Consider the following 72,089-nt stretch of genomic DNA (forward strand, 5'->3'; position numbering starts at 1 on the left):
CAACCCAACTCTGGACACAAGAGTGTATGTCTCCCCCTATCTATAAGGCTGTATAAATTCAGACACTCCCTGAAGTGGAAAAAAACCCCCACCTTTCTGGGTCTCAGCTGCTGGCTACCCCTTCAGGACAAAGAGCTTCCTGGCTCCAGGCACTCCCTCATAGGATGGCTGTCCTGAGAAACCAGAGCTGTTGCACTTCTCTCGTTGCTGAGCTGGCCCCGCAGCAGCAATATTCAGTGTCACACAGCGTCGGTGATGACACTGCATTGTTTAAGGAGCTGCATCACTCTCTGCCTTCGTTTTCTCTCCTGATTATCTACAGGAAATTAGCTATCACACAGCAATTAGACTGAGTCATGCTGAACTGTTTGGGCACAGCATTCATGCGAAGACTTTAAAGCTGACATGAAGCTATTTATTTTTTCATAAAGTTCGCAACTGAATATTATGAAGCGTTAGGAGAAGAAAATCAACACCTCGATCACTAGGTAAAAGCTTTGAGTTCTTTACCGGCTTTGAGATGTATTGTTTAGCCACTCCAGTTCTTATCATGTGCAAATGTTTCCAATATTAACAGGAGAAGAGTGATTTGTGGGCAGTGAATGGGAAACAGGACATCAATTTAACAGGGCCATTTGGGGTTAGCACAAAATGACAGAACAGCAGGAAGCAGTTAAAAGCTTCCCCCTCAGCAATCAAAGCCCTGCAATTTTGAGTCTTTTCCTCCAATCAAGTAGCGTATTGATGAGAAACTAGTTCTGGTAATGACCTTTGAAAGACCTCATTCTGGCCTTCTGCAGTAATTCATTTCTATAACCATGGTGTCCTAACAGAAGCTCAGCCAAAGCGAGTCATCTACACAATCACTTGAGCAGCACGACAAATGGCAGAAGCTAAGGTTAGTAGATTTTTTCCCTTAACTCGGCTGACTTTTTTTCCTTGTAAGTGTCCTGATCTTGGCTGACGTGGGATTTGCTTTTTCTGTGCACGTCTTCCCCTCTCCTACCTGCCTGTCCCAGCTCACTGAAATTATGGAGAGACTATCCTTATTAATTCATCATTCCTACTGCAACCTAGTATGCTTGTTCCTTCCTGTGTTGCATTTTTAAAAAAAATTATTCTGTTAGCCTGCCTCCTAGATCAAGTCACCTTCACAGCATTTCATTCCAAACTTTGGCTCAGTTAATCTCACTCTTTTGGTAGTGCTGAAAGAAATCTCTGCTTTCCTTACAAAGGCAGACACGGAGTGCTGAATGCCTACGCCAGCTTTCCCTGGTAGGAAATAGTAGGTGTTTGCTATCAGCCCTGCTGGTGCTGGGAGTCATACATTTCATTACATTACAATCCACCTCCAGCCAGTGACCACAAACCTGCCAGTGACAACGGCATTACTGAAAAGTGCTAGGAAGAAGTAAAGGAATGAGAACAAGACCACTAGCTTTCATTTGATTTTACTCACCATTCCACAATCCACCTTTTGAGCTACTGTTTTCAGTTTTAAGCCTCTGCCTTTTCCCAGTAGCCCAGAGCTAGCGACACCTACGATCACAGTGACGGCTCAGGGCGATACGGCAAAGGATAGGTTGGGGGCTGGCGTCTCCCCAGGCAGTCAGCCCTGAGCCCGGCTGCAAGGCGAATTACTGCCCATCACAAGCGTCAATGCTGCCACCTCACCACCGGCAAGTGAGGATGTGCTAGTGCTTGGACAGCAGACAGGGAAAGCTAGAGCCAAGACGATGCTTGAGTCTTCCTGCCGGCTCCGTTGGGGAGTGCTGCTTGTAAAACGGGAACAAAAAATGACTGCCGTGAGGGGACCCGCACTTTCAAATATCTCACGCTGCACTTCAGTGATTTTTTAAAGCTCCTCATACCAGTTCAGAAATGCAGTGAAACGCTGACCCAGTATAAACTCACTCAGTCAGTTCATATTTGCTCAAAATATTGGCAGGCTTCTGGGATCTGGGATCGTCCATCGACCCACAGTTGGCAGCAAGGTGACACAGAAATCACAGGACTCTCAACGGCCACCTTGTGTGCCCCAGTTAATTCAAAAGAAAGGCAATCGTGGCATGCCCATGCCCGACCCAGATCAAATTGGTACTAGTATTTGATAAGTGAACACACCACATCACCCTTGGAAACTCAGCCAGGGCGCGGGGAAAGCTTTCTCTCCCGACTGCGTCTGCCAGCTCTTTGCCATCATCTGCGAGCCATCAAAGGCTGTGAGTAGAGGGGTGAGGAACAGTGTTCGATCCTGTGACTGCTTACCAGCCACAAAATGACAATTACAGTCTATATTTGAAAATTGCTTTCCTAGGAGGGTCGGTCAGCTTGCTCATACTTGGCACTGAGGGGGAAAAATTGCTTACACGGCATATATTGCAAAGTAACCACTATATAAAGCACGGAGAAAAAAAAGACAAAAAAATATATGGTCTTTAAGGCAGCAGAACAACTTCTACCCTTGTAGGTTCTAGGAAGGTTTCAAGCATGAGCAACTCTTCCATTTAAATAGTTGACTTCTACCTTATGTCTGGTGATTTGGCTCCCATGCTGCCTGAATAGTTCTCCTGAAGCCAGTTTACTGTCTATTGTGTGTGCCTGATGAGAGCTGTTACTGCTGGTTAGATATTTTTCTGCTATATTCCAGATCTCTGACCTTCTTTTCTCTCTCCTCTGCATCACTTCTCCCTAAGCACTAATGGTGTCCGATGTGAGTACCACTACTAGCATGACCTGATGGGTAAGAAGAGAAGTAAGAACATGTCATACCTTAGTTCAGGATTGCAAGCAAAGGGCAATATCCTGGCATATGGAAATGCCTTTAAATCATATTGTCCCCATGTCTCACTCTTCAAATTCCACATAGCTTAGTATTTGCACTCTAAATACAGTTCCTTTACCTTTTTTTTTTTTTAAATTATTATTCACTAAAGTCTCACTGCAGAAACGAGCCAAGCACGTCAAGTTCCAGCTCTGCAGGAATTTATTTTATTGCATTGCAACTTCCTAAGAATAAGGCATTAGAGAAGAAAGCAAGTGTTTGCACATATGCTTTTAAGGTAAACAGGAGTCCTGTCCCTCACCACTTCCCCTGAGGCCACTGGGACTGTTCACATTTTAAAGACAGAAGCATGAATTAGCCTTTGCAGAATCACATTATTCTATAATCTCATGCTCTGCAAAAAAAAAAAAAAAAAGGTGAACAAAGGCTGTTAGCTTTCCATCTTTAGTACTGTTGGCCGGAGGAAGTGGGTTAGGGAATATTAACATATATACATATAGACACAGCTATCCTCCTTCCTCCTGCCACGCTGGGTCAACATTCAGTGCACACAGGACAGCGTGCAAGCAGCTCGCCAACTGTGTCGGGATGTCCCACCCTCACCCAGTCGGTCCTTTCCCCCAGGTGCTGCCAGCACCCACAGTCCCAGCATGTGGCACTGGACTTGGAGCAGGCTCTAACCTTCTGTCACTGGGAGTGCTACATTACAGCATCTTCATTCTTCAGCTCATGAGATCAGCTTACCTACAACAGCCCCGCATCCAGACGTTTCCACCGGTGCCTTCAAGCAGTGGCCTCCTATTGCATTTCATGCCTTCCCATTCTCTGTGGCTGCTGAATTGCTACACATGCTATTCTGCAAGTGGTTGCTGAAAAGGTAACACAAGGTGTTTCCCCCTCAGGGGGATGGAAACCTCTCCCCTGTACTTACCCATAGCATCGCACTGAAGAAATCTGCTCATGCGAGTCCTTGTTTGTTGTTAGAACAGAAACTAGCCATAGTTGTTCTTGAAACGCTGATGATCCCTGAGCAGCACTTAGCGTTGACTATGAAGCTTTAAAATGAGATCTAGAAAATTGCATTTGCCAGTATCTGTTCAAATGCAAACCCCACTGGACCAAGACAGAGGATCCCATGAAAGCTAACTATGTTATCATTGTCTATAGAAAACAATTAGAAAGTTAATTTTAATATGCTACAATTAAAGGCTTAACATAAATGCTTTTCTGATGCTATCCAAGTTCAACAGACTTCAAGAAGCTCTTTCAAAATAACAGTGCCTTCAAGCAAAATAGCTGTTTTATTTTTCCTTCATTCTGAACAGACTATGTGCAATTTAAACACACCTTCTAATTTGAAAAATATTTTATCCGTACCACATCTTGTGTGCTATGAATTCCAAAACGCAGGCCGTAAAAATTTACATAAAGCCTCATACAGATTTATTGTTCTGCCTATAGATTCATGGCTGAGGATAAAATATTTCATATTAGAATTAGAATTTAGGAAGGCTTGGGGGGGGCATATAAAATCTGATGAGCAGAAGTTTTGGTAAGATTTACTAGAAAGGTTTCTACCTATGCTTTAGATAATTCTGAAATCATACAATAACCTGATTAACTTCCCTTTTTGTGCTAGTTCTATGTTGTTTTTAGGGAATAATCACACAAATGCTGCAAAGGAAAATCCCAGTTTTATTGAGGTCAAGAGGACAACTCCCACTGATTTCAGCTGAGCCAGGGTTTCACTTTATGGAGAAGTCTTGGGGAGAAAATAAATTCAGACTTCTGGAAATAGGGCAGCACGCTGATGGGTTTTTTTCTTTCTTTTTTTTTTTTTGGCACATGGTCACACTGCCATATTTGAGAAAGCAGCTCCACTCAGCGCTTTCAGAAACTCAGCAGGCATTCCTGCTCCCATTGACTGCTTGCAAGCAGGGTAGAAGAAACCAAAGCTGCTGCTTTTCACAGCAGCCAAATACCACTGGTGGGCTGAAGGCCCCATCTCAGCCCAGGTCAGGGAGCAGCTCCTGCACCTTGACTTCCACCGAGTGCTGAGCTGGGGAGGAGCAGCAAGGCTCTTCTGTTTACAGCAGTGCCACCCTGCTCCCATATGGGGGCCCAGGCTTGCCTCGTGCCATGGGGTAGGATCTCTTCGCCTCTCAGAGGCCAGCTAATGAGGCCATCCTTTATTTTTACCCTGTTCACTTAGTTCTCACTGGTTTGTTAGAGAAACTGAGGCTGCTAGCAGCACTGATCTCTTCCTTTAAGTAACATACCTAGCAAGGCTGGTGCTACTGGTGTGGCCCTTCTGCACCAGATCATACACAGCGTACCGATACATTTATGTGCTGACATCATTAGTACAGAACAAGGCATGGATGGTTTCTATTTTAAGCCACTTCCAAATGAATAAGGAGCACTGGACGCATAATGAGATTCAGCTCGAGCATATGCAAGTTTTGTCATCTTTCTCATTAATCATACCTGTAGCACACTAAATAGCAGTAAGGTTTCTAGAAAACTTACCGAAAGAGACAAGCTTGATGCTTGTCAACATGACTGTATAGTTTTGGATGAAGCATGAAGTTACTTTTTTTTTTTTTTTTTTTTTTTTTTTACAGGGGTGGGCTTCCTCAATTAAATATCCATGCCGCTTTATTGCGCTGTGGAGCACTTCTTATCATTAGCTAGTAACATAAGAAATGTTCTGGAGATGGACATCATCAGTGAAGTAGGGCTTCAGTTTCACTAACCATGTAAGCATTTAATAGGAAGACTTCACAATTTTTCTTCTAGGAGGTTTAAGTGAGAAGGTAGTTGAAATTTTGAATAATATTATGTAATTAACTTTTCATCAGGGAACAGCATCTTTGCACTAACCACATTCTTTATTCTGATATATCAAAGACTGAAAACCATGGTCCTTCCTATGCCAACTGTCTTTTAGAATAAACATGAGACCCTCCCCTTTCATCTCCACATACCTAAAAATATTAATGCTAGTAGACAAGGTCTTTCATAAAGCACATAAATCATTCACTCTAGCTTATTAGCTTAATCGTCAACCTTTTTACAATGTAACTGATTAACATTTTCATTGTTCTTCCTTGTTTTTTCCTTAGACTTTTACTTCTTTTGGGATCAAAAGATCTCTGAATACATAAGCTCAACGAATATCTGTGCACAACTGTACAACAATGGAAAAGAGATAGCTAAGTAAAGGCTTTCACAATTCAAGTTTCAAAGATACTACAGGGAACAACCATTTAAGAACCACTTTTATTTGTATGTTTAATGCGATTGTACACATTCATGAGTCCAACAAGATCTGCACTGTGATATTAAAGATACAGTACAATAACATTCAACATGAGGTACTTCATATTTATATATCTGTCCTTTATAAATAATGCTGTAAGTCTGCTAAGGTCAAACACTATTCCAGCACAAATGGGTGCTGTGACCTGAAGTTAGCGGAGTTTATCACAACAACAAAAACAAAAAAAAAAAAAAGAAATTCAGTTCAGTGCAATAAGTATGTAGAAATTATAATGTTTACTTAAATACTGTTTTAGATATGCAGAAAGTATACTACATTATACTCTCTATCACAGATCCCCTCACCAGCAAAATCCAACATACAAGTAGCAAAGATGGCCCAGGTACAGTTTCAAACAGCATCTACAAAAAGATGTCTATCAACATTACGCTTACATTCCAGGTTGATATGGCTGATGCTTGCAAAATGTCCATCAATGTGTTCAAGCTCAGATACCACTGCTAAACGAACCAAAACCACGTTTAAATACCTATTTAAGTGGCACGATGTCCTAAGGTGACCAGTACGAGTCACCATCTCGTAAACCATCACCTATTAGCAGCAAGCACTGCTCAGAATCAAGCTGCTCTGTAGGTAGCAAAAAATAGTTTAGAGCATTTATGTTTATTAATCCATGTTCAAAAACTTGAAATACAGGCATCAACTCCTAAAACCTGGAATAGACTCAGAGGAATTAAGCTAGATGTAGCTTTCATGCTACTTTGTCAAAAACATGTAATAAAGGTAGTAAATGAAAATAATAATTAAGTAACAGCTAGTTTTCTACATATTACAGCTATACAGTATTCTGATCTCCTGCCTGTTCCAGCGAGTCAATGTAGTAGATAGCTCACCTTTATTTGCAGGTAAGTAAAAAACAACAAATAAATAAAAGTGAGAACCAGAGTATATTTATACCAGTGCAGTACTCTCTGATTTGTCCCATTAGCTCAGGAACCTAATTTTGTTTCCAAGTGACTCAGAATGCAGCTTGCTACTGCAAGCAACTTGTCAATCTGCTCATCACTCAGAGTGATCACATCTCTCTCAACCATTTGCTTTACGAAAACTGAATCAGTTGATTAGTGTCTCACTGTGCTTTCAAATGCATTTAAAAGAAATAGAACTGCTGCTCAGACATTGTCTAAAAGTAGATGACCATTGTCTCATGACAGTCCTAGATTTCCTGTTGCAGTTTTTTCAGCAACTCCTTCTCCAGTCCATGTGATTATAGTCTGGTTATTTTTGGCCGCAGATCTAAATATAATTAACTGGAGATTTTTTAAATCTCTCTCTGGGAGTTTTCCATGCAGCATTCTGTTTAGATTTCACTAACAGTCTGGTTTATGTACATCTGTTATACATAAAAAAAAAATCTAGGTATTTTGAGGGTGTTTTCAGAAAGAATATTAATTTGCTTTATATATATATATATGTATATACACACAAACACACACATATATATATATGTATATATATTCATAAAAAAACATTACCGCTAAGATGGGTGAAGAGCATGAATCTTGCAATGCAATTTTTCACCTGGCTCTCCTTTTATTACCTAGAAAGAGGACCTGGGCTTTTGCCATAAAGTGTTTGATGTCTACACTCCAATTTTCCTTGCTTCAGACTGTATTTTGGACACTGCAAAGATGTATTGGCATTTTAAGATGGTCAAAGGCCAGGATTCCAACAGCTAAGAAACACTTAGAGTAATAGTATTAAGCTGGTAAGAAATCATATGGGAAAAAAATTCTGTAACAAAACTGACAAGTGAATTTAGGGTTATGCTACATTAATGTGCTGATACAATATAACATTAGTCCTCAATCTGTCTAAAGAATCATTTGGTCCTCTCATTTCCTCAAAACATACACAACAAACAGAACCCACTTCAGAGATGACCTAAGACTGAGACGCATTGCCATAGGTAGAGTCCCTTTTAGAAGCCACTGTCACAATGCAACGGTAAAGAATTTTCTCATGTTTAAATAGTACCTGTATCTTATTTATACTGATTTCCTTCCCTGATAGAGAGTCATGTTCCCATAATACTTTTTCAAAAATGATACAGCCATATGACAGGAAGCTTGAAAAAGAATTCAGACAAGGAAAAGGTTCTGCACCAAACAAACCCCCCATCGATGTTTAACCACAAGCAGTTGCAAGAGATTCAACATTAACATATTAAAGATTTTCTCCTCCTCACTGTTATTGCGTTCAGTGCATATCATGAGATATGACCACAGTTGGGAATTTTCTTGTCTTTGTCTAAATTTCCACTGATTACGTACAGTAATAAAAAAGAAGACATTTCATTTTACAGAAAAAAGTCCAATTCAGGACTAGTACATTCCTTTGCTCCTCTATAATCTGCCTCCGAAACATTGTGAAGGAAGAAAAAATACTCAAAAAAAAAAAATTCTGTATTGGATGTTAGGTATCACCCTCCATTTGTTTAGCAAGGGTTCAAATAAAAGCCATTTATATAGCAATTCAACCCAAATATAGCAAAATTAGGTCATGGGAGTAAAAGTTTAAGCGCGTCCTACACAATGTGCACACATGCAAGTACTTCCCTGCCTTCCAGGTGGAATTCCTAGAGAACGAACTCGGAGGGGAACCAGCCAAGCTCAGACCCTTGACTGCAAGTGTGTCCATGCACTGGGGTCAGCATGCTGCGTAGCTTCTGGAAAGTTGCTTACTTCTCTCCCTCTCCTCCTGCAGCTACCCCAAACAGCTGGCCACAGGAGAATTTCACTTGATGAAGGCATAACCTGTTTTTTTTTCTGTTTACTACTGAGGCGCCCCTTTCAGCCACTATGATCAAAAGTCGTCCAACTTACTGGAATCTCTTAGGTCTGAAGAGCAGACAGCAGAGAGCCATAAAACAAGGCTCTCCACTTTCTCCCCTTCTCGTGCTAAAATACAGACAAACCGAGAGCGAGAAATAGACAAAGAGAAAACTCATCAGTGAAGACAGTGTTTAGCGTAAGGAGTCCTAGAACCTGTGAGACACAAGATGGGGGCATCCTCTGGTGATTCCCTGGAAGTACAGCTGCAACAGCAAAGGAAGGGTCGGCATCACTGGCACAGAGGCACCTGCCTCTTTTACAAAGCTTTTAAAACTTGCTTGTTCCTAGAAGTTACAGTTTAGAGTTAAACATTACGCTTAAACTTTTATCATCAACACTGTTACAAGCACAGCAAGCCAGTAACTTGTCCAAAGTGTTTAGTTACATATTACCTGTACTGATCACATATCTGCAGATAAAAAGCTAGGCATCAGTAGGTCCGAACCAAACAGGTTCTTCATTGAAAAATGCTTCTTCTCCACACGATTTCATTCAAGCATAAAATATGAGTTCGGGAATCTGCCCTCCCTGCACGCCAGTGCCATTTGTACTGTCTGAAGAGCACTGAAACTGAACAGTCACTTTCCCACACTGAACTTCTGTCATTCCTTCTTGTCCAAAATAACTTAGTTCATTACCATCCAGAATCACGCTAGCTGTGTAAAAGGTGTCAGGCTCAATCTGCACTGGATATTCAAACCACACGGGAAAAGTGTTACTAGAACCATCTGAGAAGTATTTACTCAAGTTCTGGCCTAGTATAACTCCTTGCCGTTTGAGTTCAATCTTGGCGCTGTATTCTGCTGATCCACAGCTGGAGCCATAGAGCCCAAAGCCAGCAATAAACACTCTCTTATCAACAGCAAACTGGATGCTGTCACACCGGCCCCTGTAACGCCACTGGTTGCTGCGGTAAGCACAGGACTGGAAACGGTGGCATCTCTGAGGAACGAGGCCTTTCCGGGGCTTACTTACAAACTGTAACTCTGGCTTTTTGGCTGCCGTGTACCAAAGGAAGATATCATTGGTTTCGTTGAGAGTCAGAATCCCGGACTGAGCAGCACCATTTGCAAAGTCATCGAGTGCCATGGTAGGGATGCGTATCAAGTACAGAGCCTTCCCTAGGACCTTGCGCTTATTCTCTATGGTAGCAGTTAGCTCCTGTCGCTGGCACTCGACTTCAGCCCAGTTCAGAGCTGCTTCGAAAACAACAATTTCTTTGGCATTCAGAGTCTCCCTTCGGAGAATGCTTTCGAGCGTCTGAAAATCAATGTCACAGAATCCCTCAGATTTCAAAGCCAGCTCGGCTTGGGCATCAATCACTTCCCAGCAGCGCTGGGTCAGGTCAGGTTCCTCAAATAAGCAGCTCTGGGAAAGCAGCACACAAGCATTCTTTGCACTTAGACTTGTCTCTAGGAAGTTGACACAGGCGCGGGCAAGATGAGGGACGATATACTTCTTTGCAGCATAAAGAGTGGCCAATACGGTATCTGCAGCCAAATCAATTTCATCACAATATATGTATCTGAAATAAAACACACGCATGTAACACTACTGCATAATGCAAAAAACACCATTTGTCAACAACATCTGAAAATTAGAAACAAAGAATTCCCAAATGACTCCGCATTAGAACTAAACAGTGCCTTTGGAGAACATCCGTTACATTCATAAAGAAGGTACAAGCCCAATTCACCACTGATATAAGACCAAGGAAGTTAACAGGCTTACATCTAAGGTGAATAAGACTTTAAATTTGGGACACAGGCTACATAGATGCTGGTTACGTTTACAAACTATGGCCCCCTCCAGCTCCGTTTTTCTTCAATACACGCTTTGAGAGGCCATCCTCCCCAAGAGATAGCTCCTCAATGGCTACTGCATATGGCTAACACAACGGTCTGGAACATGTGTTACAAAGAGGACTAGGAATGGATGATCCATGGCGGTGGATTTTTATGATCTATTTGGATGTATCTCAATAAAAGGAGGAAAACAAGTTTGCTGGGAATAACTAACTAGTCTGCCAAGAGGTGAAATGCTATCTGAGTACATCAGGTGCTACCCATCTTCATACTTTATAACTGCTGGGTTTTGCTATAGGATGATGAAACCCACAGGAAAAGCAAAGCTGAAAATAAGAATTCTGTGTCTTTATTCATGCTAAAACATCCTGGCTCCACTAACAGTGTTTTCTCACAGTCTCAGAGCATAAGGGGAAAAAAGGCTTTACTGCTAGGCTAGCGTGGTGGAAGAGATGAAAGTTAAATTCTATTTATGTGACTAGCATCCTGAAATTCATTGCTCATAGGGAAACGAAGAAATGTAGAGTTTGTTTCTTTACTGACTCATGCTTCAGGGCCCCATCTGCAGCTGGTAAATGCAACATTTTAAAACCACACTAGACACAATTTTACTCTTCATATGAATAAGAAAGTCTTGATGGTTATGGCTGATCACCATGACTTTCTCCAGTAAAACTGAAGTTAAATGCAACCCTGTACGAATTAAAATGTTCCAGTTAACAAGCGTCCCAACATAACGCATTTTTGCGCAACAGAATGTGCGTATAAAGTAGAACTAGTACCTACCTACTAGTACCTATCTTATTATAGTTGTAAATAGCTTGTTTTATATTTTTGCAGGTATTGCGTGATTGACTGAGATTCTGACCTGCAAGTGATTTCCAGATAGTGATGAAAAAGATAGCAATGAAGAAAATATTAAGGAATAGTTATGATTTCTAGGGTAGAACAAAATTCTGATAAAATTAGGCTTGTGGTCAAAATGAACTTGTAAGAATGCTCTTCTCAAAGTTATACCTAGAAAAGATGCTTAGAGCAAATACTGCCCAAGCAATGTAATAAAACGTATGTGGTTACAAAGCGAAAGAATGCTAACACAGGACTAGCCCTTCCTGCCTTTATTCTTGGTTTCAGCTGGGCTATTAGTACCAAAGATCACATGTATACATCATAGGTTACAGGCTTAGGTCCTTCACTGCCCAAAAAGTGTTCCATATTTCAGTTTATTCATTTTTAATGCTTCCAACTCTTTTCTCCCTTCCATTACTTCTCTTTGCCTGCTAATACAGCAGAGAATGATGACATCTGTTTTAAATTTAAATAGTACAAAAGTTGTTCGTTTAATATTCATGAAAGTGAAGAACTAATATCACTGATTTACAACAGATATAGCACAGATCGGCTCTCTGCAACATTACACACTTACTCTGCCAGTGTACCTCAGTTTTGGACTACAACTGCTGATATTCCAGTTCCAACCTGTTCTTGAACAAAAGTATTCCGTAGCTAAACCGTAGGGTTTGATGTTTCAGTAATACGCTCCGTCCCGGGTTAAAATGAGACCATGGTTCTAACTTTCACAGACAAGATTAAAGTAAGACATAATACATTAAAAATACCAATTCAATGCTTCAGAATATGAACTTAACAACCTCTTAACCCTATTTTTAAAACTGGAGAGAACAGCCATACCAATTTTACCAGAGGAATAATCAGTGTCTCTCAGTAGAGACTATATTGAATATGCTATATCCAGCAGTACCTTGACTCATATTTGTCATCAGTACGCACACTACACAGTTAAAGACAAACAATATGTACCGTATAAGAACTCACTGCCCAGGAAAAAAAAATTAGCTGAACGCATTTTCTTATGTGGACTATGCTGCACCCCTCCTGACTACGCAAAAGAGCATATGAAGGAAAGGCCTACTTTGGGATGGCTGAAAGTCTTTTCCTTTTTAGCCTCAGCCTTCTCAGCCTTCTGCTGTCCACTGCTCACAGCCATGACAGGGGACACCCGTGGGGAGGATGTCCTGGCTGGGGAGAGGAGCGACGGGGGCTGTAGCTCCCCCACAAGCTCCACCCAGGGCAGCACAGGCTCCGCATCGTGCGACGAGGGGAATGCTGCGCGGCATCCCTTCCCCGCTGCTGCACCGCCACGGCTGCAGGCAGCCCTGCCGCGCGCAGACACTGGAGCGCTCGGCAGGGTCAGGCTCACCGCGTCTTCGAAAGTTCCCACGGGGGAAGGTTAGCTCACCGTCCACAAAGCCAACAAGTTGGTGGGTTTTTGCTTTTTAAAACAAAAGCTTAAAAGGATAAAGAATTGCAGGATTCTGGCCACGCTCGCAAAGACAGTTTCCTAAATCGCCACAGGAAAAATAAATTGCCAGGACGCGGGTATTGATGTTCTCTTTCTTAGGTTTGCTTTCTTAACGCATTTATAACACGTCATAACCATGACATACTCAAAAAGCACTCTGTCTGCACACAGCAAATCACACTGAGCCACAGTGAAAGAGATTTGCCGTTCAAAAAGGAAGGGGGCGGCGGAAATCCAAGTTATCTTGTGTTTGCACCTTCCAGAATTCTGTATGGAAGTAAAGAACAAGTTTAAGCTCCACAAAAAACACCCACAAAACCAGAAAGGCCCAAAACAGGGATCTGTAATGCACCTACCTACATAATAGCATATCTTAACTTTATATTCCAGCCCCAGACAGCAGCTGTGTGAGTTCGGCTTTTCCTGGCAGTTACTGATACCTGTCCAAAACACTTCTGATGTTCATGACAACCTCTAAAAACTGTATGCAACAAACTCTACGTGCAACTTTCAACACTCATCTACACTGCCACTGATATACACAAGAAAAAAAAGAAACTATTCCCCAATCACAAGCTAATCAAAACAGTCTATGAAATACATCAAATTGTTAGCTAGCGATTACACCATTACATGCAATAAAAACTGCAGTATATTAGAAGGTTACTATCAGAGACTGATGTATTTTCTTTATCTCAAAGCAATGACACTTATTAAAGCTGAAGGGAAAAAAATCTCAAAAGCCATAGCATTTCTGTGACAGAGAATTTCTCTTTAAAAAAAAAAAAATCGGAGTTTATAGATACATTCAAGGGCAATTCAGCAGGGAAACTGTTTCCTTGTGTTCACGTAGAAGAAGATAGCAGTTCTTACACACTTTTCAGGAAGAAATCAAATACACAGAAAATAATGATTACGTAAACTGTCTTTCTTGCCATGAGTAAAATAAAACCCCATTCATTTAAATAGCCTTTTCATCACTTTCCAAATGCATCAGTATGACATATGAGGAGAAATTTAATTTTCAGAGGCTGCATTTGATAATTTAGGATTGTTTTTCTAAGACAAGCCCTACACACAGCAAGTGTACAAAAGAGCTGGAACTACGTCAAAATACAAACCCAGTCATTCTGTGGGTTTTTTTTTTTTTTTTAAAGTTTTCACTATGCTTGCAAAGTAGAACAGGTTTTTTGTTACAGCTGCCAATTCTTTTTAGTAACTCCATTCCTTGGTGTAGCATGTGTAGTGACAAATCAAATCAATAGGCATTACAGTATACAATGTGCCCAAAGATCCCCTGTCAAAGTCATTATTTATAACTGCCTACATTAGCCTAATATATGCGTGCCTTGGAGTAGAGGGCGAGACCAAAATGAGGTAAAAATAAAAGTTTGAAATACCTGAAACACAAAAGGAAGAACATTTTAAAGGAACTGCTTCCTGTCTGCATATACCTGTCTAATAATTAACTGTGACATTACCAGTGAACGTATACATCATAAAGAAATACACATCTAGCAGATGAATGATGCTTACTTCAGCATAGCGAGAAAAGCAGCAGGCTCAACATCTGGTATACGGATTTCATCTTTGTCCTCAGCAAGCTCTCCGTAAAACATTGCATGGAATACAGAGCTCCCAACAGCTAGGACATACTGTTGAGAAAGGGAAATCTTATTTCATGCTTTAAACTGAAAGCGCTGCCAATAAAAACAATGTGGGAGAGCTATTCTGAATATACTGGCTTCACTGACTGACACTAGACACACTTATGCGAGAAAGTCAAACGTGAGAACAAAATAACATGTATTTTCTCTGCATTTTCCTCTCAGGGGCAAACATGCATTAGCTACTGGAAAATGCTCACGTCCATTACAGAAGTTTCCTATTTCTAGCAAATCTTCTCAAGAGTAGTATTAATCACCAGAACAAACAATATTCCTAACTTTACAATGGAGTACATTATTGCGACAAATGTAATATTTAACCAGAAATACAGCGAAAAGGACAGAGTAATTCACTGCAGGTAACTTTTTAAAATACAGAACTACGTCTGCCCCAGAAGAGCCAAGTCTCCCACGGTACGTGCTGGTGGGACCGTGGGAGCTCCCTGGCCAGCCTCCCGTCCAAGCTGCAAAGGCAGCTGTTGCTTACTTTGTGTCCTGGCAACCGCTGGGTCGCACCTGGTGGCCCAACCACAAAATGAACATCTGCCATCAAGTCATTGTTGAACATCACGGCATTTCTACAAACAGAGGCAACGTGTTAATTTATGGTACCTAATAACTCCATGCTTGCCCCAAACCCAAGAGACTAAACTCCTTAACACCTTAAAGTTGCACGTTAATAGAAAGAAAAGCAGGTCACGCTTTGTTTTAAACTACTTTACATACTGGGAGAAAAAGCAAAGTTGGGGGACCTTGCAAAAAGAAACTTATGAAAACTTTTCAGAAAGTGATAATCAAAATCAAGAGCATGTATCACTCTCCACTGAGGTCTAAAAGCAAATCTTTACCAGTGTGTTGCAGCTTGTAGCAATACTTTTATTTACTCGAGACAAACAGCTGCACTGTCTGGAAAAAAGATACTAAGATGTTTTCCATTACTGAAATATTTGCTTAACCAAAAACAAAAAGAAGAGAACTGTTTCATTCAGCAAATAAACGAAAAACTAAATATAAGCATTACGAACATTTTGCTACTTTTCACCACTCCGTTTAAACAGCAAAAATAAACTGTCCTGAACTTACCTCTCTCTGATGGTTGGATAAAGTCCTTGCCAATTAGGTGCGGGGATAGTGTTGTTGTTATTGAGATTTTGCTGGTGGTACTGCTGGACAGCAGCTGTATTAGTGTTGGCTGGCTTCTTTCGGGGAAAAATATCAGCAGCCATCTTCTTCTTCTTTTTGGTCTTCAAGGTAATGATTTCATAGCAAACTGGAGGCAATTTGCTGCTACTACTGCTGCTGCTATTTCCCTTCTTGGAGCTTTTCTTGGACCTGTTCTTGACTGTCTCTGGAAGCATCAAGAAGAAGGTGAGACATTTCATGTTCTTTCCCTTCTCATCTACCATGAGGATACTTGTCTGTACAGCTAGATAGCCTAACTAGCTACGAACATTAAGAAACGCAAGTGTAAGCTGTTAAATAGAGAGCAGCAGAGCTGAGAGTTTGTTTCTCTTCCAGCAAGACAAGGTGACCTTCCCAGGGTACCGAATAAGAAACTGGCTTTAAGTTTGATCCAGTACTTGAATTGTTAAATACCTCCCCATCCTTCCTGCCAGTTTTATTTCTTCCCAGCTTTCCTGGAATCGAATCACCTGAAAGCGCTACCCCCTGCAAAGAAGGCAGGCACGCAGCTACAGCGCTGGCTTTTTGAAAGAGAGGAGCAAGGCGGGCTGTAGCACTGCTAGTCGGCTCAGCCAGCTGAACTTGTGCGTTGAGCGGATCCGAACAGAATAGGTATTACAGCCCCGCAGCCGGAGGCAGCCAGCGTTCGGAGCCAATAGCTGAAGTCACCGAAAGCGATTGGACCCAGCAGCACAGTGACACCTATTGTAACGTACACGGCTCTAACATTAAAGCAACAGCAGTTGCGCTCCTCATTTAGCATGAAGAGCTAAGTAATAAAGGAAATTGCAGGCGCAGTTACGTAAGCGCACGACTGGCCAGCAGCACGCATGTTTCAGATCTCCTTGACGCTTCTTGAGTTTTCACAGGGAAATAACAGCAAGCCTGAATCAGGTAGAGAGACGTATCTGAGCCCAAATGTATCTGTGGGAGCTATTTCCCACACGCAGGTGATACCAGCACGATTCTGTGGTGTTCCCACAAATCCCTACTGTAACACTTATTCAGCCAGGAGAGCTGTAAATATCAGGACCAAATTAAACCAAATTAACTAGCAGCAGAAAAGAGAACGATTCAGTTAAACTCTCCCTTTCAGTGCAGTTTATACTCCGGTGTAACATGAATAGAGATGAGGTCACAGCTTTAGCTTTAACTCCTTATGTTTCTAGATAACGTAACAGCCTTTGAGGGGGTCCCAAATCACTACGCAGTGTTAATTAGGCCAGCTTACACCAGATGTGGCTGCACCACTTCAGAAGTAAACTTCTAGATGCACAAATCAGATTCAAGCAAATCAGAGTGAACGTATTTAATCAGTATTTCAAAGCATTAAATGAAAAAGTCCAAATGACTTTGAGAGTCTTAGGCAGAAATCACTCCTTGAGATGCAAACACACACAGATTTCCTCAATAAATACTTTTTGAAACAAACAGGATATCAGCTTGGCCAACCAAACCATTTAAATAGGAAAGACACCTAATTTTCAGTCATTACTTTACTAAGAACTGAAATTTAGATTGGATTTCCTTGATAGTAGGTCAAGTGTTTAAAAAACTAAACACTTAGAAAAAAAAAATAGAGGAAGCAAAAATATTAGATAGCAACATTTCACACCTTAAAATATCAAGTGCTTTTTTTTAAATGACCCATAGTTCAAATATCACTCCATACTTTTTTTTTTTCACGTTTTAAAGAAAAAAATCCTCTTTGATAGCAACACAAATTTACCCACACTTAGCCTCAATTTCCTGAGGCTTTCCTGGACAGGAGTACAACAGTGAAATAAAAGTGGAGAAAGCGATGAAGAAATGGCTGACCTTGGTGCAATCCACCACAAGAACGTGCTACTGACTTAAACTGCAACGCGGGAACGTTATTCAGGCTATTCACTGAAACATCACTGCGACTGCTGCAATCACAGGTACGGCTCCACAGCACAGTTTCAAAATGACTTTGAACCCAAGAACTCTAAAACCCAAGGGCAGGTATTTCACAGATTATCTAGCCTCCCTGAGACACCCTTCACGTTAAGCCCTGACTAGAAACGCCGGCAGCAGCCATCCCGCACGTTTTGCTGCGTGGGGTTGAGTTGACATTATTTCCAGCCGCGCCTCCGCTCTCTGAGGTTACTGCTCGCGGAAGGGGGAAAACGGAGGGAAGTGCGTCTCTGCCTCGGCTGCTCCATTTCACAATTCAATATCTTAGCGTAAAATCACTTTCACCGGGAATTTAGAAGATGGTGGATTGTGCCTGGTATGGCTGGAGAGCAGATAACACTCCTCCTTCGGTGACAGTCAGGTTATGCAATTTCCAAAGAAATATTTTCTAACAAGCTCTTCTACTATCCCTCCCTCCTCCTTCCCCCCCCCCCCCCCCCCAATCTGTGACAGATTGATTTAGGAGGGAAACAAACAGTCTGAATCATGTTGAACTGTGGAGGCAAACGGAGTAAAGGAGAAGAAGAAACCCAACCCCCCAGATGGGATGTTTATAACTGCTCACAGTTGAGAGCTTATAACGGGGTCAGAGCAGGTATTCTCAGCGTGAAATTTCACTTTGTTAGGTTTGTGTGAGTGATTTCTTTCTTCCTCCTTAAGTAAGTTTCCAGCCCTTCTCGTTAAAAAAATAACCTTTTTGTCCCTCTGCATAGGAAAGACATTTCACAAGGAAGAAGTTCAAAAATGTTTAAAGATATAGGAAAGAAAAAAAACACCGAGTGCCTTCTTCAGAAAATCTGATTTTTGGCATTGCAAATGGCACAAGGGGAAAGTTTCCAGGAGCTGAGAGTCAGATGGGAGTTGAGTTTTGATTTTAATTCCATACATCCATTTTATACACTACTAAAGTACATAAAAATTGTTTCAAACCTTTGACCAATACAAATCCCAAGATTATACACATACATGATTAATTATCAAATAAGATCACTGAGAGGCTTCAGAAGAAAACTGGAATGCCAGACTGACTGGTTAACTCAGTCTGGGAAAGAGTAATAGGGAACGTGCACCAGTAGGAGTCAATGATACCTTCAGCCTCTGTAAAACAGAACGCGCATGCAACACGCTGTGCTTTCTTAGGAAAGCAAGAGAGCGAGAAGCCACAGCTGAAGGATGATCAGTCTGGATCCAAAAGCCACACAGAACCCTAGCAGACAAGAAAATAACTTCCATATGGTAGGATAAAAATCTACCCTCACAAATAAAAAGCCAGCCCAACTACTGTCTCTGCCTATTCTTAAGCCACCCAGCGAAACCTGGTCTGCTACGACAGGGAAATAGAAGTCTGATTCCTCAACAGGCTCCAAGAGTTCCTACAAAAGATTATGAGCCTCTTAGAGTTTTTAATAAAATCTTCCACCAAACTTTTTATTAACTCAGAAACAAGATGTCAGTACAGCAGCCATCAGACCCACTAAGCTGGGAAAAAAAAAAAAAAAAGAAGAATTTGTGCCAGCCATAACTGGCATATTCCTTTTGCTTCAGTGGCAATTTCCATCTACTTTCCTGTAACACAATTTTCTTCTTTTAGTATACACATACCGTTAATGACTTGACATATCAGTATGTTAGTAATCAGCACAGGTAAGCTACAAACTACTCCCTGCTGAAAGACTAGTCAAAATCCCAAGTTCGAACCAGCCTGTGTCCGATAAGAGCATCAAGAAAATTGATCTTTTCTCACTGGAAAATCTTCTATCCATTTCTCTGAAAATTTCTTATGATGTGTTCCTAGCCCTCTTCAGTAGTTCTCATTTTTCTTCATTAAGTCTACATTAACAGAACTTTATAAATATAACTTTTTTAAAAAGGAAAAAAATCACAAAGATACTTATAAAATAAAGATTTATGTAGGTGCAGTCAAACCAGAAATATTTTAACTTAAAGGGTGTAAGAAATTCCACATTTAAACACAGGTGAAAATCTAAAATGCCAGATGTGAAGAACTAAGCAAAGGAATATATTCCAAGCCTGAGACACCACCTCTCAAGTCTCATTCCCCTTCAAATTATTAGGGGCAATTTATAAGCCCCTGGAAATCAGCTCCCAGAGAAATGGTCTTAAAAATCAAAACATCAGTATTATTGTTTAAATACAAATCTGTGTAATATTTCTGCAACCCCGGTTTTATTTATCCTTTAAGACCATACTGTGCCTTGAGACGATTGTGAAGGATGCCATAGGAGGCATATTATAGTGCAACTCTCGGTGTGCAGCTTTTAATAGTATGGTAGTAGTATGATTATAGCTTTCTAAAAGTAACCTCCAATTGAGAAATCATTTAATTTCCAGGTTGACACAAGTATTCTTCCTCATATTACATCAGTCACTTATGCTGCAATAGTAAGTCTACTCCATTTTCTTTTTTCTTCTAATAGGTTGTGGTTTTTCCTACATATCATATTTACAGCTCAGTTTTTCCTGTAGTACCATGAACTGGACAGTTCCATAAAAAACAAGATTTCATCAAAATCCCCAGTGGTCTGTTACAACTAGTTCCTGAAGAGATGAATGAATTCTAAGGAGGCAATGAAAAAATGCATATATTTCTCTTTTGTAAAGTTGCCAAGTCTCTCTCTTTGCATGGTTACTACGTCTATGCATTATTAAAATTCTTTGTTTAAACTCTGGATTCCCCTTATTATGAAGCACATTTTAGAAAGTAAATCTTGATTAACCAAAATAAATACACAACGTCCATGTTTAACAAATCTACCTGTCCGCTGCTACTTTTCACTGAATTTAAGTTGACTTTAATCAGTCATTTAAAGATGATACGTACAATTTAAAAAAAAAAAAAACACCCACCAAAACCACATTGCTAAGGAGCCTAATTCTATTTATGAGGAAACCTGGGCTATGAATTATTTTGTCACTTAGAAGAATTCTTCTGAATTGCCCTTCTACCCTTCTGTTTATAAAAATGGTCACTTGCAAAGGGGGCTGATACCTCTGCTCTTGATTTCCTCATGTAAAAATGCACTACAGTAAACAAAATCTTCCAATGTCCTTGCTCTTTCACAAGTTTCTGATTGGCAGCACTGAAACTAACCCAAATTGTATCAGCTTCTACCTGCTGCATGGAAAAGCTGGACTTGAAGTCTTACTTAGAAAGGTCCCCCACTAAAAAAAAAAGAATAGAAGAATGGAGAAAGAAGGATAAAACCGTGAAGACTCCCAGAGAGGCTACAATTTAGGGTTAAAAGTAGAGTATTCCTTTCTCACAATTGCCAAAAGCTGGGAAAGAGTAGAATATAATCAGAATAGTCTTGAATCAACACTAGAAGCTTCCAATTGATGTCCAAAATAGCTATGTGCTATTTTGCAATAGGTCTTATGCTATTCTAGTAACATCCTTGTTGGCAAATATTCTTCCTAACTCTGCTTAGCAATTGTCTCATGTTTTACAGCATGAGCAGTTAACCACTTTGCAAGATTTTATCCACAGAGATACTTTTTAAATTTCCTTCCTCCCCCTGAATCCTCTTAATGCTTTAAAGAAAACAAAATTAAAAAATCCTGAGCAGCTAAATCAACAGGTAAATACAGCTAAAAAATAAAATCAATATTTAGTTGCCTTTTATTCTCTCATTCCTGTATTATTCGCTAGTATGTAGGCTATATCTGTGCATGTCACTTCTTATTGGTCTTACCAAAGCAAGCTTAATCTTTTTACTCTATCCTTACAAAAAGCCTTTTTGCATCTGCAGTCATTTTCATTATCCCCGTCTGATGTTTACAACAATATCCTTTTTGAGATGAAGCAATCAAAAGAAAACATTGTATTTAAAAATAAGGAAACTATTTACTCCTATGTTTACGTAATGTTAACGTTTCCCTCTGGGCGGATTTCAATCGATTGTTTTAAATGCAGTGCAGGCCCACAACCGGTGAGTTGAGAAGGAATCTAGTTCATCCATTTCAATAGTCAAAGGCCGATTAAAAAAAAAAAAAAAAAGAGCGCAATAGAGACTTTGCTCCCAGAAGGTTCAAGGGAACTGAGGTGCCTGTGAAGAGTCCCTGGAAGCCTATCAGGACAAAGCAGGCTTACCATGAACCTGTTCTTAAACCAAATGCCACCTCTCCTGCTGTCACTTTTTGTGTTACTTTCTTGCTTATCTACTTACAAGTTCACCATTTAACCTTGGTGTGAGTTGTTCCCATTCAATAACTTCATATTTAGGCTCAAAACATGCCAATCTAATACAAAAAAAGACTTCCACGCTGTTAAGTTTTGCTTTTAAAATTAAAGATTTTGTTCCCAGCTGGATCAAAATAAATATAGCTAGCATACTAAAATGAGAAAGAAAAATGCGCTTAAAGTTGTGCTTGCATTTTCATTGTAATTTCAATGCCATGCCTGCTGCATGCACGAGAGGCTATAGAAAACATAACTATACAGAGTAAGGTTTAGATGTACACAGCCCACAGTGTTCCAGCGCTATATTTGAAACTGCTACAGTGAATTATCATACAAACACTCTCTCCTGTGCAAATGGAATAGAATAACACGATAAGCTTTATCACAACACAAAATATATGATTTTGCCAGCCTACTGATACATATCCCCTAATGTCATAGTTTGGTAACCGCAGGTAGAAAATATCCCAGAGCAGAATTCACAATTTATCCTATAAACATTAATTTGCTTCTCGATGGTTCAAACTAAAAGCAAGAATCACAAATGAGCTCTGCGATGAGAAAACCTGCAACTACAAAATGAGAAATTCAGTTCAAGGTTATAGGAGATAAACTGTTTTTCTACATATTTAAAAGTGACACATTTTACTTTTCTTCCCCATCACTAATACTTTAGGTTGTCCATTTCACTTAATATTGAGTTTTGCTCCTGACAATTTGTGGGGTTAAAAAAAAAGAAGTTATTTTTCTCAGTGACTACCTTTTTCGGCTTCTAAACATGATATTGCAAACCTAAAAGCATTCAACCCTTTTCTCTAAGGCAGAGGTCAACTTTAATTCTATTCTGCCTCTTACCAAAACCAATGTACAAAGAAAACATCAGATAGCTCAGGAAATTGGTAATGAGATACAGCGGTTTTCCGTCTCTAGGTCACTAATTCTAAATTGACCGAGGTCAACAGTAATCAAAAGTCATTAGCATTTAATGATCATTCAGTGCCCTGTGAGAAAAGAGCTAGTGATCTTGGTGCACTTCAGAAAAGCCACCACTACAATTAGTACTCACATGCTGACTATTTCAGTGGAGAGATTGGGATCAGATGACTACAGGCAGAACTTCCCTTCCTATCTGAGAGACAGATCTCACCTACGTAGACAAGCCTTCATACTAATTTTAACTTGAATCACAAACTATTTTTTAAAACCAAAGTTAAATTAATATAGTCTCTGAAAGGACAGGTTGAAAGGTCTTGTTCCTTTACATCAATGCTTCCCAAACCTCTTTGTCCTCCCATGCACAGGTCAGTAGGTCTGTATAATGTAAATGCTAACATAGATAAAGAGAAGATAACTTCTCAGTAAATCCCCACTTTCAGAACTGATGGCTCTAAAGGAATGACTGCCCCATGAGGATCCACAGGGGGGACTGCATTAACGTAGCTACATTGGTGTATAATTCAAGGGCTACATTTTTCATGTGCAGACCAGTCAAATTTCTCCATGACAAACAACAACGTGGGGAGAAACATCAACCTCCTGGGACTGCCTTGCTACGAGCACCTTCCAACTAGGTTAAGAAAAACAGAGGGGCCTTCTGGGGGGCTAGGCGCTGTAATGCAAATGTAATTAGGCTCTCTCATTGGAAAACCACCTTATGTCAGTCTTGTTTTAAGCAGTAATTCCCTAAACTTCACTAGCCGTAAAATGTCTGTTTTAAAAATGCAAAGGAGACCAGTGCCACGGCACACTTGTACTTATAGCAGAAGAGCATGCATGGCAGCATTCAATAAAAAAAACTTTAAACGAGCTAAAAAAGTGGAAAAAAATGGTACGGCTTCTTCTTTTCTAGTGCATTTTAAAAGACCAAAAAAGAAATACTATCCCAGTCAGTAAAAAAGAAGGTGAGTCCACTGGCAAATCAAGCATCTGATAGGAAACACATCCTTAAACGTTGTGACTATCATTTCACAAAAGTGAGTATCCAAGCACATGAAGAACTACTCTTGGAACTTTTGACAATTGTTTAATAACCCGTTTTTTTTTTTATAAAAACGGACTGATCACTGCTAACTTGAGCTGCCTCTGTTCAAGGAAAACGTTCAAGAAATGGAACCAAACACTGCATCCATTCAACTGCACTGTACTGAATTAATTTTCTTTTGACGCATGTTAGAAGCTGAAGATCTTGTTACCTGCTTAGAACTTTTGTTTTCAGACTCTCAGGCCACACGGATCTTCTGTTTGGACTTAGAATGGTGGTCCCATACATAAAGAAAAATGTTGCCAAATTTTTGTCTTATTAACTGTTTTAGAAAATCAGATTCACTTTCCTATGCTGCAAATATTTCAGTCACTCTTTCCTATTAGATCAGTTATGCTTTAGTATTTCAATTAATTTCACCTCTTCACAATTGAATAGCATCTTATTTGCAGTAATGAATTTTCAAGGTGAACATATATATACACTCCTTAAAATAATGCTTTCAGAAAAAAATACATGTTTAAGCCATTAAGATATATTTGTCTAGAAAAGTTGAGATATCCTAAATGCTTGTTCTCCCTGTCTTAGAGACCCTAGGACATGTCAGAACTGCAGTACAGGAAAAAATAAAAAGCAAGGAAGGAGTGAAGAATTGCATACAACAGCATAAAGCTATTTAAGAGATTGTGCAAGGTAAATGTACATATACATTAGTTGTAAATATTGTAAAGTTTTATATAGTACGAAAGTCTCTGCTTCTTTTTGGTACATATGGTATAGTATCAACTTTATCTTAAAGGAGAGCATTACTGAAGACAAAAGCAAATAGTACTAACGTGTACTTTGTACATATTTAAGTGCGTTATATTATTCAAATATAACATAGTATTCCTTTGAGCTATGTGCCTTAACAGAAACTGAGCAAATCGTGTAAGGGGGCAGTGATTGCTTTCATCTCCGAATTAAACTGTATGTGAGGATCCTAAGGGAAGGCAAAACACTGCCAACAAAGGAACAGTTTAAGCCACTGTGTATGTTTCTGTTATAAACAACGTGCAGCTATCTTTAGCTCTTCCCCAATCTTAAAGAATATAGTCTGCGCTTCCCTCTACCCCTACGTGGGCAATGTGACACACCATAACTGGCACATGGCACATTACGGATTTGATTTTAAAGGGATTTTGTTATACCAACTTTTACAAGCCTATGTATAAAAGCTCACAGCTATCAGGTGCAAGCAAACATTCTACCCAAGTGAAGAGTCATTTTCTTTTCATACTCTCAGGAAAACCCTGCAAGCGAGCAGTCTTTGAGTAAGGGGGAGACAGCAAAGCCCTAATTCTAGAGAACATAATTCTCTAGATTCTGAAGAAAAAAAGCCGCAGCTAAGGTGGATGTAACACAGTATACTGTGAATATCCTGTCACTGAAGAATGTTATCAAAAAGTCATTGGGACATTGTAATGAAGTGGCAGATGATCCTCTTGTAGATGGAAATAATTACTCAGGATACAAGGCAACCTCATAATTTGGGCAACCGGGCTTGACAAGGCGATATCCGAAGGTGCCTTCCAAATCTATTTTCTCTAATTTCACGTCCTACATATCCAGATGGCCAACATACCATTCACAGATTACCAACCAGTCAACGAGCGTTTTAAAATGCAATTGGACTCATTTGATTCTCTTTTACTCCAGCTTGCAGAGTTCTCAAACTCAGATGGGGCCATACGAACAGGAAAGAGACAAGCCAGGCCCAGAAAAGCAGCAGGTTTGCAAAAGCAAGTGAGGTGGCCTTTTACCTAAGCTGCACTCCCCGCCCCTGCCCTCCAGCCTTCCGATAGGGAAAGCGTATTTTCTGATACAAACAGGGTGGGTTTGCGATTAAGGCACAGGACTGGAATTCAACTTTGCTTACGGCAGAAAACAGAATGGAAGACAACTTGCACCACACAAGGCTTTCAATCTTTTTCTTTTAAGATTCCTACCTCATATGTTGTTCTTCTGCTTTATCAGTCTCTTTGAGACTGAGATATAAACTCTTTGAGATATAAACTGTTGCTTCTCATTTATTTGTATAGTGCCTCACAAAATGGGGCTTTCACGCCAGGTGAGATATCTAAATGCTTGTGCAAAAAAATACAGCTTGCAAGGTTTGAGGAATCAGCGGAGAGAAAAATCACTGGAGAATTATTTTGAGTTATTAGAGAAAGGTAATGCTGGGCATGACAGACATTTTGCTCAGAGCTAGTGTCACTTGCACAAGTTCACACAACAGACTAAGAACTAAATTTCTTATGACAACATAAGGCACAGCCTATCATCACCAGACCTCTGTTTTAACTAAACCTACCCTATTAGCGATGATTGCATCACAAACCTAACAACTGTTTGGTAACTTCAGAAAAATTATTTGCTCACAAGCTGTAACAAGCAAGTGTCCACAGAATAAAAATTCTATTGCGATGTGGATTTTTTTCCGCAGCCTCAATGGAGAACCTAAAGGAATTCCATATTGCTTCTGAAAGGCATTTCCCCAGGTGAGAGCTGGGGGAAATGCAAGGAAAGTTATTGTGTTAGCTGCAGTGTACTGTTTGGGATAACCAAAGCACTGCAGCCTCCCAAACACTCCACAGTTCAACTTCAGCAATGCTGCAGAACTTGGTTTAAAAATATGGAATCAATAAAGTGTTAAGAGATTTAACTTGCAAAGTTCCGTTACCTAATTAAGCTGAGATACTATGCTTAATGACACAAAGCATTTACCTTCTACAGGAAATGGCGAGACCAGTTCTTTTCCACCAAAAGAAGAATTATTTTAAGCCTGACTCCAGCACACAGTAGTTAAAGCAACGTCAAATACAGCATTATATAGACATAACCCAACACCACCTTTCTCCATGAACACCAGTCAAAAAGCTCGGGATGTAGATTAAAGTTTGACATGCAAATTAAATGCTGAAAATAACGTATGGTGAAAACTACTAACTGCGCAAAAAAAACATTTATGAGTGCCCCTCAGGCAGGATACAGATAACCTCTGTTGTTTTAATTAGATATTCTAGTAATCATCATTTTATGAACATTTAAATATTATCATCATAACTTCAAATCAAACTTCATTTGAAGTGAGGACAACCCACTACTCCCTCCTATTTTTAAATGCATCATCATTCAGGAAACATTACGGGCAAACAAATTTGAAAGCTTAACCTGAAGATTATCAGAGACAGAAACATCACTGTTGTTCTGTTTCTTGAAGTAAAACAAACAGAAAAATAGTACATACTAAAGGCATAGGCCCTTACTCAAAACTACCTTATCTTCAGACGTATGCACATAATGACGTTCAGCTAAGAACTTCAGGATAAAGGAAACAGAAGGTTATATTTAGGTTAAACAAGGCGCAATTATTAATTGTTCTTCCAGGAAGCTTTATTTAAACATACTTAACATACTTCTAAAAGTCAAACAATTTCAAGCAGAAAAAAAGAAGTACCCTTTAGGTTCCCATAACTTGGAATGAATTTTTTTCAAATGAAAGTTTTAACCTACCAACATTTACGTGCAGAAACCACCTTCCTGAATTTATCATCAATTAGTGCTATGTACATGTGCACAGCCAGATCCCAAGTTTGTTATTACTTGTACTTCCTGTTTGATTTTAAAAGGCTGATTAGAAAAGTTTATCAATACCTGCCCTCCCACAGCCAATTCGCTTCTATACGAAAAGACGACAGCACACGTTGAGCTAAATAACAAAACCACTGAAACAGCGATAAGTGAATAATAATTTTGATTTACTAAGATTAATTTTTCCAAGGGGCCCTCTCTTATCAGTTTACCTAAGCAATTTGCACTAATTTAGCCTGCAGCCTGGGCAGGCACGCTGAGCATCAGCTGCTTCTTCGGAAACTCTCGTGAACTCTCGCTTTCTCCAACTTTCCGGCAAAGGTGCCAGGCGCTCCCGGAACACTACCTGCAGCGCTTAACTTCGGAGCCCCCGTTGCACCGGTACTCCTCCCTCCGCCTTCCCAACAGGACACTTCGGGGACCATCAGCAGGCGTTTCCCCGCCCCAGCCGCCCTCTCCGTGACCGCTGATCTCTGCCACCACAACTCAAGGTAACCGAGCGCGGTCACCCCGGCTCCCCCCCGCCCCAAAAGGCGCGACGCCAGCGGCACGTCCCCCGCTCCGCAGGAAGGAAACCTCTTTACTCGGCGCTGTGGCGGCGGCGGCATCTCCCTCCCTGCTTCCCTCCCTCCCTCCCTCGCACGGCACCAGCCGGCCCCGGCGCGGCTCCCGGCGCCGGCCACGCACCCGCCCCGCCGCGCCCCAACCGCCCCGGCAACGGCTTCAACCGTCACCTCACGCGCGAGCACCCCCTTCCCGCCACCCCCACCCCCGCGCGCGCTCTGTCTGGGGGGAGGGGGGGGCGGCGGCGCGTGCCCCGCACTGACCTGGGGGCGCCGCCGCTCCCCGGGGGCGCCGCGGCCCCTCGCAGCGGCCCGGGCAGCCCGCGCCTCGGGAACGCGCCCGCTCGCCCCGCGCGCACGCGCACGCCGCTGCACGGCCCCCCCCCCCCCTCACCCCGCGGGCGCGAGCGCGCAGCCCGGCGGGGCGGGGGCGGGGCGTGCGTAGGGCGCGCGGAGCGGGGCGGGGGCAGCGTGCCTGGGGATCGGGCAGGGACGGGGAGGTGGGGGGGGCCCAGGGGGGAGCAGGGGGGACAGGGACGGGGTGTATGGGGGCTGGGGGTGTTCAGGGGGCAGGGACGGGGGGTGAGGGGGGCTGGGGGTGCACGGGGGCAGGGAAGGGGTGTAGGGTGGGCTAGGGGTGCTCAGGGGGCAGGGACGGGGATGTAGGGGGGCTGGGGGTGCTCAGGGAAGGGGATTTGGGAGGGCTGGGGGGTGCACGGGGGCAGGGAAGGGGGTGTAGAGGGGCTGGGGTGCTCGGGGGCAGGGAAGGGGGTGTAGAGGGGCTGGGAAGGGGATGTAGGGGGGGTTGGAGGTTCATGGGGGTCAGGGAAGAGGATGTAGGAGGGCTGGGGTGCACAGGGGGTCAGGGAAGGGGATTTGGGAGGGCTGGGGGTGCACGGGGGCAGGGAAGGGGTGTAGGGTGGGCTAGGGGTGCTCAGGGGGCAGGGACGGGGATGTAGGGGGGCTGGGGGTGCTCAGGGAAGGGGATTTGGGAGGGCTGGGGGGTGCACGGGGGCAGGGAAGGGGGTGTAGAGGGGCTGGGAAGGGGATGTAGGGGGGGTTGGAGGTTTATGGGGGTCAGGGAAGAGGATGTAGGAGGGCTGGGGTGCACAGGGGGTCAGGGAAGGGGATTTGGGAGGGCTGGGGGTGCACGGGGGCAGGGAAGGGGATGTAGGGGGGGTTGGAGGTTCATGGGGGTCAGGGAAGAGGATGTAGGAGGGCTGGGGTGCACAGGGGGTCAGGGAAGGGGATTTGGGAGGGCTGGGGGTGCACGGGGGCAGGGAAGGGGATGTAGGGGGGGTTGGAGGTTCATGGGGGTCAGGGAAGAGGATGTAGGAGGGCTGGGGTGCACAGGGGGTCAGGGAAGGGGATTTGGGAGGGCTGGGGGTGCACGGGGGCAGGGAAGGGGGTGTAGGGGGGGTTGGAGGTTCATGGGGGTCAGGCAAGGGGATGTAGGGGGGCTGGGGGTCAGGGAAGGGGATGTAGGGGGGCTGGGGGTCATGGGGGTCAGGGAAGGGGATGTAGGGTGGGCTGGGGGTGCTCAGGGGGTCAGGGAAAGGGGTGTAGGGGGGCCAGGGTGCACAGGGGGCAGGGAAGGGGGTGTAGAGAGGCTGGGGTTCATAGGGGGTCAGGGAAGGGGATTTGGGAGGGCTGGGGGTGCACAAGGGGCAGGGTGCCTGGGGAGCAGGTGCATAGGGGTCTGGGATGGGGGTGTTTGGAGGCTGAGGGTGCATAGCAGCACAGTGCATAGGGGTCCAGGAAGGGGATGTATGGGGGTGTGGGGGTGCAGGGTGCATAGGGGTCAGGGAAGGGTGTGCAGGGGGGCTGGGGGGGGATAGGGGTCAGAGAAGGGGGTGCATATGGCTGAGGGCAGGGCAGGTATGGGGGGAGGTGCGCATATGGCTGAGGGCTGGAGGTGCATCGGGGCAGCATCAGAGGGGCAGGGCACAGAGCAGGAGGACAGCCCACAAAGGGGCAGGGGCACATAGGGATAGGTGGGGTGCAGGGGGAGCACCCTCAAAGAGCCCCCACGGCACGGGCTGCACCTCTGCAGGGAGCCTTACACCACTTCCCCCCCCGCCCAGGGCCAGCAGCAGGAGCATCACTCCCACCATCGGGAAGTGCTGCGGACCCCAGCTGGAGTCCCAGGGAAACAGGGGAGCAACCTCGCCGCTTATTTTAATTAGTGCCCGAGAGAGAGCCACATGCTTGGCTTCTCATGTCCAGCCAGTTAGGGAATCATCGCCTAGAAAACCAGTTACCACTCTCATACATGGCTATTTGAGAGAATAAGAATTTGCCATTTCCTTTTGACAACGGCTTTATCTGAAAAAGTTAGCGCTTGAATATTTTCTCCATTTAAAAATGTGTATTCATCTGCTCTCACTGTTCCCACCTTTAAGCAACAAAAATGAGAGGCCTGAGGGAATTACTCCTTTGGTAGTAAACTTCCACGTTTTCATCCTGACATTAGCAACAGGCTACATTGAGATTAAGCTGCCCTTCCCCCGAGACTTTTTTTTAAAAATAAAGTCAAATCACAGAACAAGGGATTAGTTCTGTGCATCCTTCCTTGCAGGCGTTGGTTGCTCCTACTCATGCTTACAGGACTGAGTTCAAAAAAAAAGCAGGCAGAGTACTTCAATTTTTGAGCCACTGGAGAAATAATCTACATGAATAGAAGCATTTCCAGGATCAGTGCCCAGGTTTATCCAAGATCTTCATAAATAAGGGATTTCTCATAATGCTTTTGTATCTAACCGCATGGGAAATTAAAACATGTTGCCAGCATTTATTTTTAAAAGCATAGCAAAAGCCTTTATTTGAAGCTTTAGATTTTTTTTTGAAGCAATTGTTTCGGGAAGCAACATTGTACTGGCTTGAGTCTCATGAACATTCATTTACCTCCATTATGTTATTTTAACAGCTACCTTAGCAATGCAAAATTATGCATATCTGGATAATCAGTACTTTGCTTTCCCATTTTAATATTTTATCTATTAAAATAGATGAGAAACTAACCAGCAACAATAAGTATATACACATTTTATAACTATTAAGGATTTTTACCAGCAGAGTACATGCTTTAAATTATAGTGTAAATGATGATTTAATTAGGACTTGGGAAGCTAACAAAATATTCATTGTTTGAAGTGAATTTAAACAGCATGTTTAACTCGATAACCACAGTAATTCTGTCCTATTTTCCTGACTGAAGGTAGAAACCCCTTTTGCAACTCTGGCAATTTAGATGGGAACTGGTGAAAAGAAGCCCTTTAGAGGAAAGTTCTGCAACCTGAATTTGTGATCACATAGGGGGGGAAAAACATGTTCTTGTAATAATTTAAGATATGTCAACAAGTTTAGAACTAAGTGCTGCAACATTTTGGCACATGCATCTCCCCTTAAAAGGCAAGGGGAGGTTTCATGTGAAAACACAGGTTAGAAGAATTCCCTGGCAAATCTCTGTTTCTCCCATATAGTCTTCCATTCAGTATGAAAGCCCATTTTTCCACAAACTGGTGTTCAGCAGCAACTGCATAGTTAACTCCAGGGCGTAGTTACAGCTTTAGTCAGAAGGGAAGCTCGTGTGAGCGCCTGGCTGCTGCCGCCTGCACCTTTACAGATTACATGTTTGGTGCTCCTACAGCATAGAAGTTGCTGTACATTAAGGGAGGTTTAAGCCTAAGCTGTGAGCCAGCTCCTGAGAGACAAGGATCCCACCCCTGCTTTCTCACCAGCCTTGTCACTTGACTGTCACCTCAGCCCGTGACACATGGCAGGCAATCCTGGGAGCTCTAGATCAGATCTTTTGGGCTTCCTTACTAGCACGTCAGTAAACGTGTTTCCACTGTTGCAGTTCACCATCGTTCCCACACGGATGGAAAGCTTACTCTAGCCCTTCTAGAAAGTTACAGCCGTCCATGCCAAGTCAACCCAGAGAGCTAGAGGTCTGCATGCCTGCAAAGTCACAGCTAAACTCCTTCCAGGGTGGAAGGAGATACAGGTGCTGCTGCAAGGTGTCCATGTGTTTGTGCATGTTTTAAGTGGCACAAGCAGGTCCTATCTGGAGCCAGTCCGCAGCCCTGATTTTGACCTTTGCTTTGAAGAGAGGGAGATGGCCCAGTAGTGCAGGGCCGGACCTGGGATGGAGGCACCAAGGCAACCTGAGCTGACCTCAGTGCTTGGCTAGCCTTAGCTGATTACCTGCTGAGGACTGGTTTGGCAGAGGGAACCAGAACAGTATTTCCACTTTCTGGTTCAGCTTTCTGTTATGGTTTGACTCCTAACAGACACTCACAGTACAGCAGAGCCACCACCATCACCGTTTTTAAAGGTCTTCCACTCCACCACAATGAATTCACCTGAGTGAAGGACCTCAACTCTCTGCACCCAACAGCTGAAGCTTAATCACTTAACTGCTTTTGAATACTTCCTGTTTGCAGCATATACGTTGTATAGATTATACTCCTGATTTCAGCTTAACAGAACAGTTTAAAGTATATTCACTGTTTGCAGACAGCTTTAAGATGGAGGAAAGCACTAGGTAGCCTCCAAATTAGGTTCTCCATCCAGTAAAACTTATTTCTTTTGGGGGCCTTAGAAAGGCCCCTGGGTTTCCCAGTCAGCCTGTTCAGATGTGTCTCAAGGTTTTGGATCATAACTATCAAGCATTCCTTGAAGAGCTTTAGCTTATGTTTAATACCATTATTAAACCTGAACCACTATGCAGTAGTGGGCCTTGTATACTAAACAGAGAAGCTGCTCTGCTACAGCTAGAAGGTTGGACAGCAGCACACATGGACCCTGCCTGAATGGTGGCTCCTCCAGGCCCCTCCTTGCAACCACCCTGATTGTGGATCCATGCACCATGCTGAAAGCAAAACTGGCAAAGGGCTGCATTGCATCCCTTTCACCACACACAAGTCACCTAACTGCTGACTTAAATCTGACAGGGCAGCACTAATACTACTTTGCAGTCCTGCAGAAAAAATGGTCTGGGAACTGAGCAGGTTTTTCCAAGTGCTCCAGGCTACAACTACAGTTGTGCCTCCAAAAAAGAGAGGAAAAAATCGTGGCAGCAGTGCCCTGCACCCGCTTCAATGTCAGGGGCCACCCGCATGGCTGATACTGCCACGAGCACCACTCCTTGGCAGAGCTGGAGCACCGGTCCCACCCTGGCTCTGCTCACTCACAGGGACTGCCAGGAGTCTGTGGCATGGCCCAGGCCAAACACTTACCATATCGCTTGCTGCTTCACACTGAAGCTCACAGCCATTCTAGTTTCTCTTCTTCCTCCTATAATTGCACATGTAACACATTAGTTTTATAGCTACCTGATTGGAAGCATACTGCTGATTACTTACCTGCTAAGCAGACATCTGTGCAGCTCACTGCAGTTCTCAGGGATCGGTCTAGTTATCTGACTCAGTTGGCTGACAAGTTTCAGCCCTGCTCTAGGGCAAATAAGAGCTGCAAGATAAGCTAGAGCTGACCAAAGCTGCAGTGCTGTCTACACCAGTACCGTCACTGAAACCAGCTTGTAACGGGGAGAGAGAACATGAACACTTCTGGTGGTGCTACGTGGCAGCAGGGTGTTGACTTCCTTTCTCCTCCAGTGGAAGCTATTGTAATTCTATAGCTTTCAAGTAGGATGAGTTATTTCCTTGTCAGGAGGAAGGGGTATTGCATGCTCTCCTATGCTGTGTCAAAGGACACCAGTTCAGTTAAACTATGAAAACAGCATGGCAGACAAGGATCTGGGCAGGCAGGTCCCACTGGTGTGCTGATAGCCTGAGCATGGCTGTAGCAAAGCCTTTCAGAGTGCTCCTTCACGGAGATGGCTTCAGGGGTCCTGCCTGCTCCCAAGCAACCCACCGGCAGATCTGCTCTGCAGGCTCATCCCTGCCAAGGCCGAGCAAGAGCCTGTCACGAGATGCAAAGTCTGAGGTAGCAGCCAGGTTTCCAGGCAAGCTTCAGCATCGCCCTTGCCCATTGCAAACAGAAGTTTGCTGAGAAGGCAACTAAGGACTCCACTGCCGGGGAAGTTAAGCTGTGCCAGCTTGATGTAGGAGATCCGATGAAAGTATTTCCATTAAATAGCTTTACAGAAAGGGAACTGGGATAGATTCTACTAGATGATGGTGGTGGGAAAACAGCGCTAAATATTTGCGTTGAGTCACATTCAGATGCATCTGTTCTTATGTTTCAGGCCTATTTTCAGGTATTGAGCAGTGCTTTCCAGAGACTTACTAACTTGAAGAGCCCTTTAAAATATTTATTTTCTAGTTCAACTTGCATGCTGGGTAGGTTTTTCCAAGTGCGTCAGGGTATAATTACACTTCCTCCGAAAGCACCTACCTACTAGGCACTTTGCTAGCACTGACCATATTCCCCCTTCCTCCTCCCCTCCTTCCCCCCCACCCCTTAAAGCTTCAGTGAATTTCTGAGCACAGCTTCCTGGAAAGGTTATCATCGTATGTTTGATAGGGGGAAAAGGCACAAGAGATTTACTGCACATGGGAGCCATTCCTGGCACAGTTATCAAATGAAAGAACAATATAATAATGTATAGTCATAAAGATATGAAGAGTTGCTTGTCAAACACCTGACTTGTAAGATCAGCTGCACAGCTGCTGCATGCTGCAGGACAAGACCCTCACTTAGGCAGGGAGAGAAAAACATAGGATTAAACACCCAGGTGTTTCAGATATTCAGGCATCCAAACTTGGACTGACTGGGGATGATGCATTGGCAGCTTTCCCAGAGCCTGAGGCTGCAAGAGATTTGCATGAGATGGAGCTGACCACAGCAGCCAGAGCCTCCAGCTCAGGAAGGTGCCGGGTGTCCACAGTGCAGTGTGGAGTTCCCTGTGTTTATTTAGGCATCAAATGCCTCTGAAAACTAGAGCCATTATCTTCAGCAGAATTATAGCTCATTGAGGCTACTAACACCAACTTTTGAGTTAATACTTAACTAGCCAATAGCAGATGGTGTTGAATTTTGTCTACTTTTTGACCCATAACATGGGCCCACACAGGCTATGAAACTCCAGTTAAAAACAGTGATTTTAGTCTTGTGTATTGGCATTCTCATCTCCTTCAATTCTACCCTCCCCCAGTCATCACTGTAACTCTTTCAGATTTAATTGAATGTCTGTTAATATTCAGAAAAAATACATGCATTAATAAGATACCAGCATCCATTACAGAGCAAGAATACACTTGACACCTTCTGCTGATACTACAGGAGAGGTATATTCATCCAGTAGCATGGAAGTACTGGAACCCCCAGAGTGAATTACGGCCACAATCTAGGGGAAAAAGTATTTATGCCACCCAGGCTACTTTAATACTCAGCAACCTCAACTGGTTAGAGAGGGGCATGGGTTAGAGACCTCCATGGGGCAACCATATATCATTTCAGGAGGTAGTATTTCCAGGCCTGGAGAAAAGCAGTAGCTTGTTTTGTCTCCCCTGTTCCTGCCCATGTAAAGGTACGTTGCAGGTCCAATGCAAAGAAGTATTGAAGTCAGCAAGAATATGGAGCTGATTGCAAAGGGTTATTACACTAAAAATAACAGCATCTCCAAAGCATTACGGTTCATCCTCATCTCTCAGCCTGGCCCACAAGCGCTACTCCAGGCTAGTGAAACTTGAGGGGAGCTTGTAGTCTGACCACCCTCTTGACATATTGCAGGACAAGAGCGTACTAATTCAAATTTGTAGATGGGAGCCCAAGATCATAGTCAAAGCTCTCTCATGTGCTTGCCTACCTTCACTCATTGCACAAAGGGATGCTTGAGATATTAAACACTACAAAAGTCAACAGAAGTTTCCCCACTAACCTCCCAGAAAGCCTTACAGTAGGGATCACAACTCTACTCAGATCCTGCTGGAGTTTTCATGCTTTCACCCCCATGCACTCTATCTTTCTCAGAATTAGAATCCCAAGCACACACCTCCCACCCCGGCCACACTAGAGGCACCAAGGGGCACAGAGCAAGAGGACACCAGCATCATAGCATGAGGGCCACACACATACTGCTTGGGGAGCAAGGATTAGCCTAGTGCCTCCACCAGACAGCTTACACCCACTTTCGCTAGCTTTCCTTGCAGCCAGACTTCATTGCTGACACTCCCAAGCTCTCTCATGCCAAGTTGAGCAGCCATGCAGGTCACCAGGATGTTCTCATTGTACAGAGCCTATTGTGCAAGCAAGGTGTGAACTTTCTCCTTATTTCCTGAGAGACACCAAACATAGCCCTATGCTTATACATGCTGAAAGACAGCTGCTCTAGTCCAGCAAGAGGGCAGCTAGGTTAGGCAAATGCTTTTGAAGAAGGGAAACCCAACAGCACAAGGCCAGAAGACAACTAAAAGGTAGGAGGTTTTCCTACTAAAATGAGAGGGGATCCCACAGCAACCAGCTAATAAACCTGTTTAGCAGACACTCAGGTGATGGCTGCATAGGCTCTGCAGGTCTTTCGCTGTGGCATAGAGGCAATTTGCTCACAAGAAGAAAGCTAATGGATAGCACCAGAGACTGCCTAACACCATTCCCCCTGCAACATAGGTCACATAACTATGTCTTCTTTTGCACCTGAGGAAGAGCTTGGTCAGACATCCTTGACAGGGCACACACCTGCAGGACCAGCTGCAGGTTCAGCTTACTACCATGTTGCAAAAACACAGCATCCAGGTTGTCCTACACCAAAGGCATAGAGAAGAAACTGCTGAGCCTTCTTCCTTCCTTGTAAGTTTTGGAAAGAAAGGGTTAAATCAACAGTGAGAAATCATTTGGGCTTTTTGAGGCACAAGTTACCTGAGTTGCAGCATTACATAGCCAGTGCACCTTACCACCCATAACACTGACACGTCCAGCCCCCTCTCACCAAGTTCACAAGCACTTTTCAGAAACTCAAATTCTCCAGCACCTCAGTCTTCTTTTTTTCCCCCAGAAAATAACTTACTGTTAGTAGCACAGTCAGTTCTCATACCTCCTTTCCTGCTAGTCACATATGTTTTCTGTCTCCAGGCTGTGCTAGGAATGAGCTCCAGCTTCTCCCTTACAAGGGGGTGGCTTTCCTTCTGCAGCCTTTTATATCTCTGCATTCCCAGCAATTAGGCCTCAGGTGCACCAGGCTGTCTGGATGCCTTTTAACCCTTCCTGGTCTGTCTGTCTCATGAGAGACAATAATATTGGTGGCAGCCACAGGTACTCTCTTGCTATTTTGTGTGTGCAATGCCACTTGTTTTGGAGCCTGGATTTGAAAATGTTGCTCACCATCTGCAAAACAGTTTAAGGTGTTGAAAAATGTTTGTGAAACAGTCATCCAGAAAGTAAAGAGGTCGATGCCGTTTCTCATAGAGCAATAAAAGGCAGGAGGGCTGCAGTGTGCTGTCCAAGTGCCGCATAGTGTTGACCTGTTTTTCAGATGTGGTGAGCATTCCCAATGCCAGCTGAAATCCAACATGCTGGCAAAGGTGATCTGTCTAGCTGAATGCAGAAGAAGTCTAAGAACAATCTTGACAGCAATACCTGTTTTTAAATAGCCAGAAGATATAGTCCTGTTTTCTTTAGCTGTGTCAGCGGAGCTTGAGAGAGAGTTGAAATCTCTGTGGTATCTGCAGGAGCATCCGCTCTTCTGAAGCATTTAAAAATGTGTTTTTTGACACAATCCAAGGAATTCCAAAACCAGAAAACTACTCTTCAGAATTGTCTTTTGGAGACAGAGTTTAGGGGTCATCTTGCAGGGCGGGTTACTGTCTGCCGAGTTGGAAAGGAACAGAAGAAAGCTTCCCTTAAATTGAAACTTTGTCTCAATTATTCAAATTACAGAGGGACAATGTTGCCTGAATACCAGATCTTTGTTGATGAACAAGCTTCTGCTATTGCTCTGTGCCAATAAAAAAAAAAAAAAAACCACACACACATATTTTTGTAGCCAAGGACTACGAAACACTGTTTGTGGCCATGTTTTGTGATCCTAACAAGGATGTCAATCAAAAAAAGGAAAGATGGGAAACAGTTGAGGTTTTCCAGTTACAGAAAGGATGTAGTTAGTGGTGAAATATGGCTACGGGAAATGTGTTTTTTTTTTTCTTCTGAGCTGCACTCTTGGGAATAAAGAGGATTAAAAAATTAAAAACACTAAACTCTGATGTAAGTAACAAATATTTCACTTCACCCTAGAAGTAGGCTCCACACACAACATGGGATGAGGGATGCACTTATTAAGGTGAGGACATAAATTGCACTTAGGTAGCTATGTCAGTGGCTTACTCTCTGGTGAAAATTGATCTGTCCTGGAAGTTTTGCCCTGGTATCCCTCTCTTAGCACCCACGTATAGCCACAGGGCTGGATACAGCTGCAATGTGAATGAGGGCAGGCCCATGCCGATGCCCTCCCGCTCCAGCACGTAGGACCCTGCACCCCAGTGAGCTGTGCCGGGGGAGGTAAGAGGCTTCACTCGTCAGCCACGTATGCAGGGGGAAGGAGCACTCCTCAGCCAGGACAGCTGGTCTGCCATTATAAAGTCAGCAGGAAAATCTGGCAAAACTAACAGGGCAACAGATGACTCCAAAAAGTCTGTGACAGTGGTTGAATAGTCACTTCTAAAATCTGTGGGTGTTACCTCCAAGCCTACCTCAAAGCCTCAAGGTCTTTGGAGAGCCTTTTATTAACCTGCATGGTCTCTGAAGAAAGCTACTTGCAGGACTTGATGAAAGACTTGTGCAAGCTCCCCTAGTTTCTGGATGGACAGTCAGCCCGGAGCAGAAAGAAGCTCCAACAGTAGTTGAGTTTGCACTGAGGCCTAACTAGGTTCTGAGCTGTAAGGGTAAAATAAGATGGTGCTTTAATAGAAAATCAGAAAGGAGAATGGTTACTGAATTTTACTACAAACCCCCAAGGCAGAATGAGGAGTAGGATGTAAAAACGTTCAAGGAAATTAAACCGGCAATAAGGAAGGGCAGAGTATTAATAACAGCAGGCTTAATTATCGTAACTTACAATGGGTGCACTCTCTAATAATTTTCAAGTATCATTCCACTGATCACAACAGGTTTGACCCACTGCTTCTTAAATAAACTGCTGTAATTATTAATATGCATGTATTATTAGGAGCTGCCAGGAACAACATCTTGAGTCTGTTATTGCCGAACGAAAAATGTAGATACAAATCTTGCCCTTAATAATTTTATACACACAGGTTATGGACCAAGAAGGAGCGCAAGAATGTGGAAGAGTCTACACAGCACGACAGGAGTGCACGAGCAGATGGGGGTGTGCAAATCTTCATGTCTTTCAGAATGATTAAAGAGGTCAAATACACCTTGTTTCTGCTCCAAAGAGACTAACTTATTCTTCCCGACTTATCCCCTTGCACGTTTGTGTCTACAGTGCCTGAAAGGGGTCAGTAATCCAGCCATCAGTCGGACTGGTCAGCCACACCACCTCAGGTCTAGGGGGAGAGCTGGTCGCAGCGATCTTTGCCAGATTTGCCTCCTGCTGAATAAGTATGTATTCTTAATCCTGTCCTTTTGCTGCCTGGAGGAAGAGCGCAATCTCCCTCTGCTCCTTGCTTCTGCACAGCAGAGGGCATGAATTAGCCCTGAGTAAGGAATCTTGAGAGACGCGACCATCTGGCTGTCATTAGTTTGATTTGATTTGATGGAATTGGACAAATGTAACAATTAGTATAGCAAAAACTCCTAATTAAAAAAAAAAAAGGATGATGATGATTGAGGATGGATGAGTTTTTAATTTTGTGCACGAATGAAAGAACACGTTAATTAAAATCTAGGGTTTATTTATTTGTTATTCTCATTTCGTAGCAAGCTGCTCCAAGGTCCCTGAACCTGGCTGACAGCTCACGTCTTTGTACTGCAGCCCTTGAATTCTGTCACACTAGATTTCTCCCCCTCTCCTCTCCTCCTTCCCTCCACTCCTGTTGTTCCACACCTGCTGTCTGACAGCTCACAGCCATCAACTAGCGAGTTGGGGTTTTTCTGCCGAGGGAAGGGCATGAGGACAATAATGTGCAGGGTGTAGCTAAGGAAAGACCCTTGAATTGTGGTGTATTTAAAGACTGTTGTATCAAAACACCTATATTTCAATTCCAAATGCTGTGGAAGCAGGAGACATTCAGCCAATGTGACATTAACTGACTTTATAGGTACCTCTGGGTGGGCTAGTGACTATCCTTCAAGCTCAATACGTAATCCAGAGGAAGCTTCAAATGGGAACTAAATATACCACCAGATAATTACTGCCATTCCCCAATTGCAGAAATAATGCAAGTAACAAATCCTTCAGTGATTTAATCTGCTGTGGGGGAGGATGCGCAGACTGCTTTGACCTGATTCAGAAAGACCCTAGATGGCAAAGGCCTTGAAAGGCACTGCTAGGATAAGACCCCAGCATCAGAAGTCGAAAGCAGATGAGTGCATGACCAGTAGTGCCAGGTGTCCAGGAGGAAGACGGGTGACCACCTGCGACATGAGGCATGCGTACAGACCGCTTGTCTGAAAGGCTTTCCCCTGAAATGATTTTTTTTTTCTGGATAAATACTTTATGCATTATGGAAGTTGGCTGGTCACCAAGATAAGCCTATCACTGTTTTAGGGGAAAAGGACCAGACTGGACTCAAGCTCAAAATAAGGGCTGAGGTATTTGCCATGAATTAAATTAGGGGCTTCTGCGAGCGACCCAGTGCGAGCAGCAGGTAATGCCAGGAAAGGTGACAGCTACAGGGCCTGGAACAAAAGGAAAAGGCTGCAACGGAGCTGTGAGGTGCCTAAAGCAGCGCAGGAGTGCATCAGCCAGTGCAAACTATGAGCTATTTGATCTCCTTTTATAAGACAGTGCAAGATAGAGAACTTAAAATAGTACAGAAGCAACAGATGCAGAACGACACCTGCTACTTACCTAGGTCTATTTCAGACAGCCTCGTGGGATAACACGAAACCCTTGCATCAGAGAGCAGGGAGCTGCCAGGCTGCGCGTGAGTCTGGGCCACCAACCTGCCCTTTTCTGAACAGTTAGTGCTGCGAAGAATAGTCCCATTTGGTGAGTAAGTATTGCAGGTTTAGCTTCTGACTCTGTGTAAAAAAAAAAATCTCCTGCCCTAGTCAATCAAGGATACAGCATTTCAATTATGCCCTACAAACTCAAGGCTCGAAGACTTTGCCGTGCTCCTGCTTTTGAGAAGCTATTATTCCAAGTCGGAATTTTGGGCAAAGAGAAATTATTCATGGGCAGGCACATTTTTATTTCTTTTTAAATCTTTCTGGGGAACAAAGAATTCCAAAGTAATTGGAAAGCACTGGGTCCCCGTGAGCCCTTTTCAACGGCAGCTCTCTGACCAGTGCCATCTCTGGTAGGTAATCTCTTCCCAGCATGTTCACATCAGTACCCTGACAATCCACAGAGTCAGAAAATTGAACCATTGTAAGAAGAACAGCACGAGAAATGTAATGTGGTTACGGAAAAAAAAAAAAATCTTTTGAGTACGACGGGTCATCAGATAGCCCTCATGATGAGACAGCAGAATCCTGCCGATCTCTTCCTGACTGATAGATTAAGAGTAGCAGATCCCCGCTACAGCAATCACCAGAGTGACAGGTTCGGCTGTCAAAGGCAGCAGCATGCTTTTTCAGGCTTTGTTTCTCATGGTCTCCCCACTTATTGATCAGCCATTTAGTGCACTAATGTCTAGATGCAACTCCAGGTAGGAAGGGCGTGCTGATAGCTGCCCGAAGGGACGAGGTGAGGTCTCTAAGGGGCTGGAGGGGTGACTTCGTTACGAGGGGCTCCACATGAGCGACAGTAGGGTGCAGGAGGTGTTCATTCTGGTGCAAATTCGCCTTGCACCTGTGCTTGCAGCCTTGCAGTACGGAGTCGAGCACCGCAGGTAAAAACACGGTGGTCACACGGTCGTTGGAGCACGGTGAGCCACAGCAACCCGAACCCGAGCCCCGACCTCCCCTCCTCGCAACGCGCTGCTCTGTGATGCAGATGCACCCTTACCAACCCATGCTGGTCTTAATTTGTGCTGCTACAGCGATGGGGGGTAGCCCCACTTCAGATCAATTTGCTACAGAGCTGTATCCTAATTCATAGACTTCCCTGGATTCTGTGCAGGAAAGAAGTAAACTCATAGCCAAAAAGATACAGATTCGGATAAAAAAATACCTGAAAGCCTGGACTGAAATTAGCTAAGCGTTTTAGACGCGCACCTAAATGCTTTAAATCTTTTTTTCAAACAAATTATCTTTAGGAATATCTACATGAAATGTTTCAGCTTTTCATTTTGAAGCTACATTTTTTTGTTCATTTCAAAATAAAAACACAGAAAGATTTTTAGAAGAGCACATAGTGAAGACCTAGTAAAGGACCTAGAAACAAAACCAAATGCTTGGAAGGTTTTTTTCTCTAGTTTGTTTCAGTTCAGCCAACGAACCATTATTTGTGCAATTGAAATGAGCACGTGAGAATTAAAGGCAACTAAATATGTATGTGCAACCTAGCAGCAAGGTGATTTTATGCAAGTTGTCTTGATATGTATTAAGAGTCACTGTTGGTGAGCTTGCCACCGAGTTACATTATTTCCCCAAAGCTCAAAACAAATCAACTTTTTCCCCACTCAGTCTTTCTGAAGACAACGTTTCAGTAACAGCTGAACAGCAGGATCTGAAAGTGAAGTTGATTGTAGACAGAAAAAATATTAAAGCTGCAGAAAAATTCAAAGATCAAATAAGCTCAAGGGGAGGAGGAGAAGGAAGACATTCTTTTTTTAAAAATGATATTGGCTTTAATGATACAGTATATTATTTCTCATACAGATCACAATTAAAAAAAAATTCAGCACCCTTTTAAACTACAAACCGTGAAGTAATTTAATAAAACTAGACTGTAATATGATCAAGAAAGAAAACTGAAAAAATGTGAAGTGTTTTCAGAAGTAAGGGGACCAGTTTCTAGACATGTGAGATTTCCTGTTCCGGAGGAAAATCACAGGAGAGATATAGCTTCACAGTCTCAGAGTGGGATCCCTTACAATGCATGCAGTCCTCCAGCTTGGGACATAACCAAGACATTGAACTGCTGTTTTTCTCTGATTATACTTGTGTGCAAGATCGACATCTTAACCTTTTTGTACAACGTCCTGTGAGCTCTTTTGCTGTTTCTTTCTTCTGTTAAGCTGCAGCTTTCCTCTCCCATTGACTGCCAGCTTCTCTGAATGAAGGGCAGATTTTCCTCAGTGAAAGGCAGTTTTTCCTTAGGGAGGCGAAGTGTTATAATTGTACTCATCGCTGCAGCAAGATGCACTTCAATTTTTTCTTTTTTCCTGAAGGTTACCGTGAAAAGTTTGGTTTGCTCATCTGTGTTTGTTAGAAGAAACTGAGCTGCTTTTCTGCAGAGGCATGAGAAACTGCATCAGTGAGGATCCCCACAGGCTTTGACCAGACTGGGACGCGTGTCTGTCCTCCTCTGTCAGGATAGTACTACACCGCTTATACTACCTGGTCTTCATAAGTAATATCCTCACATGATTTTGCAGAGCTAGTTGCCACTGAAGCCGATGGCGCAGGCTCTTTGCTGGTGCAAATGGTTAACTCTCCTTCGGCATCCGGGACAGCCACAGCTTGTGGTCCTGTTTGACCTCAGCTGGAGTAGGATGGGTCTTAGAGTCAGTTAAGGACTGTAGATGTTGTACTGGAAAAGCAACACTGATTTTTTTTTTTTTTTGACCATCAGAGACAATAAGTATTCACGACTTTTGCCATCCTCAATGCTCCTGTTCGCAAATCTCTTTTTCAGAATTAAGCAGAGAGGTGAACATCCTTTAGTCTGATAAAATAGCAATAAATACCACTTAGCTCTGCTGCCATGAGTACACTAACACCAGAGCAGCTGTACCACTTTACACCTGCAGAGATTTTTGGCCCAAGTCTTGCTATAGCAGAGCTCCAGTGGAGCTACAGCTGGTAAAACTAACATTGATTTTCTGTTCTCCAAGTTAAAAATGTATTTATTTTGTTCCTGCAGGCAGGTGGAAGAACATTACCAGAAGAACAGTTTTTCTTAGTATGGAGCTGGGCTAATTGACCTGGAGCAGCCTGTATGGCAAAAAACACACTTTCACAGAAAGGAATATTTGTATTACTTCGTTTTTCTTAATTATTATTTACAACCAGTGCTTTATAGCAGGAAAGACAAACAACAGAAAAATACACATTGAAGGACAATTAAAGTCCTAAATAAGTATAGAGAAAACTTGGCAGTTTGGGAGTTATCCTCCCAAACCAGGTGGGACTAAGACCCTTGTCCTAGTCTCCCCAATGTCTCTTGCCAGTGACGCGCACAGCAGTAACACAGGCAGGCTACCTGTCTTCAAACTTTTGCATTTCCCTATACAGCTAGGTCACTGCTGCTTGAATATGGCGCAGATTTTGAGGTAACACTTCCTAATCTACAACGAGATGCAAACTGGAAAAATTGATTCTGGAAAAAATATGTGGATGTGAAAGAAGGTGTCAATACTTGCTAAAAGAAGAGGAAGGAGGGGGCTGGGGGTGCTAGCTGCACGATTTCAGGTGTTACATACTCACAGCTGTAGTTGTGTTAAAAACAGTGTTGCTACCCGCCTGGTACAAGGAACAGATTGCTAAGCTATAGCAACTATCCATATCTCTTGAAAATAATGGTGACTATTTATAAGAATAAAATTCAGTATTTGCTATTGATAAGAGTGCTGACAAAAGGAGTGAAACTAAAAGAAAAAAAAAGCATTCAATGGAAATGTTATCTCTTATGTGCAAACGCCAGTATTTTTATCTTCATTGTAGCATGGCAGTGATAGGAAATGGTTCATCATAGGTGTTTTGCTTGTATGAATGAGATCGCATTTCAAGCTAGTTTCCATGCTATATTTATGTGAGATATATACGCCCCACCTGGGAATACACATAAAATGAGAGCTATCTGCCATTCTATATTTCTGTCAAAAGTACCTTAAATATTATAAAGATTAAAGATGACAGAGTTCCAGGACAATGGCAGGAAACACCAGATGAGGGCATTAGCATCTACAAACTCATGTATTTGGATGATTTTATAAAAGACCCTGTTTAATTAAAGACCTCCTCATCAAATGCCCAATGTAAGCCTACTTATAGATGCTGGGGGGAAGGAGAAGCTCCTCTAACCATCCTATCCAACTCTTTTGGTTTCCTCAAGATTTCCCCACAGGTATTTATCCTACCAGATGCTGAAGCAGCCTATTTTTGATCTCTTCTCACAGCAAGGTCTTATTAATTTATTATAAAGGGGATAGTAAACAATCATACCAAATGCAGTTAACTAGATCTGCTGTCTGTAATCACCACAAATCACCCTGGCTGTACAGCAATCATCCCACCAGTCAGCACCTCCGGGCTGAAACATCTCAGCTCCTCATCAGCTTCTGCTGCTCTGCAAAAAGGGGAGAAAAACCTTGTCCGGGTGACGAGACAGCACATAACTATCCAAATTACAACTTAGACTTGGGTAGAATCCATGTGGGGAGTCCTCACCTTGCAAAAAACCCAGAGGCACGAGGCAGCGAGGTTCACCTTGCAATGGCCCAGGACTTCCAGCCCCAGCAAATCCCAGGTCTTGCGGGTGGCTCTGCTGCTTGTGCACCCGCCTAGCGATGCCAAAGTCACTGTGGGTTTTCTTTAGCAGGCTGGACTGTGGCAGTTCAGTGGGTGTTTCACAAGCAGCTGAGCCAGTCCTGGAACAGAGACGGAAACCGTTAAAAGACAGCGGAAGCAGGGCAAAAAGCAGAGCAAAAAGGAAGCGCTACTGCCTTGCCAACAAAAGCCATCTCTACTCATGGACGACAGCTCCAGCCAGCTTAGACTTCACTTCCTTCTTTGACCTCCCAGTTTGCATGACCACTGGTTTACTATGAGTTCAGATACAAAAATTGCACAACATAGTAAACAAAAGTCACTTCTCTCACTCCAAATTCACCTTGGAGGTCTCGCACTTAATTACTGACCAGGTCCTTCTGGCTCTTCTGCTTTATTAGTCAGATCTGAAAGGGGCAAAGGCCTAACTCATGCTGCTGCCAGCATAGCAAGCAAGAGACTCTATGCATGCATCTCCAGGGAAGAATATTTGCATCATTAGGACAAACCTGAAATTGAATCTTATTCATGTAATCAAAACATCTTTCATGATTCACTTCCCATCGTTGCTGTACAGTATTCAAGATATAAATAGCTGTGTTTTAGACATAAAAGGCTTGCAAACCATCCTCTCAGTAGCTTTCAGTGCAACAGAACAACTCCAGCAGGGCTAGTGGTTGCTGTTGCAGGGTATAAAGGGAATATCAGTCATAGCTCATTTATTATCAGAAATCTGGCATGGACACAGGCTTTGCAGAGCAGGACTGACTGGCTTGTCAGGATGCATGGGAATCAGTTACCAGGATGGAACCTTTCATCTGTAAGTGAGACACTTGGGGTGAAAAGAGGTTAACCATGTAATGACGTGTGCAGTACTTCTGAGCTGGTCACCCAGGGACAAGTAGCATTAGAACTGGAGCTGTAGCTTCCCTTGGCCAAATACTAATTAGAAGGAATGAAGAAAAATAAATGTGCAGTGAAAAGCCTTTCTAAAATGGTGATGTGGACCTCATAATCTTTATAAATGCATTGGCTAAAAAAACCTGATTTGCTCTAAGCGTGTGATCATGGAAAAGTACTAAAGTTTCAAATGCAGGTCAAGTTAGTTCTGGTTCATGGAAAGATTAACTGCATTAAAGCAGGGAGCCTTTCATGAAATATTTGCCATTAAAGATGGCAAGGACAGGGCTTAGTAGAAGCATCGGCCATCCCAGCTGCTTCTGACATTAGCCAAGGTGTACAGTGCAGAGCCTGGTTTCCATTAGACACCCCTAAATACATCTGTAGCAATGACATTGCCCTGTCGGCTGAGCCCTTTGTGAAACAAGTTGCTGCTGGGGGTGTTGTGGGAAGGGTCAAAGGTGCCACCAAGATCCCGCTGTTTCTCAAGACAATAGCTGCATTCCTGGGAACGCTAGAAAAACATAGCCTCATGCAGATTCAAGGCGAATGCCGAAAACTGCTGACTAGTAATAGCTATGAGAGCCAGACATTCATTGTATTGCTTAGCCTCAAGTATTTAAAATAGCTATAACACTGATGATTAAGCCATGCTTTTAAGTTGGGGACTTCATACAGCAAAACATTTTAATCATTGTAGTGCTGGTATTAGTATCTTATTATCTCATCTTTATTTCCATGTGTTATTAAGGAACAAGAGCTCACCCTCCGTGGTTTTTGTCAGCTTGAGTTTTTGGGAGAAAAAACAATCCAGGACTTGAGTCCTTGAAATAATATGGATGGTCTGCACTGCTCAAGGACAGCAAAGCTGCAACAAGGCAGTTTAGCCTGCTCCCCAAGGAGCTCGTTCAAATGGAAGCACTGGGGTAAGACAGGCCTGCCATGACATCTATAGGAGAAATAGCTGCTGACCAGAGAGATACCTAAATGCTTGCACTGTGCTTTCAATTTTAATTACTGGCTTTCTGAAGAAAACAAAGGATAAGGTAGCTAAAGGATTCACCTCTTCCAGGAAAAAAAGAATCACAGCAGAATTCAGATCATAGCTGTGTTCAGAAAAACTTCAGAGAAGTGACCTCATCACCTCTGAGATGAAGCAGCCTCTTATGAGAATAAGTACAGAGTAACACAGGTGATGGTCTAGGCTATACGCAATTTTACTTAGCCTTTAACATGGACATCCTGCTTTCTTTTACCGTCCGGGTCTCTTTTTACACCACTGAGTATCTTCTGCATATTGTGGAGTCAAGACACTGCAGACAACAGTGGGCAACGAGCAATAGCTTGGAATAAGTCTAATGAGGGTTCATCAGCAGAAGATTGATGAGAAGGAGAAATTTGCAGGGAGATTAGTGAACCACTTCCGACGCAAGACAAGGCAACTTCAGTTGCTCTTTAAGGAATACATTTGTACATAAGCTAACAACTCTGCTACAGTTTCATACGTCATTAGGCTAATGTTCTGTTTAAATAGAGTTATCAATCATTTTGTGATTAAACCCTTTTGTGCCTGCCTACAAATAGATGGGAAACAAAAGCATTAGTAGGTTGTCTGAGGATTACAAAACGGTACTTCTAAAGCTCCCACTGCTTCTCTGGAAGGTGGAAAAGCACGGAGGAACAAATTGATAGTGCCAAAACAAGCCTCCAAAAGTGCAGTGGCTTTAACAGAAATAACCAATTGGGGTTTCTTTTATTTGTTTTGACGTGCTTAAATCTTTTAAGCATACATTCGGGTCACATTTTCAGCTTTTCTCCACAAGTCCTGAAATTTTTGTTTCTCTGAAAAAGGGAAAGAAACAGAAAGCTCAGATACTCACGAAACCTATAATTCCAGCAGCTTGTGCTTTAAGGAAGATGTGAACTATCATTAGACTAGTTATAAACTTTTTCAATTAAAAAACACTATCCTCTTGCTCGGAAGTTATTAGATATCTAAAAATCTGTTTCACAATTTTCCTTGGATGTCGTCTTTATTTTAATAACGAGTTTCAGAGAGATACTAGTAGCAGTACCCTAGTCAGCCCCAAACTGAAGTTTTGTGCTTGAATCATGAGTAAAATTTCTCCACTTCTCCGTTGCATTGATAGGTTTAAATTTCAAATTTTGGTCATGTTTTTTTCCGAGGAAAAAAGATATCATTCAGCATATCCTGTATGAAACATATTTTTACTTTTCCCAGGAAGCATTTTAAAATCATGTTTCCTAGTCCTGCCAACAGCAGCTGTTGAAATAACTGTACTTATTCTACATTTCCACAGCTGTAGCTCCTTGAGGGGAACAATGAAAGGTCAAATGAGATGGCAGTCCATTTTCCTGTATCTGAGTCTAAGCATTTCTCCAGACCTCATCAACTACAGTACCAGAGCTCAACCATGAGTGGCACACAGAGGGTTAAGAGGGAATCGGTTGTCTTCTCTCTCTTCCATTACAAGAGCTAGGTGCCTTCATCTGATGACACAAATAAGACCTAAGTTCAAAACCAGGCATAAGAAGGTGTTTAGTCACACAACAGGCGTCCTTGCCAAAGGATGCTGTGGATGTGGATGACCACGTTCAAGAGCAGCTCTTGGACTGCACCAGCACTGGGAAATCCCGTGAGAGTTAACGACAAGTCACTTCAGGTTATGATACTCCCCCACAAACACACACCTCCACAAACTACTTGGAGGCTTGTATGGATTTTGGGAGAAGCATCATAAATGATTGCCCTGCTCTTGCTTTTGCCTGCATGCTCATTTAAGATTGTTGTTGAAAGAGGCTAGCAGGAAGATGATCCTACTGGCTCAGCCCAAGCGCTTGCTCTTATATAGCATCTCGCACTCAGGGAAAGGCTTTCACTTATTAGCAAAACACAGAGCCTGAGAGATTTTTACAGCAGAGATTAAGTCCTGCTCTCAAGCAAGGATTTCATCATTGCACTGCTTAGGGTTTGGGTACCCAGTTAGTTCTCGGAGTGGGGTCCAGAAGCCTGGACCAAAGGTACCAAAGCTATTTGCCCAATGCCTAGGAAAAATAAGATATCTCAGAATGTGAGTGACATAAACAAAATACATTAAGGAACATGTTAATAGCATTAACAATGCTGAGGGCAGCGAAGAAGGGGATCAGCAACTAGAATACTGTTCAAAACAGGGGCAGCCCTTCTGGACAAAATTTAATAGCGAGTCTGGCCACCTGCTCTGATAGAAGCGGGATCCTGTATTTGTATAAATGCAATGTCTGACTCATGACTTTATATGTCTTGCGATGTTTAACACTGAGAATGGAGATGGCTGTGTGGTTTAGGGGTAACCCACATATGGGGTTCAAGCATTATAATGCTGGACTCATACGTCTAAATTCAGCCCAAATCTTTCAAAGCAGAAGGAATAATTTGGGGTACTGGTACAGAGACTGAGGAGCTCAAGTCTGTCGCATGGAAACATCTTTGAGAGTCTTGGAATAACAGTGGGGTTTCATGAAAATTGATCTCGCAAGGGAGGACAGAGGAGTCTCACTCTGGGTTTCTGTCACTGACTTGTGTTTTTGGGTTGTACCTGGGCAGTAACAGCAATGCTTGGACACAGTGCTGGTCACAAGCAGTATACATGACAGATATTGAATAAAGTCCACCAAATGCTGCAAGTGCCTAATTATGGGGATTCATTTGCATTTTAAACAGACTTTATTTGCTGCACGTGTCTTCCTGTTGCCTTTGCTTTCCACAAATATAGGGGCTAGGCGGGAGAACATCAGGTAGGAGATGGGGGTGGGTGGAAGAGAGCTCTGCTCATGCTGACGAGGCAGAAAAGCGCCTCCGAGCTCAGGTTCCTACACAGGAACGATCAGCGAGATCCTCTGTGGGAAGATGGAGCCTTGTAAAAACACCACAGAACACGTTGTCGTGCCAAGCGAATTTCAGATACCCACCTTGCATTATTTACACTGTCCGCCTGATCCAAAACTCTGTCGCATCTGTTCCCTAATCAGGGGTCTATCAAGGGACTTTTCTACTTACTCAACAGCTTGAATTATAAGTAACGATTATGGAAAGACAAAGGATCTTGAACCTTGATTATCTCACTGCAGGACCACACCGGCAGGGGAGGAGTAACAGCAGACTTTTGTCTGCTTCCTAAGCCCCACAAAATTTAATTGCAATGGTGAGTATCATTTGCCCTCAGCTTCGATTCCTCAGCAGAGGAAGCGGCAGCAGTCACCTGGCAGCCTGCCTGGAAAGGATTATGGCAGTTCACCTTTCAGTGATAGTCTTCTGACAGTGGCCTTGCAGAGAAAACTGACCTTCGTTTCAGCCTGAGAAAACAAAAGAGCAAGCTGAAAGGCTCTATCAAGCAACAAAAGCAATACGCATCTTCAGACCACCTAAACTATGCTTTAAAAACAAAAGAGGTCCTTACATCTTCCATTAGATGTTAAAAAGAAAAAAAAAGGCAAGAAAAGAAATGAGAGACAACCATTGCACCATTATCCATAACATCTTAATGTCTCAGGATCCTCTGCATATGAATTTTTCATTTTTTCTCAAAGTACTAGAGCACCAGAGAGTATTATGAAAGAGAAAGAGACTAGGGGATAACATAATCTTGAGGAGAGGAATAAGCTAATGTATCACCTCTCCTCTTAAGAGGGAAAGCAAGCCAATTCTCTTAGGAGCAAGCCAGATCTGGAGGGAATAATATGACACCATCGCAGGCTATTTGTGGCCCTGAATACTGTCCTAGGAAGTGGAGAAAAAGAGTATGATGAGGATGCCTCACAGGGAGATTTCCCCGGAGCCCAGAACGAGACTCCAGCAGGCAGAGGGCATCCTGCCTTTAGGTGGACTGTGGATCCGTTTACCCCATCAGTTTACCTCCACCTGTGTAATCCAGCATACATGCCTGCGATCAGCATCTCCGATCTTTTTCACCCTCTTTTAGCATAAGCTCTACTTCCTTCTGATCTGAGGTTTCAGCAAATAGATCTGGAAAGTAAACTTGTTTTCAGGTAGCGCAGGCTGGAAACAATTTTTTTTGTGTTGCGATTGCAACTGACAGCCTTAATACCTCCTTTGGCATGAATCAGACAAGCAACCATGACCAAGTCAGTTTAGCCAGAGCATGGATACCGAGTAAGAATAAGCCCAAATCAACATTTGTGCTCGTAACATTACTTCCGGGCAGAGTTCAGGTGACTTGAGTGCTTATTTTTGTGTTTCTACATTTTAACACTTTTGTATTTCTCTCTAAAATGTAAAGAATTTAAATTTATATTTGAATTGAAATTCTTTATTTTCCATTTCCTTGGGGTTAGAACATCCCAGTAGTGTGCTGCACTCATACACTCCGCCGTAACTCCCTCTTCGCGTTGTTTTCTAGAGCTACAGTTGAATGAATCACGTTAATAATACATACTTAGATTGCATGCTGTGTGCCATCAACGCATCCTAAAAGAGAATCCTTTACTTTTAATGCAAATAATTACAGCATCAAATTGACACATTTTCCCATTTGTTTCGGCTTAGCAGAGAATGTGGAGCTAGAACTGCCTTTTCAGCACATGAAGGAAGCAGATGCGTGAGCACTTACAGGAGCGTATGGGATGTTGACGGGTTTAATCTGCCACAGAGTCACTACTCACTCATGTCCTTTTCAATTTGAAGCAGCTGCTACAGCGGCAGTGCCTTTGCTTCCACCATGCTACACTCAGTTTGGCCACCAACCCTCTTGCCACTGAAGGTTGCAGGCGGTCCACCTCCTCGCGGAGGTGGCAGCATCCTCCTCAGCGCTACTGCGAGGTCCAGCGGTGCAGTTACACAAAGTGGCCCCAGAGGTTAACTGTGTCTGATCCGGAAGCAGATGTGAACTGATGCCCTTTTGTCTTGTGGAATCTTGAAGCTTTAGCACAATTAGTTAAAAGCCTTTCTAATAACATAGTCCTCCAGATGGGGTATCTTAGCGTAGCCTTTCCGGAAGTTCAAGGTAAAACCTTGATTGATGAGGGACTAATAGTACAAACTAGAACAAAGCACAGTATAGGTAAATGCTATAGCAAACAACAACAACAAAATCCCTTTCCTTTCCAGTTTTGCCGATGTATCTTAGTCTGCATCACTCCTGGTCTCCCACATCTAGGCTTCTTTAATACTTTTCAAGACACAGAGTTACTCTGTGATGGCGATATGTAGTTATGAACATTAGTTTGGATTTACTTTCCATGAGACACAAAGAGGCATTAAATCCACAGTTCTGGAAACAAAAGCAACGATTGCAGCTCAGTGACTCTCCTGCATTGTCAGCTCTGCCAGTTGTAGCTTCATAATTGAGTGCTGCTAAAAGTCTCAGATTATAGTAAAAAGGAAGGCATATACCATGTCTCTGTGGGCTGCTTTTAGCCAAACAGTTGAACTCCTGACACACTGGCACTATTATTTTTGTTAACAATGTGAAAAATGACAATGCTACAGCAGGGCCTAAGGCTAGCTTTGCAAAAGAGGACTGGAATCACTTGTAGGTGACTTATCTCTGTAACGTAGTGAGTGGCACTTTTTCTGTGTATGCTTTCTATTTAAGATATATGAGAAAAAGCACCTCAAAAGAGGACTGCCAGAAATCAGCTCTCTGAATGGGGAGCTGACTAGTTAGCTAGGTTCTCCTCTGGGGAAAATATACTTTTCTCCATGGTGTTCCCTTTCACTCTCCAGGGGAGAGGATTTCCCATCCCTTTGGGACCAACAGCATGGAAATTTCCAAGACAAGACACCAAAGTCATTCCTCCAGTGACAGGCACAGATCAGAGCATGAGGAACACCAATGCAAGCTCCTCAAATCCGTCAGCCCAAGCTGTAGCATATTTGGGGCAAGGGAAGACTCGCTAGATCTCCTGTTGAAGCTTTTGCACTCATTATGGCATAATTAAAAAGTTCAGAAAGAGAGAGAGAGGGAACCTATGTAGAAGATATTGCAGCCTTGGGTCACTAGAGATAGCTCTAAAATATAACGGCACAATATAAAACGAAGATGCTTTCCAGGGAGCAAGGCTAAGACCCAGGACTTCTACTTTTTGGGTGAATGCTCAAAGCACTGGGGACTCAAGCTAAAGAAAGGACGTAGCAGCAGCATGCCCCAGCAAGGTGATATCCCCTCTGCAGAGGCTGTTGGGGCACAGACACAAGACAGACCCTTATCAGTGCTGCGAGGACGGAAGCTCTTCAAGGCATAGCTCACAGCAGATCATCAGCTGATCAAGACTCTCCTTGCAAAGCCTTTAATAAACAGCAACAATCGGTTATACCAAGGCTGAGCTGAGGCAAAGAGGGACTGGGATATGCCTTTGAGGGGAAAGAAGCAGCACAGGGCAGGTGCGGGCTACAAAGCAAGGTCAGCTTCACAGCTGGTTCTGGCTCCAAATGAAGCTAGAGAAATCCAGTATAATGGCTGGGGCGAGGGGACCCCAAACTGTCATTCTGTGCACAGAAAACCTCAGAATCAGCACAACCACCAAGGTCAAATCAGGGAGGAAAAAGCAAAGCAAAAGATTCTCTTCTAGCTGGTATCATAAAAAGTCTCTGAAACAACTAGTTATGCCAAAAGGCATTAAAAATTTACATTAAAAATATTAACCTCTCAAAAAAATTATAGAAAATAAAAGAACTGCCTGATTAAGGTCAACACTGGAGGTATCTTACAATAGATAAAACCAATTGTCTCGTGTTCATTTTATCTAATTTGGAAGAGAAGGTGCTACGTTTCCAACTGCTGATAGCCAAAAATTAGCTCCGTTCTTACAGTCTGACACTGTCGACCTTAGTTTTTCCAATGTTAAGGTTATACAAGGAAATACACCCAAAAGAGTCACATGTAAAAAGCCTGCAAATCAGTCAAATTCAAACAGAATGTTATAAAAATGGAACAGCTGGGCAACGGTTCAGCAATTGGATAAATGGAAACTTCACCAGCAGAGTAAACTGCACAAGGGACACGTATAGCGTTATGGAAAGAACTGCCCCCTTAGAGGACTGGCAGCATCGCACGCGGGGCGTTGCTGCTAGGGTCGGGTGCTTGGCGCTGGGCAGTGCTGTTGGGCCTCCGGCACTTCACACAGCAGACTGCTGAGGAAGCATATGCGTGCTCTGCAAGATACAGCTTGAAATGGTAACTCAGTGAAACTACACCTTGCATTCAGTCAAAATTATTAGGAACTTTGGCGCCAAAGCTGCTTGTCCAAAGAAGCTAGGATTGGCCTGTTATCCAATATTTATAAAAGCAGCAACTCTGGTAAGCCCACAGGCACCTAAATTCATAGCTGATTATCTAAAAAAGTGACATGTGCCACATACTACTCAGCCCTAAACTTGCTGCTGTAAGTCATCCTCAGTAGACTGCAGATCAGATTCAGGAGTAGTACATGAGGATTTCCAGCCTGTGTTCAAGGGCGTTTCTCGAAAGTCTGCGCTGAAGAAAGGCTGGTCCTGATGGCAGGAAACCAAACTAACTTGTCCTTCATTGCCCCACTCTGCAGCGGAAAGCTGTTGCAGTTTATAAATGCTAGAGAAAGTTGTTATTAAAGTTACATTATTTTAACCTAGAAATACATTGAAAATAATTATAGACAACTTATTGAGTCCTCCCAAACTACACGGAGGTGAGCAAGATGACGGAGGTTACTATCTATGACACCTGAGAAGAGAGGAAAGAAGCATCCCTCCCATCATGCCTCCATGATTGAGGTCTGGTACCTGCTTTCCTTAGGCCCAGCGCTGCCCGGAGCAGGTGGTCACGCTGGGATTCCTCTTGGCGCCGGTCCTCACCGCCATCCCAGAACCCTCCGCAGGTCTACGCTGCTCGTTCCAGTGGCCAAAGGAGCCTGGATGCAGCCCCGGGGAGCTGAGCTTAGCAGGGCATTTCCCATATTTCTACCTTCCTGGCACAAGCATGTAAGGAGGTAGCCCCAGCTTGCAACGGGAGAAGCTAGGAAGGAACGTTAAGGAATTAACTGCCTGGCTGATGTTTTAACAAGGGAGAAAATGTTTTGGTTATGAAAAATATGTCTATCTGGAGCTTTGGGCTGGGAAGAGTTAAACAGCCCGCGTTTGTTTGACAGCACAGGATTTTCCAATTCTTTGCTTCACTTCTTTGAATGGGTTTGTTTGTTTCCCTTTGGAGGCTAGCAATCACATACAATGGGCAGATTTTTCAATTAAGCCATTTTTTTCCACTTTTAGTCTTCAATAGAGTCCAGGTGCCAATTGTTTGTTGCTTTGTTCCTGCCTTCCCTTTTCTGCCTACAGTTTAACCCCTTTTTCTCATTTGCACTTTTGTGGGTGTCATTTGGCCAAATACACTCCTAATATAGACGGCTGATAAAGGATTACCAAATGGCTCATTCATGGTCTATCTGTATCAGGTATGAATGAGGTTAAACAAATCAGTATATGGAGCTTCGTCCATGATTTCAGTAACAGTTAGTCAAACATTAGTCAGTCATCGCTCTTCTGAACTCCTCTCTTTACTAGTATAGATTAGTGAATAAGTGAAAACTTTGTCTTTTTTTCATTAAAAAAAAATTCACCAATAGGCAGCTTAAGCAAACTGCTCATGATTTATTCAAATAGGCTAACCTAGACATTGTAATAACTTTTCTTTTAAATCTCTCATTGGCTCCTGATCACTTCCCCGGAAGACAGATGAGAGCGTTTGCACACACAGCCACCGTCACGTGCTGCCTTCCCTGAGTGCCCGCCAAGAGCAACGGTGCAGACTGCCCCAACCCCTGGGAAGTGCACATACATGTTTTGCATAAGCCAGGAATTAAGTTAGGCACAGTCTGGGGCTCAGCTCTGTTGCAGTGTGGCTGCTAGAGGTACTAAACCCTTCCATATATCAGACAGATTCTGCTTGCCATGCAGTTGCTGTGTTGCTGTCAACATGCTCCGTTGTGGCTCATCCTGACATGATGATCAAGTGCTTGGGGTTCTGCCTTGTGCATTAAACATCAAACTACCTTGGCAGACAAAATCCACTTCTCCTGTATGTTTCACCCATGTGTTGCTTTGCATCGTCATGATCATAGAAGGGGAAAAAAACATGGCCAGTTTTAAAACTGTAATGTCAGAGTCAGATGTGGGCAAAGAGTGCCTAAACCGTGTTGCCTCCAGCTCTTTGCAGTCACACCAACGTGGCAATGTTAGCAGAGAAAGGCCAAGGAAAAGGTAAAGAAAAGGGAGCCTAATAAGGAAAACATGCTAGAAAGGTAACTGGAGGATATGAGGATAAATCGAGAAGTGTACCCCAAAAAGCTGAAAGAACACATTTTTAAGAATAACAGGGATCTAACCTGGGATGAGGGTCTTAATCCATTTCCATATACTCAGAGCACTAAAGTCATCTATTTGGTTGAGCAGCCAGAAGCTGTTTGTGGGGGCTGGACTCTCCTTCCAGCCTGCTGCTGAGGGTTTTGAGGATCTTCTCAAACGCTGACCCCCTGGCTACGGCTCCGGGTGGGGCAAGCCTCCAGTGGCCATCCTGCCGCTTTTGTGTTTAAACAAGAATTTGAGTACACTGTTCATTAAAACCTTTCAATACCGGATGTTTTTCCCACAAACCCAGAAAGGCTTCATCCTTAGCCAAAGCAGTGCCCTCCGGGCTTTCTGAAGAGCTGATATTTAAGAGGAGGCCTTGCAGGGGAACAGAGTTTGAAATGTCAAAGGATGGATTTAAAAATACATAAGGCTGTGAAACCTGAGGGGACTGAGAAGAAATTAAAGGAGCAGGTGTCTCAAAAGCAGCATCTTTGGCCAGTGAAGTCGGCTAAGCCTCAAAATAAGTTAACAGGAGGGGCCAGAAACAAAGCCTGGCAGAAGACACTGGGGCCTTGAGGATATCAACCCAAATCTAAAGGAGACACTGAAGAACAACGAAGACAAAGAGAGAGTTAGGGACATGAAAAGCTCACCCATTTGTCATGGCTCTGTACATCTGTCATGCTGCCCAAAGGAAAGCTGTCCTATTTTGAGATCCTCTGCAAAGCCTCTGTGCATTTCCTGAGCGCATCCCCAGACAGGCTGCAACCCAGGCACCTGCCACCCGGACTTGAGCCATGAGATGTCTAGAAGGACCACGGACCAGCTGGCCCCGCTTGGACACTGGTGATACAGTCTCATGCCCCAAGGGAGGGAGCAGGGGGGTCCCCAGGGCCTCAGAGAGCCCAAAAGCATGCGGTGGAGCTGCAAACCCCAGCACCCAGCAGGCAGGATCTGACCAGGGCTGCAATGGCTGCCTTGCCTTCCTCGGGGCCAAAACTGCTGGAAAAGGTGAGGGTATACACTGTACAGGGGACATATACCCATAGGCATTTGACAGTGACTAGTAAATCAAGTGAAAGAACATTTCAGGGTTTTATTCACTTGATCATTTAGCAACTTCCTATTTTTAATAATCTTCCTCCCTAAGAGGAGTTTCAATTATGCCCGCACACAAAAAGGGAAAAGCAATTAACACACTGTTAAGACAGCTCAGCACCGTGCTGTGCACAGGCTAAGACTCTCCGCTTTTGCCACGGTTGCTACTCAGTTAGAGACAGCTTTCTCCAGCGCAGCAACACCACAGACCCAGCTATCACTAGAGAGGACAGCAATGAAGAAATTGAAGAAAAGGCTTTTAAATGAAAAACACACCATCTGCAGAATGCAGTAAAAGTTGTGGTTAGACCCAAAACTAGGTTTGGTGTGCAGTTTTCCTCAGTCTTTGCCGCTGAGGTGGTTCCCTGCTCTCCACGCCGGTTTTGGGCTGCCCATGGTGGACCTGCTTTGCATTCGGGTTCCTGCCACGCGCTGGGTGCTACACAGCAGTGGTGATTAATTACAGCATGTTACAACCCAGCTTTAAGCAGCCTCTGTTTAATTGGTTTGTGAGCTTTTATTTATCCAGCACAATCAATGCGTAATCCATGGACTTTCGATCCATCAACAAAATGGTTCTCAAAAATTGTATGGGCTCTACTTCCCAATGACATTGATGGGATGTTTGTGGGAACAAACATGTTGTGGTAGCGGGGCATTACTATTTCAACTTAAATTTAGATTGTTACTTCTTCAAGCATAAAAATGGGGTACATAATAACTTTGGATATCCTCAGTTGTCAATGTATTTTGGTAATAGGCAAACATATGTAGTCTTTTTGAAGACTCTACATCCAAATACAGATTCAGAATCAATTTAATGCACAGAGCTTTATGCAATTATACCTACAGAAGCCTAAGTGAGAATTTAAATTAGCATTAAGCTGCTAGCTTTTGCTAAAGGCAGACAAATGTGAACAGGCACTGGGCAGATTTTCCTGTAAAGCTCTGACAAGTCCCATCAGCTCCTGAGGCACTGCTCCAGATTTAAACCCTGGTGATCTCTTTAGCAATTAGGCCCTTTCCAGCAATAGCCTCTGTGCCCAAATGAGTTCAGAAATGAGACCCCCCTGTCTCTGCATAAATCACACCTCTCCAGAGTACAGACCATCACCGTTTGTTCAGTAGAGGGACTGACACTCAAAAATAAGGACCTCATACGTTCATGAGAATAATCCTTATCAGAAATTCTTATAAACCCATATATACTAGTCTGGGGACCTAGATAATGCACACAAACTAATAAAAAAACATTCTGGGATGAATTATTGACAGAAGCATGTGAAGTTTCACCAATAACCTCCAACGAAAAAGGTGTTTTGCATTTGAGAGCTGCCAAACTCCCTGCAGAGGCATTTCACAGTTGGTCTGTGCCCAACAAGTTGCACCTGAAGCACACTCATTACTGCATGTGATTTGTTTCTGCAATATCTGCGCCCAGAAACTGTTGTCCGGAAACACCCCAAAATACCACAACCCTAAAGTAGCACAACTGGGTCTCTCCTCCTCGCTTTATTTTATATTACGCTTATGTTAGGGTTGGTAAGAGGCTATCCTACCTCCTGAGTAGAACAAGAAAGACCCCAAAATCTCCTCAGATGTGCAGTTATAGGGGAATGACTGAACAGCAGACCATAAGAACCAGCTCGTACACCAACACCACTTCTCTACCCACCAAGCCCTTCTAAATTTCAGAGTCAGCCAGAACAGAAGGAATATCACTTCCAACCGTCTATTCAGAGACTTAGCTATGCAATTTAACTTTCCTCCCCATCACTTTGCATTGACATCCCCTATTAGAAACAGGTTCCTTTTATAAACTCTCATCCATCGTAGTGAAAGGCTGAGTTGTCAAGCCACGTTCAGAAAGCACCACTGACGACAGGAATATGGTAGTAACGGTAGCAACTGTATCTGCAGTTATTTTAATGAGGAGCACTGCATGCAAATTCGGAGCTACACAGTTATATTTATTAGGAAATGCCCATCCTCACTTCTAGCACCAACCTGGTTCACCCAGAAAGCTTTTGAAATCCAGGGGACTTTGGGGGACCTCTCAAAATCTGGAGTCTCTCTGAGCCTACGTCACAAGAAATTTAGATCACCACACAGAGGTCACTTCATACAGGTTATACTCGCAACCACATTTTTTTATATGCTGTCAAACAATATGTGTGGTTATACCGTTGATGCCCAGGAGCTAGAATGCAAAGTGCCTCTGCTCTGTGTCAGAAAGGGCCCAGGAGAGCCCAAACTACTCTGGAAAGCACGAGAGTCCAGATTTGAAGAGCGCTGTGAATATGGCACCAGCTATTCTAATACTCAGCACGAAGGTGAGCTGCAGCTTTATGCAGCTGCCGCTGGCACCAGGCATACATAGATAACGTAGAGGCAAGAGCCAGAGAACCAGTGTCTCGAATGTTTCTGCTGCATTGAACCACAACAACTAATCACTTGCTTTTAGTGCTTCTTGGATGGGCAATATCTCAAACCCAAGAGGATTAAAGGACTGTGTAAAATGTCTTTCTTTTGAATACTGAGTTCTGCAGACATGGCACATCGCAGCTTCAAAGATACCTATACCCCAAAGGCAGCCTTTACTCAGTGACCTTGAAAAGCCACTGAATTTGTCAGCTACTCAGTCTAAAGGAATTTCTGATTTCTCCAAATCAAATAGGTAGTGTTTTTACTAGGCTGAGTTAACTATAGAAGGCTGCAGGGGCAGAGAGGTTTTCACTCTGCTGCTAATTAACCTTAAGAGGGCTGGCTTCCCAATGAGCCAGAGGAGTTGGCAGCAAATACACAGCATAAAAATGATTCAGAGGCCGCCTGATACCTTCATTTCATTGAAAACCAAAGCCATAAGACATATAAATAATCAGATGAGGTAGGGAAATTATCATCTAGAGAGAGTAACGTTTGCTTATAGCAATAGTGGCAGCAGACCCTTCCCTCCTGGAAGCAGGTGCAGGTACAGCAAACCGAGATATGCAAGGATGATATGCCTCTCGGGGCAGCTCCCCCACTTATAGGGAGGCAGACTGACGAGGGAGAATTGCACGTCGCCTATTAAGCGGCAGATCACAGTTTCCCCACTTTGCTTCAAGGAAGCATCTCCTGATTAGTTGAATAAATCCACAGCTGCGCATGTTGTCACCTTGGCAATCTACTGCTTAGAGCAGTTTCTCCCTTGAATAGCTCTCAGAATTAGCAGCAAAAGGCTGGTAAGTTTTTAAAACACCTGGGAAACATTTCTGGACCTCTCTGAAGAAAGGCATGTCTAGATGAGCACACGCTATTGCTCCCATAATCTGGAGGCCGAGTTTCCTTCCTGCAAGGACGGGATAAAGAAGCACAATTGCTTTGTATGCAGAGCATGCGGCAAAAGATTTCTAAAGGAAGGAATGGTATTAAGGCAAGCCTTTATTGGTGTCTCCAGAGAGGAAATTCCCTTTTATTTTTACCACATTAGGCCACGTCCATGTCCACCACTGCTGTACAGAGGCACGCAGAGGTCACGTCTGCCCTCTACTTTTTAGGAGAGGGCAGCCAGCGGAGGGCAGCGCACGGGCTGCCCTGATCCAGCCTCCCTTAAATGAGAGCAGGTTTCTGGTGCAGAGAACAGCAAGAGTGAAGAAACTGATGTGTCAGGCCAGCCTTGGCCAGGTACTCCAGCAGGTCACTCATTTTCTGGGGTGCCCTTAAGTATCCCGAGCGCTGGAAGGACCCTCTGCGGTTTGAGCAGATGGGGCCGCAGCTTGCGGGTTCCCATGGAGGAGAAGTTCAAGTAACAACGGCGTAACCAAGTGTACTTCAGCAGGACTTGTGTCACGAGGCTCTTCACGTCTCGGGAGACGAAGGCTCACGTCCCGAAATGAGCAGCAGCGAATTCTAAAGCTTGCTAAAAGGCTTCGTGCCTCTCATTTTTAATCTGTTTCTAAATGAACAACATGACCTTGGAGAACTGCTTTGTAGTTTGAATTTTTTTTTTTTTTTGAACAACAAAGGAACAGCTGTTGAGTTTTGTTGTTGTTGTTTTTCACTGCAAAAATTGTGTGCTGAATACTTAGGACATGCTCTCTGGAAGAAAGAACGCTTTTAATAAACCAATTCACGTGCAGACACAGGATGTCTTAGCACCACTCCATGCAGGTAGTCGCTATCTGCTGATGTTCTGCGACTTGCTGCACTACCATACACAGCCGCAGTGTCTTCTAGGTGTCTGCGACGGCCATGTTTGAAATCTTAGCACCGCTTGATTTTGCGGCTACACGGTGAGTTTCTAATTAACATTACGCTGTGGCCAGGAAGGGGGAATGACGCTGGCTGGGCAGCATCAGGGGAACAGATGCTTGTTGCAGGCAAGGTGCTGCAGGACACCAGCTCAGACACTGAGAGAGGCTGCAGCGCAGAAGCAACTAAATCTCCTTAACAGTCACGTTCTTTGACAATACAAGCAATAGCTCACTTAAATGCTCTGCCAGCTAGTAATTATTTTCCTGAACATTTTCTTTCTTTCTTTTCACCTTGCCCTCTGTAGGATGCAGAGGGGATCCTGCAGGGCGCTGCTGCCCTTGCAGTCTGTGGTCCTCTAACAGCTCCAGCTGCCAGTGGAGCCAGCACTGAGCAGCTCCTTGTAGGAGGACCTTTGCACTTTTTTTTTCCATTCCTGGCCAAACTTCGCAGCCATTTGCAGTACAACCTCTGCCATAAGTTTCAGCAGGGACGCTCCAGCAGTCTTTGCCACATGCTGATTGCAGACTACCAGTGCAAGGGCTGGGAAGGTGGAAAGGGTTAATACTACAGGAACATGTCCTTGGTGTTTCTCTCCTAAACAAGTCTTCGGTCACTGTACTTCAAGTGTCTGCAGAACCATAGTCATATTCATGTTTTTTCCCACTGCAGTAGCTCTACTGAATACATGCATTTATATGGGGACTGTAATGATTGGGGAAAGCAGGAAAAAAACCCTGTTGACTATCTCAGAACTTCCTTTGGATATTAAACAGCATTTCATGTGCCCCTCCGTAACACTACCAACTTCTCTAATCTAATATTACGTCTCATGAAAGTGCGTTTTTCAGAATCATGCACAAGTCAGCTACTTTTCAACACCAGACTTTTAAGTAGTTTCGGTAGTATATGGATAATTTCCTCATTATGGTATTCAGGCAGAGAACAGCCAGTAAAGCACGTTAATCCTGTGAATTTCTTGCTAGAGAAGTAATGTATTAACCTCACAGGACAGACTGGAAATGGAAACATTAATGCACCTTATCCAAGCTGGCTTGCCTAAGGACGTGTTCCTACAAGCAGGAGAGAAACTGGGCTCTAGTCTCCAGCTGGCTACTCAAACCACTGCTAACCATTTGGGTTTGGAGTCTACCCCCTTAGAATCCTAAAGGGGTCTGTTTGGGTTAAAAATAACTTGAAGGGAACCTGCAGCCAGCGAGCACCCAAAACACGCCATAGTCCCCTCTGAGCTTTTGTTAGAGAAGCCACACGTCAGGCAGCCCCTTAATTCCTGTCTTCCAGCTTTCCCTCCCCAGAAGGTGTCTTTCTCCTGCCTGTGCGAGCGAGCCACATTGGGGTGGTTGCAGACCAGCAAGGGAGCAGCCTGCCTCCCTCCCCAGGGCTCTCCACTGCCGCGACAGCAGTATCCCCGGAGCAGAGGAAGCCTCATGCTGCGGCACTTCTACATGCTAAGCTAAATTTACCCCCTGCACCAAGGTCAAGAGGGTTCATAACAGAGATTGCAATGCATGGGATTATTAACCAGGAGGTACATGCCAGCAGTGCAATGCCTGGAAACACCAGCTAGTTTGAAAAGCGGACAAGCTAGAATAGCTTCCTCATAGTTAAAACTACTTTACAAGAAATCTTATTTTTCTAAGTTACACTAGATCTATGGCAAACAGGTTTCCCAGGTAACGAGCCACTAACCTCACCTAAACCTTTGCTGCCTAAAGCAAAGGTTTAGGTTGAGGTATCTAGTCTCAACTAGGTGTCCTAGACCTCTTCAGCTACCAACACAATTCACCCACTGCAGATAGGCAAGAGGATGGCTCAGAAAGGCTTTTGATAGCAGGGTATGGCTGCTTGCTCATGCTCCTGCTGTTCTGCAGCTTGGTAGCCAAAAGCAACCAGCAACCACCAGGCTAAAGCTACAGAAGCCACCAACCCCCCTCAGATCAAAGTGGTAAGCTTGAGGCAGAACTTGCATAAAAAGCACAACTACACCCTCAACTCATAATTAAATAGCTTTCCTTACATGAATTGTGAGTTTTATATTTCTCCCTTCTTTGTCTAATTTGGTGCCTGAAGAAATTTCACAAAAGAGCACAAGTGCTGGAACTAATAAGGCGATGAACCTCTAACTCCAACATAACGAAGACCTTTGTTACAGAACTTTCAAGTTTATAGTTAGCTAGATTGCGCAGTTTCATGCTGCATCAGACAGTGAAACAACTCAAACTCAGGTGCTTCCACCCAAACTGCTTCCCTTAAGGAAGAAGGTGTCTTTCACCATGTTTCTCAGCACTGGACCCTTACCACCACCAGATGTGCTGAGCCTCGATATGCAGGAAGAAACGTGGGACTTGCCTTGGGCACACAGATGAGGAAAGTGTGCTGAAGAGTTACATGGCCTGCAGTATCCCAGAAGCTCATGATGCCTGGGGAAGCGCTGGTCAGTCTGACACCACCAGCCTTTGGGCCCTGCAGAGCTGGAGGCAGGGATGTGTAAGAGGAACCCCGTGCAGGCTTGCAATAGCTGGTAGAGAAAAGCTTTGCAGGAACCGCATGAATTAAGGAGAGGACTCCTTCCTGGCAGTACTTATTCTACATAGAGATTTTCAGGGCTCGAAATAGAGCCACAGCTCGGTCCTTATCCACGTTTGCAGCTAACCTTGTTTCTATTTTGTGCAGAAGCACACAGTGCTCCCTACCCTCTGCAAGGAGTAGTTGAGGTAGCCTAGACACAACTGCAGCCCATATCTGTCAAAGAGCCGGCAATCTTCTTGTTACTTTCTAATTTAGCAGTCAAGGAAAAAAAAAAACAACCCACAGTAGCGTTTTAAATTCAGGTTATAAATCAGGCTCCAGAAAGTCATGGGCATAAGGCCTGCCAATTATAGATAATTTAAAATTTTTAAATTATTATTGTAATGGAAAATTGATAATATGTATGAAAATTTGAAAAGTTCAGGAATGTAGAATATCTAATAATCAAACTAATTTGGGCTCAAAGTAATATAAAAGACTAATGTGTAACAATAACGTGAAAAAGCTTTATTTGTCTGGATAAGATTTTTTGACACTTCCTTTAATTATAACGGTATTATAACTAATAAGGTGGAAAAATAGAAGGTAATAAAATCATATCCTTGCTGGATACACCGGCAAGACTGAAATAAAAACTAGACAAGGCCCAAAAGCCTTGGGTGATTGAAACCTCAGATCAATCACACAGTGGGTGCTGAGAGCATTTCCCCGAGTGTTCAGGCTTTGCAGGCAGTTTATGGATTCTTAGACTCCAGCAGTTACTTGTGTGTATTAAAAACTTTCTTTGTGTATTTATCAAAAGTGAAACAGCAACCAAAAGGGAACAGAGCAAATGAACGTAATGGATGAGACAGAAAAAGTTCAAAGAGCACCAAACACCAGTCTGAATAACTTTGAGAGTCCACAGCCTCAGTTTTGACCCAGCTTGCATCCATTCAGATTGGGTATTTTATACTGAGTTCTTATGCATACTCATTCTTATCTGTTTGCTGCCAAACCAATCTTTTTCAGAACCATTCAAAGCTTTTCTGTATGTCTGTCAGCACATATAGACATTACGTAGGGTCTGCGGCAGGAAAAAAAAGGATTGAGCCCACTAGTACCACTCTTCATAGTTTCTTGCTAAGGTATTATTGTTTTGCACAACTGCCCAATAGTGATGATTTCAGAAAAGCACTTTGTAATCCTCATAACCTTCTCTGAGATGTCATACCTAGAGTAGGAGAAAACAGAAAATCTAAGGATGACTAGAAAATGGAAATCAAGTCTACGAGTTCCGCTGTGGCCAATTTGAACATAGGGTATAGGTCTGTACGGTATTTCAAAACAAGGGTGGCTTAAGTTTTCTTTTCTGTCTTTTAGATTACAAAGTGCTCAGGCCCTGAACTCTGTTTCTGCCTTACACCAGCCAACAGGATGCTGGAGATATCTAGGAAAACATCGCCTTCGCTACACTGGTGGCTAAGCAGTTGCTACCAGACTGGCAAAATCCTGGACACTTGTACATAGTTACACGGGGATCCGTCAAACACAAAAAAAGAGTTGTCGCCAATCCAAACGCTGAGTGCTGAGCACTCGGTCCCTATCGAAGAGAGCATGTGCAGAAGTGCAATTTCTCAAAAGACTCCTAGTTGATTTAGATTAGGTTAAAAAGCACGATGTTTCCCTTCCGTATTTTGGAGCTGTGCTTTTAGCTCTGGGAAGCTGGTTGCCTTTAGCAGTGCCATGGTCAACAAGACCGAGGCTACCCCAGCTCTGCCCCCGAGCTGGGGCACTCGCCGGACTCTGCACCCTGCTTCTCCCTCTGCAAAGCGGAAGGAGAGCCGAGCAGGGGCCCTGCGTCAAGTGCTGCGAGAGTAACGCTCAAGAGCGTGGGCAGGGACTGACCATCTGCGTACGTCCAGACTCCCAACATTTTTATTTCGCTCAGCAGCTGCTAATTAAGAACCAAAGACACTTATTTTGAAATTTATGTTTCGTGCTAATCAAGCCAAACTGCTTTTCGTTTCATACGTTTTCATTCACTGAAGCTTTTGATGGATAATTTATATCAATTAAAACGGGTGCCGGTTCCAGTGACAGTTTAAGTCACTTGTGAGATTTACTTTAAACGGAATCCGCTCTTTCCATTTAGTTTATCTAGGATATGTCTGCGGGGTGGGGGAGGTTTTACTCAAGTCAGTAGAGGCTACAATAAAATCTTGGGCTGTGCTAGTGGTGCCAGATCAGGCCTTAAACTAACTAGCATAAACTAGGGACAGAGCCCTAGCTAGGGCTACAAGAAGAAAGAGCCTCTGCTCAAGCCTCTCTGCTCAAGGCTGGTTGACAGTGAACAGCAGCTTTCTAAGTTTTTAATATTTGCTCCATTTCTACGGTTAGCTTCATGAGCTATATTGCTTGTAAGCACAGCTGATATACACAGGCTTAAGGAATCCTAAAGAGAAAAAGTAATTTTCAAGAAGTAATATTGCTCATGTTCTGCCTGAGCCAACACTGAAGTGTGCTGCTCCCTGTCCGCCAGGATTGCTGACTGATTCATTATTACTGGGGCATCCCATGCACGATTAAAGCCAGAACTGCCTCATCCTGCAATTATAAAAATGGTAGTCCAGAACTCTGACTGCTGACCTTGAAGTCTCTGTTGGATACACTGCATTTCTATTTGATACGTACCACTAAGAGCTGGGGAATGGCAGTTTCAGATTTTGAGGCAGCAGATCAAATTGCCACAGATTTAGGCACGCAGGATTTTGCTCCTTGCTTGTTGCACCTGAGCATGGGACAACTTCTACAGGGTGATATTTTGTTTGGCTCCTCTTCTAGCTTAAGTGGTTTTTTTCCCTCCTGAAGATATTGCACAGTGCTCCATTACAGGAAAACATTCTTGCCTTCTTTTATTAAAGTGTAAATCCAACAGCATTTTGCAAGGTGAGAGGAAGAAAAAGTGTTTCATCACTGATTTCAGAAGCCCACCAGTCTTACGTGACCTCTGCCTTTTGTACGCAACAATAACCTATCCAATCTGCCATAGGAGCTCGGGGCTACTGCACAGCCCTGCCTTGTTCACAGCACCTAGTGAAAAGAGACCTGGAGAATCACGGCAGCAGCACTGAAGACTTTAAAAATCCTTTGGGGGAGGGAAAAAAAACTAAAAAATAAAATAAAAAGGCAGAGGGAACAGTGTGCTTTGTAGCTCTGAGGAAAAAAGCCTCGAGTGAAGAAGTGCTCCAGTATAGCAGGTATCGAGCTTCCCCTTCGGGAAGGAGGCTGGCACTCCAGCGACCGGGGCTGCACGCTCTGCACGGCGCAGCAGGCTCCATCCAAGCTTCCCCTGCCGCATCTGCTGCTGGCCAGGCTCTCTCCAAAAGGTGAAAAACAAGCTTCTGTATTTAACGCACTCACAGAGCTGAAAACGCGCGCCTCTTATTTACCCAGGACATCCTATTGAGGGAGCTTTTATCCAAACACAATGCTGAAAATAAGACGGATAATTAAAATGTTGACATAGCACTGCATTTATTTCTTTAAAGGCTGTGTGTAATTTTCTGCATTTCATAATGGCTCCATCTAAACCCTCTTGCCTTTTGCAGAGCACTCGCTGTTTCTCCTTTGGCCTCAGCTTTCTAAATAAAGCTTTTTATTGATTTTTATTGACTTCTAGTTCACTCCAGATGCACATCACTAAGGCAGAGAAATTGGTCAGCAGGGTTTTTTTCTACTGTATTTGTATATTGAGTACTCTTATGTAGCAGCTTTGACTCAGTACTGTACATACAAGACGGAAACACAAGGCCTACTTCCAGCACAGGACTGAACCAGATCAGAGGTAGCAAACGACTGTGGGCACCAAGAAATGGATTCAGGCAGGCCTCCTGTTCAGCGCAAAGTTATACATTTTTAGAATAAAAACAAAGCCAGATTGTAAGGTTTACCAAGTCTGCGTGTTTTAATGCACAGAGTCGTATTAGTTCACAGCTTTAATGTGGGGATGACAAGATGTGGGGAGGGAGCATCGCATCAGCTGTGGGTGTAAAACCAGCCTACAAATTTTGCTCTCATCATGATACAACCTGTCTCACCAGCCACACGCACGTAACAGGAGGCTGAACTCCTCTTCCAATAGCTCTGTGAGGAGACCCAGCAGTTGCACTCCCCAGGTGATACCAACATCTGAAGAGACGCCAGACGCTTTCTGAACCAAGCGATGTGCCAACGGGCTCATCGTGCAGGCCACAGGCAGTCCTGCTCCATCCCCGGGAGAGCTGGGACCTGGCTGCTGGCTGGGCGTCATGGGCACTGAGGGCTCCCGCAAGACCTTGCCTCAACACCCGGCTTCTGATTTGCATCACATCAAGGCAGCCCTGTCCCACGCTAGCTCTGCACAAAGCAAGCAGTTCCTGATGTACCTGCACTGCCCAAAGGGCAGCTCTCCTTAAACAGTAGCTATTGCTGAGATGCTGTGGTGGATTTGGGTTAAAAAAAACCCACACCATTGGGGATACAGTCATCTAGCGCTATCCTGATACAAGATATGATTGCCCCCTTCCATCCTTCAGACCGTCCTCTCAGATTAGCTCCCCTGAAGATTTAACGATGGCTTTGCCTAAAGTCCTCAGGGTTGTTATAAAACCCCAAACCATGCAGACTTTCAGGGACAGCTTCCACGCCACACCAGACTGCAAGACCTCCTGAGTTTTAGGTGCCTTGATTGCTGCGTGCATCTGCATGCTGCCTGCACAGTGTTGGTATGACACTGTCCCAGGCTGGTGACACCGCAGCTACAAGTGAGCAAATCCCAAGCTCGATGGAAAGCCCTTGCTGCTACGGAGTATTAGTGCTCCCCTAGCACCAATTCTCATCAATTCTGGCAGTTGCAAGGAAGAGCACAAAAATCAAAACAGCGTGGTCTGCCCTTTCCAAAGGGTCACGCGTGCCTCCTATGCCTGTGTCTTTCTGCCAGCATGCACTTGCAGTGCCCTTTGCTCTTTCCTGTGAGGGGACATCTTTCAGACCACACACACACCCCACTGTGGCCCTCAGTCCAGGCTGCAGAGGACAAAGCAGACGGAGAGCACCTAGGACAATCAAGACTGAGACAGTCGCTGCAATCTCTGCTTCTGCAGTTAGTCAACCCCCTAAAAAATCAAGCCAGGTTGGAGTGCCAGCATCAGCTATGAGCTTTCTGGTTTAAAGTGCTTTATGTCACAGCCTTGAGGTTATTGAATGGGGATTCTTGCTCATGGATAACAATGGTATGGCTTGAACTGATGGTAGGTTGCGTCTGTGAACATCTCTGCTTTACAGCATAGGCTTTCTGCTTGTCTGGCTGCCTTCAGGTTTTTATAACAAATTGTATGCATTTTACAGCCACTCACTGCTATTTGGTTCCCATTTATTTTCACTGGGAGGATTCATCCTGCCGTGCTGTCAGGGGATCCCTGTGATCCTTGAGGTAGACTTTCCCACTAAGGCAGAAGACAGATAGAAGATGAGTGCCAGAGCTGCTGTGCCGTCCAAAAAGACGGACATGGTACCTGAACAGAGTGTTACTGGACCTATGGGATCTACTTTTTTTCCCCCTCCAAAGTAATCCGTTTGGCCAAACTACGTATATGCACATGCAAACGTAGATTAGACTAACAAAACATAACAAAGTTCGTACACAATACACTAAATACCGCCAAGTTCAGGTTAATGGTTAAGGTTTAGCCATAACTTGGCTTTATCCACCTCCTCAACGGGCAAGAGGCTAGCTTATCTGTTTCCTTTCAGTCCCCTGGCCGCCTCCTCCCCTCAAACCCTGGAGGACAGGATCTCAGTAAGCATTTATTTACAGAGGGATTTGGGAACTTATGTGCAGCTGTTTTCTTGTTAGCAAACAAACAAGCCACTAGGTCCATTCCTGACCACTGAAGCAACCCTGAAGCAGCTGAGTTTAGTTTATGAGGTGACTCTGGGAGGATATCAAGTTTCCAGCTGGCACAAGGCAGAAAGAGCTTTGCTTATTTCGTCTGGGAAAATGGACTCTTAGCAGAGGCTGTAAGAGCTGAAGCAGCAGCCCCAACATCCTTGTAGCCCCATTACCCCCCTTAAACAGAAACCAAAAGCAGATACCTAGAGAAAAATGTAAGACTAGAGCAAAAGTATAGTGATGCTTCTTTCAAATACCCCTCCAGTATCCAACTATTTGCTGTTTATACAGTTCCCAAGAGGAAAGTGTTAGCACATGCTTGGTAACTCGGAAGAGTTCTCTCCTTTGCGAACCTGCACAGCCTCCCCCAAGAGCACGCAAGCATCCAGCACCCAGAGCCTCCCGAGCCACAGGTGCTACTGTCCTGCGGAGCTACGAGCTCTTGGAAGAGTCATATCCTTCTGCGTTGAACCTGCCCTTTGATGCCTGTGAGGTCTGGTACTGGAGGGAGCCTCTGCCCACTCCCCCATGCTGCCATACAGGCACAGGTCAAATGTGTAGCTCCCCAAGGGGAATGAGGGGCCACGCAGGAGACCTGGCCCCAGCCAGGGTGGAGCCAGTGCAGAGCAGAAGAGGGTTTGCATACCCCAAGCAGGACCTGTGGGCTGCTGATGAGCTGGGATGGACTAATGTTTTCATGGAAATATTGATTATAGCCCCTTCCTCCCCCCCTGCCCCCCCCAAAAAAACCCCACACGTTTCTGGGTGGTAGAAGTCAGCTTTGGTAAAGGTTTCTCTCTCAGGCTAACGTCCTCTAAGGACAGCAGCCTGAATAAGCTTGTGTTTTATATTTGGCAAACTATGATTTGCAGATGTAGCCAGGAGACTCCCATTCCTTTAGGGCGTGGAAAATAGAGCCTTACATCTTTATCCAAAGAGAACTCAGAGCCTTTTTCCTTCTGCTTTACTCCCAGAGTCAGTAATTCTGTGACTATTTTAGCACAGCCCCTCTGCCTGGCTGCAGACGCATCTGAATTTCATTTCTATCCTGTTCTCCCCTTTTCCACCAGCCTGTCTGCAGAGTCAAGGCAAAAATTATACCTCAGGCTTTGCAGAGCACA

The 72,089-nt window shown here is 43.7% G+C and overlaps 1 protein-coding gene across 4 annotated transcripts; it reads right to left on the minus strand.

Moving 5' to 3' along the window:
- Positions 1-6,048: 6,048 nt before the first annotated feature.
- Positions 6,049-37,325, minus strand: BTBD3 (BTB domain containing 3). 4 transcript variants are annotated; one of them, XM_068940241.1, is made up of 5 exons: positions 37,254-37,325; positions 15,841-16,105; positions 15,245-15,335; positions 14,627-14,745; positions 6,049-10,487 (listed from the first exon to the last, which is right to left on the minus strand). In XM_068940241.1, exons 2-5 carry the CDS (start codon positions 15,981-15,983, stop codon positions 9,455-9,457), a joined length of 1,386 nt encoding a protein of 461 aa, XP_068796342.1. In that variant the 5' UTR covers positions 15,984-16,105; positions 37,254-37,325; the 3' UTR covers positions 6,049-9,454. The 4 variants fall into 4 exon arrangements, with proteins under 4 accessions (XP_068796342.1, XP_068796344.1, XP_009672283.1 ...); XM_068940243.1 differs by lacking the exon at positions 37,254-37,325 and adding an exon at positions 28,520-28,588; XM_009673988.2 differs by lacking the exon at positions 37,254-37,325 and having other exon boundaries at positions 15,841-16,642.
- Positions 37,326-72,089: the final 34,764 nt, after the last annotated feature.

This window comes from Struthio camelus, chromosome 3, assembly GCF_040807025.1.
Source record: "Struthio camelus isolate bStrCam1 chromosome 3, bStrCam1.hap1, whole genome shotgun sequence".
In the NCBI taxonomy this organism is placed as follows: Eukaryota; Metazoa; Chordata; class Aves; order Struthioniformes; family Struthionidae; genus Struthio; species Struthio camelus.

Excerpts from the sequence above, each read along its gene's own strand:
- BTBD3 (XM_009673988.2), bottom strand. The coding sequence starts at position 16,163 with ATGGTAGATGAGAAGGGAAAGAACATGAAATGTCTCACCTTCTTCTTG. Across the intron at positions 15,336-15,840 it reads TATCCAACCATCAGAGAGAG|AAATGCCGTGATGTTCAACA; the intron begins GTAAGTTCAGGA and ends CTCTGTTTGTAG. Across the intron at positions 14,746-15,244 it reads AGCGGTTGCCAGGACACAAA|TATGTCCTAGCTGTTGGGAG; the intron begins GTAAGCAACAGC and ends CTTTCTCAACAG.